Source organism: Gossypium arboreum, chromosome 7, assembly GCF_025698485.1.
Source record: "Gossypium arboreum isolate Shixiya-1 chromosome 7, ASM2569848v2, whole genome shotgun sequence".
NCBI classification, from domain to species: Eukaryota; Viridiplantae; Streptophyta; class Magnoliopsida; order Malvales; family Malvaceae; genus Gossypium; species Gossypium arboreum.
In genome coordinates, this window is record NC_069076.1 from 307,465 (window position 1) to 368,412 (window position 60,948).

The window sequence follows — 60,948 nt, forward strand, 5'->3', positions numbered from 1 at the left end:
ATTGAGAACAAGCAACAAATGAGATTTCTTTAAATTAAAGAATCTTCTAGTTCTTGAATGGATATCCATATGAATTTTTAATTAATTTTCGCATCATATACAATCCAGGATGGTCTAACTGGTCACGCCAAGTAGTAAACACATTTGTATTAGTAAACATCTGGTTTACTTTAACATCTACTTCAATTGTACTAAATTGTAACAGGTTGATAATTTTATTATCATTCATTTTTCTTTGTATCCACATATAAGTGCTATTGTGACATTTACTACTGGAAATGTCTAAATCAATGTGAATATTATAATGTCACTAAGTCAACAAAATAAATATAATTTCTAAAAAAATTATATGCAATATTCGCTTCAGGAAATATGCAAAAATCTTCAAATATCTAAAAAAATTTTGCAACTTCACATAATGAGCTTTAGATAGAATTATCATTTTTATTGCTCATGAGTATATCTTTCACAATCAAGTATTTTGCTTTCAACCCTTTAATAGGGATGATGACAAAAGAATATCATAAAGATTATAAATTAATAACCCAGTCCCCTTTTTTTATTGATATGAAATATAATATTTTCCTCATTCGCAATCTCAATATGAGATCTATTACAAATATCTTTTAAAAGTAATGCATTAACCATCACAAATTTTGTGCTTTTTAGATAGTGATATATTAGCTCTTTTGGATCTTTTAACTAATTTTGTATTATCAAATATTGGAATAATATTTGTTTGTTTCAGTACCAAATAAGATAAATATTTTCTATCTGTAATGATAGAATTCATTACTACATTTTTATATCCTTCCTCAAAGAATATTAACAGAAACAAAATATTTAGGCATATGCCACATATGTGGCCAATAATCTTTCGTATCATTTGAAGAGTTATCTTGAGAACTCTCATTGTTCTCTTATTCATTACTATGTTCCCACTTTTAGTGGTCCATGAGTATATCTTTTATTTTCTTTATGTTTACATTCACTTCGGGGAATGCAACAAATCTAGTAGGACGGACTTATAAACATCCCAATAGATTCTTTATTTCATAATTACCATCGCAAACATGCGTGAGATTTAAAATCAAAATCTATCTATGCATGTTGTCATGATTGGTCTCTAATTATAATAAACAATAAATAAAACATAGTAAAATATACCTAAAGATCTTTAACATCACCGTCATCACTAGAAGGTATGAGATAGTTCGAAAATATTCTTAATTTCATATGGATAACGATATCAAATCTTTCGCTATCCTTAAAAACAAGAAGTAAAATAAGTTAATAAAAAAAATGATAACATATAATGAAAGAAGAATGAAAAAAAATAATCAGTAATGAAACATTAAATAAAAGAAACTTCCTGTAAAAACTTTGCATCTTGTCTTCAAAGAAATTGAAAATCATGGAGGATAAATTTGATCGTCAATAAAAGGAACTATCACTTTGAGCAAGATCGTGCTGATAATGCGTTATAAAATAAAGAGAGATAGGAAGAATAAAGAATAAAGAAAATATGAAAGCAACAGATAATGTACTTTATTAATCAAAGGGGTGATTACAATGCTTCATCAGAGTCTCTATTTATAGGCATAAGAAGTATAAAAGAAGTAGAGATCTAATTTTAATAACTATTAGAATTTAAAGTACATTAAAACTTTATCTTGATCATGATGAACATCCACTTAATAAGATATTCATAACAATGAATATACCTATATTTTTTCTCTTTTACTTTTTATTTTTTCTTAATAAATCTTAAAGATATACATATTAAATATTTTAAACTAAATTTTAACTCAAATATATATTACCTTTAATATGAATTCTTTTTCTTTAATTTCATATTTTAATAATTTTTCCTATTAAAATGGTAATAAATTAATTTTCAATGAAGTTAATTTAATAATTCATCTCAAAATTAATAAACAATTAAAATTTTTAAGACTTTTCAAAATAATATAAGTTTAAAATAAATACATAATACATGATAAATTATAACAAGGTTGAAATTGTCTTTTTACTTAAAATTTTATGTTAAAATATATCTGAAGGCATTTTTTTAATTTTCTTCAAAGAGAAGGGATAAGTGGGCATTTTCCTAGCTATAGGGGTAAATATTTTTACACTAAACTTCAAGAAGGTAGAATCTTTTATCCTAAAATTTAATATGATAGTTTATACAAAAGATTATAATCTTTTATATCTTTCTCATAAATTAAAGTAGTTATAAAAATAATCGATTGAGTCTTAGTTTGATTAGTATTAATATTATTGTTGATGCAATAAGATGTAAATTTGAGTGCACTCAAATGTACTTTATCCTCTTATTGTTGTCAATGCATTGCATGGCTCATAAACTAAGTTTATTACATAGAATAATATTATCATTTAAATTATTGTTGCATAATGAAATTTGAACCGGAAACTCAAAATTTAGCTCATAAGAAATTTGTTGAAAAATATTGATAGGCAAAGGTGTATAATAAATATATATGCATGGGGCATGCAGTTATATATAAATATATATGCAGTAAATTCATTTGATGAGCTGAATTATAATTGAAATCGAAAAATCATTACAAAGCAAAAGAGGAAACGAACTATTTATTATGAAAGAACGAGATTAGGAAAGCAGGCTGTTCCTTGGTCTCCCACCGTGGAGCCCTTTTTTATGTTTTTTGTTAGGGGCCTGTCCATTAATTTATCTCTCCCTAAATAATTTAGAATTTAGATGTTATTTATTTTGTCAAAACCAAAGTAAAGCCTGACGCAAACAAACCTTTTCTTTATTATATGACTGACAGTGTTTTTTGCTTTGACAACATTGACGGTTTTTCTCGGCTTTTGTCTCTCATTTTGCTTCCTGTCCCATCACATGTGATGTCATGCCATCCCCAACGTTTTCCTTTTAACCACCGTTGTCACAGCGTATATTTTGTGTTGCTGTAGAAATAAAGTATATGGCCAAGGCTGTTCATTTCTTTCATTCTTCATGTCCCCTCAATGAAAGCCTCTCTTAATACTAGTGATTTTGTTGATCACGTGCATGAAAAAATGAAGATAGCAAACATGGTATATAAGAATAATCCTTGTATCAAAATGACTGAAAATTTATTTTCCTACTTTAGATACAGGTTTAGATTTTAAGCTTCATGGATTGGAAGGTAATTTACTAGTGTCACAACCCAACACCCTTCCGCTCTTACTGCATATACTCTTGTTGAAGATTTGTCGGTCAAATTAATTTAACTATTTTTAGTTTGTTGCTAATTTTTAGAGATTTATTTGCTTATTTTTAGTCATTAAGTGTTGATTTTTTTTTTTTACATAAGCATTGGTTTTTCAGTTAAATAAAACATATATTTTTCAACAAAAATTATTTCAATCTTATTTTTGTCTTTATTGTGTTTTTTACAGTAAGTTTTTTCGAAAACTCTAACAAGTTGGTATTAAAGCTATCTTATTAAGGAACTTATCATTGAGAGAATTTTTTTTTCTATGGATTTAGAAACTGTTATGATATATGTTAGTAATGAAGAAGCCAAGCAGTGTTAGTTAAGGTTTAGTTAGTCTGTTGTTAACAGTTAGTAGTTATAAAGGTGGTTACCCTATTGTATTAAATATGCAACTTATTCTCTTGATTGAATACATATAAGTCATACTTTCTTCATTCTGAGTATCTTAACATGGTATCAAGAGGACAGGCTTTCTTGGCATAAAATTTTTTTCTTCTTTTCTCTCTTCTTTTGTGTTCATGGCAACAGATGGTGTTCCTACTGTTGACACACCTTGTCAGTCTACTACTGTTGGTGAAGCAGTTCATTCTCCTGGTTCTAGCAAAATTGTTTCATCGAGCGTTCATTATTTTTCCAAGCATGATACTATCAAGCTTAACGAACATAATTTCCTCTTATGGAAACAACAGTTGTTGTTAATCCTTGAAGGTTATGGTCTTGAAGGGTTTGTGTTAGGTACAGTTCTTCCTCCTCCTTCTTTCATACCCGGTGATGATGGTCAACTTGTGAAAAATCCAGCGTTTTTGGTTCATAAGAAGCAAGATAAGTTCTTGGCTTCCTGGCTTCTATCCACAGTCATGGATGATATTTTAGTCCATTTGACAGCAACTAAAACTAGTCTTGATATTTGGACGACTATTGACAGACGATTTGGTGCTAAGTCTAGTATTAAAATCTCGAGCATGCGTCATACTTTATACTCGATCAAGAAATCCAGTCTTTCTATCAAAGATTATCTCTCTAAGGTTAAAAGTCTCAGTGATAGCCTGACTGCTGCTGGAAGTCTTGTCACTGAACAAGAACAGGTGAGTATAATCTTGGCCGGCCTTCCCATTGAGTTTGAATCTATTCACATTCTTGCCTCTGCTACTCCCATGAATCTTGACTTAGTTACTGAGATGCTTCTAGATTGTGAAGCACGCCAAATGGCTATGTTGACTGAGGTACCTTTGCAAGTTAACTTCGTTTCTCAGCAAGGTAATCAGGACACTATGAAATCAGGTTCTGACACTAATCGTGGTTCTCATCAAGGCCACAGGAATTCTATTCGTGGATGGTTCCGTGGTTGTACTCGTGGTTCTGGTCGAGGGTGGTCACGATCTAAACCGCAGTGTCAATTGTATGGTAAAATAGGACATATGGTGCAAACTTGTTATCATAGATTTGATGAGAATTTCTCTGGTCTTGGCTCGACTCCTTCACCATCAGTCAATTATCATCATCTAAATGAGAATTCTTCATCTCACTGCTCGTCATCTCAGTGTTGTGGTAATTTTTCATAGTCTTCTACGGCTTCTCCACCAACTGTTTGAGTTCCACAATCTTCCTTGTCAGCTCAGTACTGATATCCCGATTCTAGTGCAACTAATCATGTCACCCCAACAATGGCCACTCTTACCGATGTCTCTCCATACACAGGTACAAGCCAAGTATCTATGGGTAATGGTGAGTCTATTTCCACTGATAATATAGGCTTTTCTAATATTTTGGCTGGTTCTCAGTTGTTACGTCTAAGGGACGTGTTGCATGTGCCTACAGTTTGTAAAACTTTGATCTCTGTAGGGCAATTTGCAAAGGATAATAATGTTTATTTCGAGTTTCATCTTGTTTTGTGTTTTGTGAAGGACATTCAGACAGGGAAGACTCTTCTGGTGGGCCACATGCATGATGGCTTGTATCAGTTTGATTTTTCTTGAGCTGGTTCGTGTAAGCTTGGTTCTGGTCACAGTTTAGGTTCTCCACTACTATATAATGTTCAAGCTCGTTCCTCCCTTGATCTTTGGCATAATAGACTTGGGCACCCCTGCACCAACATTCTTACTCATGTCTTACGTTCTTGTAATATTTTCTTCAAGAATAGTGGTTTGCCTATTAAGTGTACACCTTGTGAACTAGGCAAATCTCATAAGTTACTTTTTACTGCTTCAAAAACAGTGTACTCAACTCATTTTCAATTAGTAACATCAGATGTTTGGGGTCCAGCTCATGTGTTGTCCAGTGGGTACTCATATTATGTCTCTTTTGTTGATTTATACAGTAGATTTACATGGTTGTATTTTCTAAAGACCAAGTCAGAGGTTCCTCAGTGCTTTTCTCATTTCTATAGGATGGTTCAAGTTCAATTTGGCCAATTAATCAAAATGCCACTGACTATTGGGGGGAGAGTTTCGTTCTCTCTCGGCTGAGCTTGCTCGGCTTAGTATTCAACACCGAGTAACGTGTCTCCACACCTCAGGACAAAATGAGGTTGTTGAGCGATGACATCGTCATATAGTTGAAATGGGGTTGACCCTGTTAGCTAAAGCTTCTATGCCTTTAGAATACTGGTCTAATGCTTTTTCCCATACGGTTCACCTAATCAACAGGCTTTCCACTCCTATTTTGTAACATTTTTTTCCTTACAAGAAACTATACAAGGCTCAGCTTGACTATTCTCAGTTGAAGGTATTTGGCAGTGCCTGTTTTCCTTATCTCAGACCTTTTCAACAGCATAAGCTTCATTTCACTCCAGCAAGTGTGTCTTTCTTAGTTTTGGGTCTCATCAAAAGGGGTATAAGTGTCTTGCTGCTGATGGCCGTGTGTTCATTTCTAGCCATGTCATATTTGATGAGCTGGAGTTTCCTTTTTAAACTGGTTTTTCTTCCCCACAAGGCTTTGGTTCTGTCAAGTTCAGTCATCAACATTCTCATGTGCCTATAGTTACATTGCCTAGTTCTGGTTCTGGTTTATCATGTTCCAGTACAAATGTTCATAGTTCAGTTTCATCTCCTACTTCTCCTGTCTTGAGGTCTTCCAGTTTAATCTCCTCTCCTAAAGACATTCCTGCAGATGTTGATGTGCATTCACCTAGCATGCCATCACATTCTTCTGCTATACCAGATGCTATCAGCATACGACCACCTTCTCCTATAAACTGTCACCCTATGCAAACATGATTGAAGAATGGTATTTTCAAACCAAGAGTGTTCTCTTCTATCTTAGACGAGAAGGAGCCTTCCACTATAGTTGAGACTTTTCAAAGTTCTGCTTGAACTACTGCTGCAAAGGTCGAATATGGTGCTTTATTAGCAAATCACACGTGGGATCTAGTGCCTCTACCTGCTGGTGCTGGGCTGTTGGCTGTAAGTGGATTTTTAAGATCAAGTGACATGCAGATGGCTCGGTCACTAGATACAAAGGTTGGTTAGTTGTCAAAGGTTATCTCCAGGAGGCTGAAGTCGATTTTTATAAAATTTTCAGTCCTGTTGTCAAGCCGACAATGTTTAGAGTGGTTTTGGCTCTTACTGTTTCTCGGAGATGGTCCCTTCGAAAAGTGAATGTCAACAATGCCTTTCTGAATGGAGATTTGCATGAGGAAATACACATGACGTAGCCACCTGGGTTTGAGCAGCACAGTGGTGATAGGCAACAACTTGTTTGCAGATTACGTAAGGCGCTTTATAGCCTTAAACAAACCCTTCGAGCTTGGTTTCACAAGTTGAGGGTGTTTTCATTAGCTACTCGGTTTGTAGCTTCTAAAGCTGATAGCTCACTTTTCATTCGACGGACAGACACTCAGCTCCTCTATGTGCTCGTGTATGTTGATGATATAATAGTCACTGGTACTGACTCGTGTGGAATTGATGATTTTGTCAAAGCTCTCGATGATAATTTTTCTTTGAAAGATTTGGGACAACTGAGCTATTTCCTTGGTATTGAAGTTACTCACACTCCGAATGGTGTCTTCTTAAGTCAAAAGAAGTATATTCTTGACATACTTCAGCGTGCCTCCATGGCAAAGTCAAACTCCTCTCCCACTCCAATGATGACTTCATGCAAACTGTCTACTCATGCAGGAACTCCTATTGAAGACAAGCATCTGTTTAGAAGCATTGTAGGGGCCTTGCAATATGTGGTCATAACAAGACCTCATATTTCTTTTTCAGTTAACAAGGCTTATCAATTTATGCATAGGCATTTGGACACCCATTACAAAGCTGTGAAAAAGATTTTGAGATATCTGCGAGGAACGCTGGACTTTGGTTTACATTTCACCCGAACCTCGAAATTACTTCTTAAAGGATATTCTGATGCAAGTTGGGCATCAGATACTGATGATTGCAAATTGACTTCAGGATTCTGTGTCTTTCTGGGAGGGAATCTGATTTCTTGGAGTAGTAGGAAACAGTCAGTCGTGTCCCGTTCCACAGTAGAAGCAGAATACAGGAGCCTGGCTCAGGTTACTGCTGAAATGGTGTGGGTTAAATTGTTATTGTATGAACTTGGTATTCCAGTTCTTCACAAAGCACTGCTCTGATGTGATAGCTCAGCTGCAGTTGCTATAGCCAACAACCCTGTGATGCATTCCAAGTTTAAACATGTTGAGTTGAATTTGTTTTTTGTCAGAGAAAGGGTTACGAATGGTTCCTTTCAAGTTGGTCATATATCTAGCCAAGATCAAATTGTAGATATACTAGCTAAGCCTCTATCAGTTAGCTTATTTGACAGATTCAAGAAGAAGCTTCTAGTTATTCCCAAAGGAGAAGATAGTGCACCAGAAGGAAGAGGTCGATAGGGGCATGTTATGATATATGTTAGTAATGAAGAAGTCAAGTAGTGTTAGTTAAGGTTTAGTTAGTCTGTTGTTAACAGTTAGTAATTATAAAAGTGGTTACCCTACTGTATTAAATATGCAACTTATTCTCTTGATTGAATACAAAGAAGTCATGCTTTCTTCATTCTGAATATATTAACAGAAACCCCTCTAACTGCACTTGCACCACCTATTTTCAATGGAGAAGGCTATCATGTCTGGGCAACAAGCATGGAGACTCATTTGGAAGTATATGATCTTTAGGAAGCTATTGAGGATGTAATAACCCGATAGTCAAGGGTGTCAAAAAGTGCAGTTAGAAATTCTAATCCCGTAAAACAAATAAAAATATTTACAAGGTTAGTTTAACTAGTGAATAAAATTTTGGATAAGTACATGTCCTAAATCGTATTAAAGTTAAAAGTTAAACTATAGATTAAAATAAACTAAAAGGATTAAAGTAGCAATTATACCTTTGTTCTTTGAAAGTGGACGGACATGGGTTAAAAACAATTAATATTATGTTATTATATATATTATGATTAAAGTTAGCTTTAATGTATGTATATTATAATAATAATAAGAAAAAGAAGAAATAAAATGAAATATAATAAATGAAATAATAAGAAAGTGGAAAAAAATGAATACATGCAAAAGATAAGAAACAAAGAAAAGAAGAGCAAGCTTACGGCAAACTTAGGTACTTTTAACCTTTCAACTTTAATTGGTTAGTCAATTTAGTCTACTTTCTTATAATTTTTACTCATGTCATAAATTTTAGTATTGTTTGAGATTTTAGGTGTTACTGTTGTTGAATAGTGTAAGTATTAAGGGTTAAATAGATAGATTTTTAAGTTAGAAGTGGAAAAGGACTAAATTATGGAATTAATTTTTGATTTTGAGTAATAGGAACCAAATTGTGAAAAATTCAAAATTAAGGGGTAGAATTGGAAAATACGGAGCTAAATTTAGCTTAGAGTGAAATAAGTATAAAAATTTAAGGCTAAATATGGATATTAAAATTAGTCTCAGTTTAGGGACTAAATTGAGGATTAAGCAAAATATAGTGTAACATTTGAAATTAAATGAAAATTGAGTTATGTATTATTAATTTATCTTAATTATTTTATACCGTAGCAAATGTCCTTCCGGAATCCTCGAGTAAGAAGGGGAAATACAAGGTCCACGTCGAGTAGCTCGAAATATACGGTTTGTGTTTCTATAATCCGAACTAAGTTATAAATTGTTGCATATTGAATTGTTGTGTATGGTAAGTATTGATGTGAAAACTTTTGTACTTTGGGCTGAGTTGATTCCATAATTGATTTAAGTGGACAAATTTTGTATATCATCAAATGTGTTGCTTATTTGAATATTGAATTGAATATATGTCTATGTGTGATAATGTACATTTATGAGATCTGGACATTGGATGTATTGAAAAGTGAAATGGAACCTTATTAACTATTTCGGGCTAAGTCAGATATAGATGGCATGCCATAAAATAGAAAGAGTTCAGGGATTTCTTCGACCTCGAGTTGATGAGGCACTCGGTGTAACACCACTCGCCCATATCCAACGCCGGAACAAGGTTCGAGGTACTACCTGAATTAAACAATAATAAACGTATAAAATCGAGCCCTAAATCTGTATTTCAATTTAAAAATTTCTCAAATTTCATCTTTAAGTCCTTAATATGGACCTACGAGGCCCAAAATATGCTTAAGAAGTGATTTGGGACTAAACCGGGAACGTTGGAAAATTTTCCTTGAAAATAGGGGCACATGCCAGTGTGGCCTGGGACATGCCCGTGCAGCTTGCCCGTGGGCGATTCTGACTTTACTACACGGCCTGGGCACACGCCCATATGAGTTGACCGTGTGAAAACCTTATTTTTCACTATTTTTAAGTTATTTTCACATATCAAACACACTTAATTTATGACCAAAACATTGACTTATAAATCTTGATCAAATAACATTCTTTTATCCATTTCTTGTACCAAAACACAATTATACACTAATAGAACCCAACCAATCAATTATTTCAATCCAAAATATGTATATTTCATTTTCAAACACAAAACATCACATTTAACATACTTTACACATTTAATCATTCACACAATTACATTATCAAATCAACTACTATACATGCCATATAAATCAAAAAGTTGTTTAACAAAATCTACCAGAGTAATTCTAGATAGTATGACCCTTGATGTAGATCCGATCCTCCGTATGTATATAAGTTAATCTACAAAACAAATAGCATACACAAGTAAGCATATAAAAGCTTAGTAAGCTCATAGGCATAATTACATAAATCTTACCAAATATTGTACACAATCATATATCTATTAGCTTATCTAATTCATCCTGCAAATCAAAATTTCATTAATAAACTCATTTGGATAATTTCCAGGTTGCTATTCACAAATTTCACTCCCTTGGGCCCATTTCTCATTTACTTCCATTGTCAAATTAAAGAACAATAAATGAATTGAGTGCTTCATTATCACATTGCCATAGTAAACTATGGACTTTCACTGTAACATTCCGAAATAGGGCCTAAATGGAATAGTGGTTGCGAAACCACAAATTCGGGGTAGAAAAAAAAAATTTATTTTATTATTATTTTGAGGTTCATGGTATGATTACATGATTGTGCGAAAATTTCATAATAAAATTCTATGCATAAAGTGCTTAAGTTGAGGTTAGGGACTAAATCGAATAAATTGCAAAACTTGCATTCTAGAAGTTTTTAGTATGAAATTATTTTGGAATATTAATTAGGAGATCTTAAATGGTAATTTGACCAATTTTAAGTTCATGGACAAAATTAGGACATGGAAGGAATTTTTTGATAGTTTAGTAAGGAGGGGCATTTTGGTCATTTGGTTATTAACATTAATAAAAAGGTAAAAAGATGATAAAATTGTATCATCTTCTTCAAGTTAGCAGCAGAACCTTACCTCTCTCCATAGCTGGGGTTTTTTCCAACTTTCAAGCTTCATAGTAAGTGATTTCAAGCCCCGTTTTTAATGATCTTTACGTTTTTGAAGTCCCGGTAGCTCGATAAAGCTTATGCTAGCAATAATTTAAGTTAGGAATCAAATTTGGAAAAATAACCATAGGTAAAATTTGTGTATTTTGATGTTTTATGATGGAATATGAGGTTTTAAATTATGTTAGACAACTTGTGCTACTTGGTTTTAAGTGAAAACGAGTAAAAAGGCTTAATCGATAAAAATACCTAATAGTCATAAGTACATGTTAGTGTGTGAATTTGATGTTTTCATAGAAGGGAAAAATGATCAGCATGTCATAAAACATAAGAAAATAGGATGAAGTTTAATTTACGAGCCTTGGGGAAAAAGTGCAAATATGTGAAAGTTTAGGGGCAAAAATGTAATTTTGCAAAAGTTTGAGTAAAGGGTTGTTTTGATAAATGTTGATATTAAATAAGCTAAATTTGCTATTATAGATCAAGAAGAGCGAAATTCGAGAGTAGATCGGGAAAAGAAAAGTAAAGGACTAAATTGTAAAGTTTAGTCACATTTTGTATCGAGGTAAGTTTACAAGAAATAAATGCAATATTATTTTATTTTACATTATTATTGTCAATTTCAGCATTTATATATTTATGTTATGAAAATATTTAAAGTCGAATTTAAGGTGAAGTGACAGAGGAAAAGTGTTAGAAAGCCCGGTTGAACCCTAGGAATGTTAGGATATTAGGGTTGACAGAGACGTAATGAAATGAGCCATGTAAGTCCATATTAGAAATATGGCTTTGGAGACTGGATTGAGCCATGTAAGTCCATATTATATATGGCATTGGAGAGGAATAATTCATGTAAGTCCATGTCAAAGACATGGCATTGGCGAGATATTGATAGAGCGAACGACCTAGTATCCTTAGTATTTCGAGTGGTTCAACGGGTCAGGATAAGAGTTAAATTACAGTGAATTAACAACAAAGGAAAAGTAGATTATACTTATGAAAAGGAAAGGTCGGGTAAGAAAGAAAGTAAGGAATAAAGAAGAAGATAGAAATTGAGAAGTAAAGAAATTTATGATGTTAGATGATATTATGCATAATTATCCATTATCTTGAATGTTGTGATTTATTTGCTTGTAAGCTTACTAAGCCTAGTGCTTAATCTCTTTATTTTCTTCTTCTTATAGTACTTATCTAGCCACTCGGGATCGAAGGAAACGTCGGAGGCCGATCACACTATCAAAGAAATAACTCGGTATAATTAGGCGTTTTGTTTTGTGTATGGCATGTATAGAAACTTAGCCACTTTTGGTATAATATGAACAATGAATGATGTGTAAATACTTGCTAGTGATTAGCTAATAAAATGGCCGATGATATGCATGTTTATTAATATGTATGATTGAATGGTGATTATCACATGAAAATTATGAAAAATGTGAAAGTAACCTAAAACAGATTCAAGTAACAGCAATGATGTAACTTTGAAAAATCACTAAAAATTGTATAAACATAATTTAAAGATGAATAATATATGAAATTAAAGCTTATTATGTCTATTTTATTATAGAATAAGAAAAATAGGTAAAGGTATTATATTTCATGATATATCTGAGTTTTAGTGAAACAGGGTCAGAGCGATTTCTAGAACCCCTGTTTCAACTTTGGAAATTCACCATAAATTGTACAAAACTAATTAGAAGGTATAATTTATATGGTTATAATCCTTGTTGAGTCTAGTTTTAAGAGAAACAAACGGCTTAGTGATATAAATTTTGTACAGGAAGAAACATGGTTCGTAGTAACAAGAGGTTAGTGCAGTCGAGTTTTGAAACAGGGAAAATTTTAACTAATAAACTGTACTAATTGGCCAAGTAAAAAATCTATGAAAAAAATTAGTAGATAGATATATGAGTCTAGTTTCAGGAAAAATTTACGGATCTTAATTTCGAGTTTCGGAACTCAAGATATGAATTTTAGGCGACTACGACGCAGAATGGCAGCACATTCGAAATGCTTAAATAAACAATTTAAAACTATTTAAGTGATAGATTAAGTTTAGTAATGCCTCGTGCTCGATTCGACAACAGTCTCGGGTAAGGAGTGTTACATTTATTGGTATCGAGCAGGTTTAGTCTGTTTCGGAGCAGTTAGTGTGAGAAAAAGTCTAGCTATACATGCCATACTTGTATTTTGATAGTGTGACGACTCCTGACGATTTTTTTTAAATATTTTGTTTTATAGTAATGGATCCCGGGCGAGCCGGTGATGATGATGTAGAAAGTAATGCGCTGCTTCCTTGGCAGCGCCATCTGAGAATAGGCCAGTAATAGTTGATCAGGGAGGAGTGACTCGAGAAGCTCTCTTACGAGCTTTGAATGATTTGTTTGCTGAGGAATGTATGAAATGTGTAGTATCACTTCTTAGAGACTCAACCTACTCTGTGGAAGACACTTGTATCGGTTGTACCGAAAGAGAGGGTCACTTGGGATTTCTTTCAGAAGAATTTCGTAAAAGTACATCATCGAGGTTTATTGACCGAAGAGAAAGGAATTCTGGAATTGAAACAAGGCAATATGATTGGTGACCGATTATGAGCGTGAATTTGTCGTGCTCAAGAATATGCTCAAGAATGTGTGTCCACGAAGCTATCCTGTAAAAGGTTTGAGGATGGGTTAAATGATGATATCCGATTGTCGGTGGGTGTCCTAGAAATAAAAGAGTTCGTTATTTTAGTTGAGAGAGCTTGTAAGGCGAGGAGTTATTAAAAAGAAAAGGTAAAGTTGAGACAGAGACACAAGATACAAAGAAGAGACAGATGAGCAGATCATTTCGGGCTACATCCAAGAGGCCCAGAGAGTTTTCTACCGATCTAGCTTTTCGGCAGGCAATCTAGTCGAATAGAGGTAGCAGATTTAAGGATCCGAAGGCTCGGACCACCTCGACTACGAGTGTAGGTAATGTCGATGGTAGATCGTGGTGTCCACGGTGTGGTAGACTTCATTATGGTCCTTGTCGGGCAAAGTGAAAATGTTTGCTATAAATGTGGTGCTCCGATCATTTTGTACGAGAATGTCCGTAAGTGGCTAGCCGAGAGGTAACACAGAGTGCTAGATCCTAAATGCTCCTACTAGAGGCGATCACCGAGGCAACCAGGAGTAGGAGCAAGTAATGAGGTACCTCTAGAGATTCGGTGTGAGACCGGATGTTAGAGCCCCGCAAGGACTTATGCTATTCGTGCACGCGAAGAGGCATCCTTCCCGATGTGATTACGGTACATTTTCTCTACATGATATTAATGTCATTGCTCTGATTGATCCGGGTTCAACTCATTCTTATGTTTGTATGAAATTGATGCCTAGTATAAGTATGCCTATAGGATCTACAGAATTTGTGATTAAAGTATCGAATCCATTAGGCAAGCATGTATTAGTAGATAAAGTATGTAGAAATTGTCCTTTAATGATTAGAGGCTACTGTTTTCCGGCCGATCTCATGCTATTACCATTTGATAAGTTTGATGTGATTCTTGGTATGGATTGGTTGACTACACATGATGTGATAGTGAATTGTGGGAAGAAATTCATTGAGTTGAAGTGTGAAAATGGTGAAATTCTTCGGGTTAATTCAGAAGAGTCAGATAGTTCATTTCCCATATTTCTGTTATGTCTGCTCAGAAATACTTGGGAAAAGGGTATGAAGCTTATCTTGCTTTTGTGTTGAACACTAAAGATCCAGAATTGAAAATTGAATCAGTGCCTGTGGTATGTGAGTTTCCCGATGTGTTTCCGAAAGAACTACCAGGTTTGCCTCCTATTAGAAAAGTTGAGTTTGGTATTGAGTTGATTCCAGGTACCACGCCCATTTCTATTGCTTCTTATAGAATGGCTCCATTGGAATTGAAAGAATTGAAAGCTCAGTTGCAGGAATTAATAGATAAAGGCTTTGTAAGACCCAGTAGTTCACCATGGGGTGCACCAGTGCTATTTGTGAAAAAAAAAAGACGGATCAATGAGATTGTGCATAGATTATCGGCAACTTAACAAGGTAACAGTAAAGAACAAGTATCCATTGCCTAGAATTGATCATTTGTTTGATCAATTGAAGGGAGCTACTGTGTTTTCCAAGATAGATTTGAGATCCGGATACTATCAGTTGCGAGTTAAAGAGTCAGATGTCCTAAAAACTGCTTTCCGGACTAGGTATGGTCATTATGAGTTCCTTGTGATGCCATTTGGCTTGACTAATGCTCCTGCCATTTTCATGGACTTAATGAACCGAATTTTTAGACCATACTTAGATAAGTTTGTAGTTGTGTTCATTGATGATATTTTGATTTATTCTCATGATGAGACTGAGCATACAGAAAGAACAGCTTTACAAATTCGAGAGATAATCGGTTGTATGCCAAGTTCAAAGAAAAGTGAGTTCGTTACGAAGTTGGTTTTCTTGGACATATTGTCTCGTGAAGGTATTAAGGTTGATCGAGTAAGATTTCAGCCATTGTTGATTGGAAGCCTCCTAGAAATGTATCGAAGTTAGAAGTTTTCTTGGTCTTCTTTGGATATTATAGACGATTTGTGAAGGATTTTCCATGATAGCTACCCGCTGATTGGACCGTTACGGAAGGATGTTAAGTTTGAATGGATGATAAGTGCCAACAAAGTTTTGACAAGTTAAAAGCATTATTGACTAAGCTCCTATCTTAGTACAAATAGGACCGGGTAAAGAATTTGTGGTTTACAAGTGATGCATTCTTGAATGGGCTCGGTTGTGTACTCATGCAGAAGGAAAGGTAATTGCTTATGCCTCTAGACAATTGAAGCCACATGAGAAAAATTATCCGACACATGATTTAGAGCTAGTGCTATTGTATTTGCATTGAAGATTTGGAGACATTATTTGTATGGTGAAAGGTGCTTGGATATTTACCGATCATAAAAGCTTGAAATACTTGATGACTCAAAAGATTTGAATTTGAGGCAAAGAAGATGGTTGGAATTGCTTAAAGATTATGAGTTAGTGATTGATTATCACCCGTAAGGCAAATGTAGTTCTTGACGCTTTAAGCGAGAAACTTTTATTTACATTGCAAGCTTTGAATACCAATTTAGCCATGTCGATGATGGTTCTATTTTAGCTGAATTTAGAGCTAAACCGGTATTTCTTGAAGAGATTTGTGAAGCTCGAAAGATGATAATGAGTTACAAGCTAAAAGATTTCAATGTGAGTCGGGCATAGAATCGATTTGGATTGGTTCGATGGTTGTTTGATGTTTAGAGACGAAATTTGTGTACCAAAGAATGATGAGCTTATTCGGAAGATTTTACAGAAGCACATAGCAATTCTTTATCTATTCATCCAGCAAGACAAAAATGTATAATGATTTGAAGAAATTGTATTGGTGGGTAGGAATGAAAAGAGATATTTCGAGTTTGTTTCTAGATGCTTGATTTGTCAACGGTAAAGGCCGAACATCGGTACCCTCGGGATTATTGCAACTTTGTGCTAGTTCCGAATGGAAATGGGACGAGTTACTATGGATTTTGTGACAGGGATTACCGTTAACACCGAAAAAGAAAGATGCAGATGGGTTGTGATTGATAAGCTAACTAAGTCGGCTCATTTTATCCCAATCCGTATGGATTATTCACTTGACAAGTTGGCCGAAGTTATACATTTCGAGATAGTTAGACTACATGGAGTGCCATTATCGATCATTTCGCATGAGAGATCCAAGATTTACTTCACGGTTCGGAAGAAGTTACAAGAGGCTTTAGGTACGGTTGAGTTTTAGTACGACTTTTCACCCTCGCAATCGATGGTCGGTCGAGAGAGTTATTCAGGTACTTGAAGATATGCTTAGATGTTGTGTATTAGAATTTCAAGGTAGTTGGGAAAAATACTTACCATTGGTAGAGTTTGCCTACAATAATAGTTATCAGTCAAGTTTGAAGATGGCACCTTATGAAGCTTTGTATGGACATAAATGCCGCACACCTTTATATTGGATAGAGCTTAAAGAAAGCTAGATTTACGGGGTTGATCTAGTTAAAGAAACAGAAGAAAAAGTGAAAGTTATCAGAAATTGTTTAAAAGCAGCTTCAGACAGGCAGAAGTCGTATGCAGATTTAAAAAGAAAAGAGATCGAATATCAAGTTGGTGACAAAGTTTTTTTGAAAGTATCCCCGTGGAAGAAAGTTCTCAGATTTGGCAAGAAAGGCAAACTAAGTCCACGTTTTATTGGACCGTTTGAAGTGATTGAGAGAGTCGGACCATTAGCATATCGATTAGCTTTGCCGATTGAGTTAGAGAAGATTCATAATGTATTTCATGTGTCTATGCTACATCGTTATCGTTCAGATCCGTCACATGTGATTTCTCAAACAGAGGTTGAGATTCAGCCAGACATGACTTACGGTGAAGAACCGGTAAAGATTCTAGCTCGAGAGGTAAAGCAATTAAGGAACAAAAGTATTGTACTTGTGAAAGTATTATGGAATAGACATGGGGTAGACGAGGCTACATGGGAACCCGAAGAGGCTATGCGAAAACAGTACCCATATCTCTTCACAGGTAAGATTTTCGGGACGAAAATCCCTAAAGGGGGGGAGAAATGTAACATTCCGAAATAGGGCCTAAATGGAATAGTGGTTGCGAAACCACAAATTCGGGGTAGAAAAAAAAATTTATTTTATTATTATTTTGAGGTTCATGGTATGATTACATGATTGTGCGAAAATTTCATAATAAAATTCTATGCATAAAGTGCTTAAGTTGAGGTTAGGGACTAAATCGAATAAATTGTAAAACTTGCATTCTAGAAGTTTTTAGTATGAAATTATTTTGGAATATTAATTAGGAGATCTTAAATGGTAATTTGACCAATTTTAAGTTCATGGACAAAATTAAGACATGGAAGGAATTTTTTGATAGTTTAGTAAGGAGGGGCATTTTGGTCATTTGGTTATTAACATTAATAAAAAGGTAAAAAGATGATAAAATTGTATCATCTTCTTCAAGTTAGCAGCAGAACCTTACCTCTCTCCATAGCTGGGGTTTTTTCCAACTTTCAAGCTTCATAGTAAGTGATTCCAAGCACCGTTTTTAATGATCTTTACGTTTTTGAAGTCCCGGTAGCTCGATAAAGCTTATGCTAGCAATAATTTAAGTTAGGAATCAAATTTGGAAAAATACCTATAGGTAAAATTTGTGTATTTTGATGTTTTATGATGGAATATGAGGTTTTAAATTATGTTAGACAACTTGTGCTACTTGGTTTTAGGTGAAAACGAGTAAAAAGGCTTAATCGGTAAAAATACCTAATAGTCATAAGTACATGTTAGTGTGTGAATTTGATGTTTTCATAGAAGGGAAAAATGATCAGCATGTCATAAAACATAAGAAAATAGGATGAAGTTTAATTTACGAGCCTTGGGGAAAAAGTGCAAATATGTGAAAGTTTAGGGGCAAAAATGTAATTTTGCAAAAGTTTGAGTAAAGTGTTGTTTTGATAAACGTTGATATTAAATAAGCTAAATTTGCTATTATAGATCAAGAAGAGCGAAATTCGAGAGTAGATCGGGGAAAAGAAAAAGTAAAGGACTAAATTGTAAAGTTTAGTCACATTTTGTATCGAGGTAAGTTTACAAGAAATAAATGCAATATTATTTTATTTTACATTATTATTGTCAATTTCAGCATTTATATATTTATGTTATGAAAATATTTAAAGTCGAATTTAAGGTGAAGTGACAGAGGAAAAGTGTTAGAAAGCCCGGTTGAACCCTAGGAATGTTAGGATATTAGGGTTGACAGATGTAATGAAATGAGCCATGTAAGTCCATATTAGAAATATGGCTTTGGAGACTGGATTGAGCCATGTAAGTCCATATTATATATGGCATTGGAGACAGAATAATTCATGTAAGTCCATGTCAAAGACATGGCATTGGCGAGATATTGATGAGCGTGAACGACCTAGTATCCTTAGTATTTCGAGTGGTTCAACGGGTCAGGATAAGAGTTAAATTACAGTGAATTAACAACAAAGGAAAAGTAGATTATACTTATGAAAAAGGAAAGGTCAGGTAAGAAAGAAGGTAAGGGAATAAAGAAGAAGATAGAAATTGAGAAGTAAAGAAATTTATGATGTTAGATGATATTATGCATAATTATCCATTATCTTGAATGTTGTGATTTATTTGCTTGTAAGCTTACTAAGCCTAGTGCTTAATCTCTTTATTTTCTTCTTCTTATAGTACTTATCTAGCCACTCGGGGATCGAAGGAAACGTCGGAGGCCGATCACACTATCAAAGAAATAACTCGGATAATTAGGCGTTTTGTTTTGTGTATGGCATGTATAGAAACTTAGCCACTTTTGGTATAATATGAACAATGAATGATGTGTAAATACTTGCTAGTGATTAGCTAATAAAATGGCCGATGATATGCATGTTTATTAATATGTATGATTGAATGGTGATTATCACATGAAAATTATGAAAATGTGAAAGTAACCTAAAACAGATTCAAGTAACAGCAATGATGTAACTTTGAAAATCACTAAAATTGTATAAACATAGTTTGAAGATGAATAATATATGAAATTAAATCTTATTATGTCTATTTTCTTATGGAATAAGAAAAATAGGTAAAGGTATTATATTTCATGATATATCTGAGTTTTAGTGAAACAGGATCAGAGCGATTTCTGGAACCCCTATTTCAACTTTGGAAATTCACCATAAATTGTACAAAACTAATTAGAAGGTATACTTTATATGGTTATAATTCTTGTTGAGTCTAGTTTTAAGAGAAACAAACGGCTTAGTGATATGAATTTTGTACAGGAAGAAACATGGTTCGTAGTAACAAGAGGTTAGTGCAGTCGAGTTTTGAAACAGGGAAAATTTTAACTAATAAACTGTACTAATTGGCCAAGTCAAAAATCTATGAAAAAAATTAGTAGATAGATATATGAGTCTAGTTTCAGGAAAAATTTACGGATCTTAATTTCGAGTTTCGGAACTCAAGATATGAATTTTTAGGCGACTACGACGCAGAATGGCAGCACATTCCGAAATGCTTAAATAAACAATTTAAAACTATTTAAGTGATAGATTAAGTTTAGTAATGCCTTGTGCTCGATTCTGACAACAGTCTCGGGTAAGGAGTGTTACATTCACATTGTCACACATCACACACCGAAGCCATAGCCCTGCCATTGTCTTACACGGATCACATAACATACCGATGTCATATCCGAGATATGGTCTTATACGAAATCACATTATCACATTACACCGATGTCATAGCCCAGCTATGGTCTTATATGGGAACTCAAATCACATTGTACCGATGCCATAGCCCAGTTATGATCTTATACGGAAGCACATATCACATCTTTTCCGTCAATTCATTATGGTCACAGAATGGAAGCACTCAAATCCATTGTTCCAAATAATATGTATTTTTACTTAAATACTATTTCATACTTTTTACAATTTAATAATATTCATCTACAATAATATACTTAAAAACCATTATATTTTCATAACAAAACATTAAATTTGCCTTATGAACTTACCTGGGCTAATTTGCAAAAGTCGTAGAAAGTTAGGGACTATTCTTGAATTTTCTCCTTTCCACGATTCACTTCGTTTTCTTGATCTATAATTATAAAATCATTCCTTCATTAGCATCTATTTTGATTCTATTCTATTTCACAACTTATGCTCTTAAATTTTTGAAATTACACTATTACCCTAAACTTTTCAGTTTTTACAATTTATCAATTAAACTAATTCCTTTCAAATATCATTTTATCTAAACACTAAAAAATACTTCACAGCCTTTGACATTCCAAGCTTCAACACAAAACCCTAATTCCAACAACTTTCACAATTAGGTCCTAAAATAATTCTCTATGCAAATCTCTTTATAAAATCATCATATAATGAAATTAAAACCTTAATTCCATGATAAATCATCATAAACTTTCAGCACTTATTCATGGAAACTTTCAAAATTACCCATGAAATCAAAAACTAATGAATTAAACAAGTTGACCTAGTTGTAAAAGTCTCAAAAACACAAAATTTACAAGAAATAATCAAGAATTGAGCTTACATGTAGTAAAAATATGAGAGACCAGCTTAAAAGAACCCTTCAATGGTGTTTTTTCTGGAGAGGATGAAGAAAAATGAAGAAAACTCTAGATTTTACGTAATATATCATATTTTACAATTTAATTTTTACCCTAGTTCCAATTTTGCCCCTTGTTCACACTTGATTTTTATTTTTCCTGCACACTCATGTCGTCCAGCCCAATAATAGGTGTTTAATTGTCTATTTAGTCCTCCTTTAATTATTACTAGAGCTAGTTAATCACATTTCACAATTTTGCACTAAATTCAATTTAGTCCTTTTTACCCAATTGACTACTGAAACCTTCAAATTTCTTAATGAAACTTTAATATGAACTTACTAACACTCCATAAATATTTATAAAAATATTTATGGCTCGATTTATGAATTTGAGGTCTCGATACCTTGTTTTTTATCTTATTTAATCTACAAATTTCTTTTAATTCATAATTTCACTAATTCGAAATTATTTCTAAAACCAAACTTAACTTTTACTTACTAATATCTAAACTCACATGTTGGATTTAATGATCTAAAATCACTAGTTTGATATCACTGAAATTTGAGCCGTTACACTGGGTGCCAATTTACTTCGGTTTAACCAATGAGACACTAGGTGCTAACTTATATAGCGCTAGGCGCAGTTATTACTTCGGATTTATCCGATGAGGCACTGGGTGCCAAACTAGTGTGTTGGTTGGATCCGTGTATCCGTCCGAGTCCGAGTCATGTTAATAGGAAAAATTAAATGATAAAAATTGAGACATTTGATATTGAATGGCAAAGTATGTCAAAGGTGAAGTGAATTGAAATGATAATTGAAATATGAAATAGCAGATTTTGTTGTGAATATTGATAAATTATAAACAATGCGTTCATGAAGTGAAAAAGGGAATGCAAAATGTCATTATGCGAGTTATTTTATCAAATGCCTTCTTAAAGGCTATTGCCATGTTTTGGAAATTGCAATATTTTGAATATAAACATTGGTGAATAAAGTTAGCATAATGAATTCGATATACTTCATGGAATTTCTTTATTGTAATTACATTTTACATATTTATATAAAAATTTAAATTGTTCGGATTACGGAAATACCACTGAATTATATTCAGCGTATGATTTTGTTTTCCGTGCGCAGGTTAGGTACCTTCAATTTCTTGTTGACTTAGCATCCAACAACAATCACAAGCTCAAATGCGGTGATGTTCTATTTTGTAATGGCATGTACATAGGAGGTCTTTTTGGTTAATGTTGTTGTAAATGTGATGATATTTTGGTTACCAAATAATTGATGTTTATATGCATTATATAGTTGAAGTTGAGATTATGTTTTGGTAAGCCTACTTTAAGGTTTTGGTATGTTTTGGTATGTTTATATCCTAAGTAGCTAGATGTTAGTTCAATATTGGAAAATTTGGTATGAATGTGAATGAAATGGTTGATGTCTTAATTGTGTGTTTCTATGTGATCTCTTTTTAGACCTTGATGTGTTGTAGTCTTGTTGTGCTAGTTGATCACTTGATATAAACCTTATAAAGTGTTTGAATTTAGGTGCCATTTGAGACACATTGGTTAGATATTTGGATGTGTGCATATGTGAATTTATAGTCTTTTGCTTTATGGATGAACTTGGCATGAAATGAACTTGTTAAGGATGAGATTTTACCACTTTTGAAATAAGGTATCGATATTTTGGCATTTGGTATCGATACCTTACCATATGAACAATTTTAAAACAAAGAAAATGCTAAATTGGTACTGATTTTTATTTGAATATTGATACTTTTTCATATAACATTGATACCTAAGTTTTGAGATAGTAAACAGAATCATAAATTGCTATCGATTTTTCGTAAGGTACCGATATAGTATCGATACCAATTATGAAATATTGATGCCAACTTTTAAACTTTGAAATTTTACTCTTTAAACCCTTTTCATGCCAAATTTATTACTAGTATATTCTTATTGTTTTCAAATTACTATGTTTGAAAGATATATAAATTGGTGAATTATGTATAAACTTATTATTTGTGTTTTAATAGTAGTTAAAATTAAATATTAAATAGAAAATTATTTGTATTGATTCGTAATATTCTATAGCTCGATTCTGACGACCGGAACGGATAAAAGGTGTTACAGAGAAGGACTACGAAGTTCCTCCCTTGCCTGCGAATCCAACCATAGTGTAGCTATAAAATCGCAAGGAGAAAAAAACAAGAAAGTCCAAAGACTAGAACTATGTTATTTACTGTAGTCTCACCAAAAATCTTTGTTAGAATTATGATAAAGAAATCAGTATTTGAAGTCTAGAATTTCCTGAAGAAGGAAGAATATGAAAGAGATAAAACATAAGAGAATGCACATTCTCAACTTGATTAGAAAATTTGAACTTTAGAAGATGAAAGACTCCAGACAGCTAAAAAGTATTCTAACAGATTACTCTGCATTGCCAACAAAGTAAGATTACTTGGTTCTAATTTTCCTGATTTTAGATTCATTCAAAAACTTCTTGTAATAGTTCTTGAAATATTTGAAGCAACTATTTCTTCACTAAAAAACGCTAAAAATGTAATAACCCATTTTTCAGTGGTATCAAAAGTAGTAGTTTTAGGACCACCATTCCGACGAAAGAGTTTATAAATATATTTAATTTAAATATGGTATAATAGTGAATCGTGATTTAATAGATTTTATTAATCGGTTAGTTAGTCAAGTTACAAATTGTGCGTACCGAAAGTCAAGTAATTTTGGAAAATAAGGTATTAAGATCTCATTTTTAAAAACCGAGCCTGTGAATATTTTATTAAATATGTAAAGAGATATTATATTAATGAATTGAAATTTGGTCCAAAAATTTGAGTGATTGAATAGTTAATGAAGGAAAAATGATTAAATCATAAAAGATGTAAAAATTAATCGTTATTGAATTTTATTAATTAAATGGCTTAGAAAGGAAAAGCGGGAGGTTTTATGCTGCAAATAGACCATAATAAAGTTAATATATTATATGTTTTAATTTAATTATTAAAGTAATAATATTAATAAAACAAAAGTAAAACATATTTCATCTTCTTCATTCTTTCATTTTTCACAACTGAACCACCATTTTTCTACCTTGGAAGCTTCAGTCAAGCTAAGTCCCTTGCATGTAAGCTATTTTTCCACTTGTTTCTTGTAAATTTCATGTTTTTGAGATTGTGGTAGCTTAATCTACTTAGCTCAAGGACTAATTTGTGATATTGACAAAGTTTTTAAAATTTTTCATTGATGTTCTTGAAGGTTTTTAGGAAAATTAATTTTGATCAAGGAAAATTAATTTTGATTAAGTAAAATTAAATTAATTAAATTAATTAAAATTAATATGATATGTTTGGAAATTAATTTTCAAGTCAGACAATTGGCCCAATGGGTAATTGAACTTGAAAATCGGACCTGAGATCGTAAATTGGGCTTATGAGCCCAAAACCAAGACCAAGATCCAAAAACTGGTCAAACTGGGCCTGGTATGTGAAATCGGGCCGACGGTCCAACTGGTGGCTAAACCAGACAGGCCAAGTTGTGATTGACCTGAATCGAACCGATAGAAACTGAACCAGTTCGAGGTGTTGATGGTGGCATTCTGGTCGTCGAAAAATGGTTGGTGACAGTGAGTCTTTGGTGGTTGAGCAGTGGAAGAATTACACTCCTACTAGGACTCTACCAGAGAATTTAATTTCAAATTAATTATTCCAAAAATAATATTATTTTATTATATTTAGTATTAATTTAAATTTAATACTTATCTTAATAATATTTTATTAATTTGATATTAAAGTGATTGTTTTAATATTTAATTTAATTTAATGTTTATCTTGTAGATAAATATTCTATTAATTTAATAAGATTTAATATTAAACTAATATAATATTTATCTTAATAAATATTATATTAGTTTAATATCAAAATGATTAAGTTTAATTATAGTTGAACTCTCTAACTCTCCTATATAAAGAGAGCCTTAAGTTATTATTTACATACTTGAATCTAAAAAAGTTGTACATAGAAAATTTTCTGAAGAAATTATTTGAAAATTTATTTCAAAAATTTTTAGAGATATTTTCTTATTTATAATTTAGCCCAAAAGTTTAGAGAAATTATGAAATTACCCTACTGGTAATTTTTATTAATTTTTTTATTCAAAGTAAGCTCACACTTGACAAACGTGAGCTTGAAAATAGTGGAGAATACTACTAGATCACAGTGTTCATCCTAGACGAATTGAAAATGTCCAATTTTATTAAGTATTTATTACTTTAGATATCACAATCGAGTTCTTATTTTTGAAAAAAATAAAACTTCGGTTTTTCCCTTTCTGCTGCATTTTCTAAACTTGATTTTTCAACAGTTATTAAATTATTACTTATTCCATTCGCTCTAGAAGGACAAGCAAAAGTTTGGTTGGATGTGCTACCTTCAGACACTATCACCACCTAGACCAAATTTGTAAAATTATTTCCATGTTGAGTTGTACCAATTACTAAAGTAATTAGCACATATGAGGAGTTATTTGAATTCAAGCAAAGTGTTACTGAAACATCGGGACAGGTAAAGGAGAGATTTAAAGTGATTATTTGGAAGATATTCGGGTGAGGCATTAACCTTGCATTACAATTGCAACATTTCTACGATGGGTTGGATGGGCAAAACAAACGACAATTCGACATCATAGTTGGAGGGAGTATTTGGTCAAAAACGGGTCGCGAAATAGTCAACTTGTTAGAAAACGGTAAGTGGCAATGAGCATACATGGGGTATAAGAAACTGCGGAAAGTAGAGTTCAATTCACAAGGAGTAACTGACAATCTAGAAAGGGAAGTGTTGGAAGCAACCAAGAGAAATGAGCACAAGACAGAGGAAGAGGCGATTGATAATTCAGAACAAGAAAATGATGAATTGGTCTTTTAGCTCGACTGGTGGTGTAAAAGTAAGGAACAACCAGAACATGTAAGTCCAACTACAACTAAACTGGTTCCTTTTATTATTAAACCACCTATTTTGGAATTTAAACAGCTACTTGATCATCTGAAATATGAATATCTAGGAGAGCAGAACACATTACCTGTAATTATTGCAACAGGATTATCAACAGAATAGGAAGGAGTCTTGTTGAGCATGCTGAAAATATTGGATCTAGTGCCCTAAGTGTAATATTTTTGTCTAAGTACACTTGAATTTTTTTTGAACAGATTGGTTAATAAAATTATTCATGAATTACATTAATACTTTGTATATTGTCCTCACATGATTTTTGCATGCAAAGTAAAATAAAAGCAAATGTTGCTCATTGATTTATTTTAAAAATATAAGGTTTTATTTTTAAATTTTATAAAATATAAAAGTAGATGGATTTTATTGGCAATTTTCTAGCCAAAATTTTAATTTTTGAATTAAATTAAAATTTTCAAGGACAAAAACTACAATTATGAAAGGCAGACGTTCCAAAAAAATAAAGACAAAACACGAGGAAACCTCCTGAGTAATTTAAAAAGGCAGAAAGCGTAATAAAACTAAAAACACAGAGGGACTCTTTTGCAATTTTCCTATCCTTACCTTTATAAAAGCCAAAATTTTATTCTATTCACATTTCCTCTTAAAACATTTTCAGAGAAACCTTTTTATTTTTATTTTTTTATATTCTCTCTGCTTCTCTGTTTTTATATTGGTTGGCTCCACTGTTGGAGAAACGAACATGTCAGCCAACTCTGCCTCCAGAGAACCAAGCATCTCTGGTCTCCAACGACAAAGAGTCGTGTACGATGTTCCAAAAATTTTTCTTTTTTGTTTGCAAAATCATCTTTATCTTCATTTTTCAAATTATCATTAATCTTTAAAAAATGTATTTGATTAACGAAAACCCTGTCTAATGTTGTTTTCAATGATTGTAACGGCCCGTTTTCAGTGACATTAGAACAATCGTTTCGAGACCACAAATCCGAGTTTGGAAGGAAAATTATTTAATATTATTTCATTATTTGCATTATGGTAGGAATATCGTATGAAAATTTCATAAAGAAATTTTACCAATTACATATTTAATTGATAAAAGGACCAAATTGCATGAAATGCAAAAGTTGAGTTCTAGTAACTATAAGTATCAAATAGCTATGGAATTTAAAATTTGAGGTCCTTATATGGAAAATAGACCATTAATAGGATATAGTAGAAAAGTATGATGAACCATCCATGGAAAATTAAATAAAGAAAATGACTAAATTGGAAAGTAAAAATAATAAATGATGATAAATGATTAAATAAAGAAAATATCATTTTTCCCAAATAATTTTACATGGAAACCCTAGTTAGAAGAGCTTGAAGAGAGCAAGCTTATTTGGCTCAATTAGGTGAGTATTCAAGTCCCGTTTTTAGTAATTTTTATGTTTCCGAGATTGTAATAGCTTACTTTCACTATCTCGGGGACTAATTTGCAAAGTTATGAAAGTAATAGGGTTTTCCCATGGATGAATATAGTTGAATTATGAATTTTTATGGTATAAAATGAAAGGTTGTTGATAGATAAACAACTTTTGTAAAAGGGAATTTTGATGAAATTATGATTTAGGGACTAAATTGAAAAGTTGTAAAATTCATGGGAAAATTCTAAATTTTATGAAATACATGGGCTGATATTGTGACATGTAAAATTTGGCTAGGCTTGGAATAAGGATTAAATTGCATGAATTTCATTTTTCGAGCCTAGGGACGAAATTGTAATTAAATAAAATTATAGGGGCAAAATAATAATTTTTCCTAAAATGTGAATTGGATTGAATTGAATATGAATTGTATTAAATTGAGCTAAATTTACTCATATAGATCCAGATAGACCAAATACGGAATTGGATGAGGAAAAGAAAAAGTATTGGATTAGTAGACTACAATTCACGAACACTTATCAAGGTAAGTTCATGTAATTAAATTGTATATTTATATGGTTTAAATTGAATGTTGTGTTGTATAATTGACATGTATGAAAATCGATCACATATCCGATAATGCTCGAAAAGTATTAAGTCCCAATTGAATAAATGAAATTTGATGGATACTGAGTTCGTGAATTGGTTGTGGTCTTGCATATGTTGCGAACACACCACAACTCGAAATGCTTATTAATGTGAATACTTGTAATTAATGTAAATGCTTATAATGAGGCTTGAAATGAGTGGTTGATTGTGGTAATCTGTTGTAATAGAGAGATTATGGTTGTTAGGCCAATGTCAAGACATTTTAAATTATGCTTGAAAGTTAATAGAGTAAACATCGTGATTGAATAAAATTATAACTATAAGATTTATAGTAATTGGTATTATTTTGTGTTTAAATTATTGAACTTGATAAATGCTTAATAAGAGTTGCTTATTATTTTCATGCGGACTTACGAAGCTATATACCTTACCCTCTTCCTTTCCCATATTTTATAGTGCCGTGAAACTAGCTCGAGTTGGAGATCACCAGAGATCCTATCATGCTATCAAGCTGTTAATTTTGGGTATTGATGAATTCAAGTATTTCGAGTTTATGGCATGTATAAGGACTTGGTCTTTTGGTCATATGTGTTATTATGACTTTAGCCAATGTATTGACTTGTAAGGGTCAAAGGCTTATTTTTATATTTGGCCGTGTAAATTGTCTTATTTGGCTAATATGGTTGTGAGCTTATTTGGCTAATATGGTTGTGAGCCTAAGTACAATTGATACGATCCGCCTCGGGTGAGTCGAGTCGTATTAGTGATTGCCCGATCGTCGACAAGAAGTTATGTTAGGTTTAGTTGAGTTGAAGGAATGGCCGAAGAAGAAAGAGGGGTACGAACGAAATGGTGGGAATGAAATGGTATGAATGAAGGGATATGAACGAATTGGTCGGTTTAGGTTCGATTTGGTAAAGAAGAAATGGGTTTAAAAGAAATATGGATTGGACAAAAAGTGCAAACAAGAACCAATACTGATATGGTATCGACCCGTTGTTTATAGGCCCTTTGAGTTCGGTTTAGGTTTGGTAAAGGAAACCTCGACCCACTATCTAACAAGATAGGAACCTCGATATTGTTCGAATGCCACACTACGAGTAGTGATAAGTTCGGGTTCGATAAAGGAAACGGTTGACGCAGCTAGATCGCTAGGAAAGCCAATCGAATCTTTGAACGAAATGGAGAAAAAGTTGCCTTACAATTTTGCCAGCATAACATTAACAAAGAGTCAAAAGTTTTTAAACAAAGAAATGAACTAGCTATTTATAGCATTTAAAAGGCTAGCCGAATTGCCAACTTAAGCTAGCTAAACAGCCTTTGTTTTCAGCCTAATTAAGTTAGAAAATTCCAGAATATATTAAGAAAAATTCCTTGAAACTTCTCAGCCATGGAAAACGTCAATGGATAGCCTCTTGAAGCTTCTAGTAGCTGAACAATTATGGAGGAGCTGAAATGAGCTGAATGGGCAAGCTTGAATTCGGCCAAAGGGGTGTACTTCATTAATTGGACAGCCTTAGTTAGCTGAAAAGTGTTGAGCTAATTAAAGGCAACTTGGAGCACCTCAATAGACCTTTAAGTGTGAAACCGAATGTGAGCAGCCTCCCTTGTATGAATACACTAAACCGAACAGCCTATAGGTGTGAAAGGAATGTTCAGCAAATGTGAAAACATTCAAATTTCTTTGGAGAGTGGACCGAACACTTTGAAAAGAACAAATAGCAGGTTGAGGTGGCTGTTGCAATAACCGAACCATCATGCCTCTTAGAGAAGAGAAAACAGCAGCTATCTAGCTTTCATGTCATCCCTAAAATGTACCTACACCTAAATTAATTCAGCTTATTAATTCAACTTAGACACATTAATTCCAGTAGCTCAAAGACACATTTAAATCATGTAATAAGCTAGGACAAATTAAAAACATGCTGGAACTAAGACACATTAAATTCAGCTGCACTAAATAACAAGAAATAAATTCGTCCTAATTTAGACATTTTAAATTGCTGTAGCATAACACATTAATTTCATGTTCTGATTTTGGACAAATTAAATACTTTAATATTTGTTGAGCTAAAAGTAACGTGCAATTTATTTAATTAATTAAAAATGCAAAGCTGGAAAAATAAAAAGGAGCTCAATTGAGCTGAAACGAGATATAGGTGCAAGAGCTAGTGATGAGCTAGGGGTAAGCTCATGAGCTAAATCCGAGCTAGGTTTGGACTCGTAAGCTGGACTCGAGCTGGGGAGCTGAACATGAGCTGAATCTGAACTAGTAGCAAGTTGCGAGGTGAACTAGAAGAGTTAATATAAGCTTCCTCGCTGCGGCTGGGCTGAGTTTCACCCTAAATTTGAGCTACAAGAGCTGAAATAGAATCTTTGAAAGCCTTAGCTCGAGCTCGGGTGATAGGGCCTTGTGGTAGCATCAGATGATCTTTACTCGAACTAGCTGAACCGTTGGGCGCGCTCGCATCAACATTCATGTATGTGTCAATGTCTATGGTTATATGATCATGGTATGCTTGGTGAATGTGAAATATTTGGAAATGTGATTTATAGCATGATTGTGAAATGTTTGGTAATGTAGTCTATTGATGAGATGATAAATTTGTGTGTACAATAAGGTAACTAAAAGTATTTAAATGAAAACTAATGAAGGTTAAAATTGACATGAATGATTTATGGCATTATAAATGTTGTGTGTATGATAGATGTTGATATAGTACTGATATGTGATGGTCATAAATGTGAATGGTTCATGGTTCATTTTGTATATGGTCTTGGAAGTTGGCTAATGTTGGTTATGAGTATATTTGTATTAATGTCGTTTGTGATTGTGGAAGCTTGCATAATTTGATGGGGAAAGGTTGATGTTTTAAGCATGTTTGAAAATGGTATGAGAATGACATGTTATTGTCTTGGTTGTGATTATTTGGTTGCTCTTCATGCTTGAGTTTGTGTCATGTGATGTTGAGTAAATATGTGTAAGTGAGGGTGGCAAAATGGCTTGGAAAATAGCCTTGTTTTTTTCCACACAGGTCACACGGGCATGTCTCTAGGCTGTGTGTGACACACGGTCAGCCCTATGGACTTGTGATTCGGCCGTGTGTCCTCTGCATCTAAATTGTTGCAAAACAAAATGTTCAGTATTGAGCACACGGGCATGAGACACGGTCGTGTAAAGGACACGGCCTTGGGACACGGGCGTGTGACTTGGCCGTGTGACTTCAATTTGTTCTTGGATGACAAATAGAGAGTTACAAGGGTTAGGGACACGGGCGTGTGTGACCACACGACCTGCCCGCACGAGCGTGTCCCAAGCCATACTGGCGTATGACTTTTAAAACATGAAAAAATTTTTAAGTGGTGAAATTTTCCAAAGTTCTCGGTTTAGTCCTGAACCGCTCCAAAAGCATGTTTGGGCCTCGTAGGCTCGTGTTAGAGACTTTATGAGTATTTGCAAAAAGTTTTAATTTGGACAAGAATTTATGGCTCAGAAATGTGTGTTTGCTTTTGTTTAAATCCGGTAATACCTCGTACCCTATTCCGGCGTCGGATATGAGTAAGGGGTGTTACAGCTTTTTAATTACTTATTTAGTCAAATTACTATGTTTTTAGTATGAATTTACATGTCTTGAACTTGTTTTAGTATGCTAAATTTATTGGAGTACCTTTGGTTTAGTGTCTAACATGTTAGGAAACATTTAGGATCATGATTGCATGACTTAACATCTCATTTTTCTGTATTTCTAGGCTTATGTCTTGAGACAATGAACAAAATTGTGTGAAACATGCATGCTTGGGTGCATGTCTCAAGACATAGCATACATGTATTAGGACATGATAGGCTAAGTCTCAAGACATGTAAGTCCGTAGCTAAAATTTGGTTCCAAAGGTTTCAAGTCTCGAGACATGGACATTTTATCTTAGGAAAACATACCTTGTCTTGATATTTTGGCCTATGTATTGTGACCTAACTCCTTGTTTTACCAAGTTTGCCCTGAACCATTGTGTTAGGGCCTATTTGAGCTCACTATTTACCAATACTGATCTATAATCTTATGATATATTGTATATTGTGTATAGAACTTAGTTCTATTTGTAAATTGATTTTATGAGTGATTGTTTGAGTTGCTTCGACAACGAATGTGGTGCTCTATATCTAATCGTTGTTCGAATTAGATGTAAGGTGTTACATATACCTTCTGGAGGGGCAAGATATTGATACATATTTTTGAGGCATTGATACCTGATCCAGAAGTATCAATATCTATTCTTGAGGTACTAATGTCTAACCTAGAAGTACTTATACCTACCTTTATGATTTTAATACCTAATTGTCCGGGCTTGAAATTTAACTAGAATTTTTATTTTTAAATGGTTATATTTCATCCTCAATTGCTCCAAACAACTATAAACTCATCCTGTGATATAATATACCTCAAGAACACTACAAGATTTAGAAAGATCCTTAACAAGTGAGGTTAAGGTAATAAAAGTCAACAACAAACTATTATAAATCATCGTGTCGATTTATTTTTAATTTCTTTACCTTTCTTTTCAGATTTCTAAAATTCTAATTCAACCCCATCTTGGTTATTTTAGCACAATGAGGACCCATGAACCATTGATGGTCAGATGAGAGATCTATAGAAGAATTGGGCTCCATCCAAATTAAAGGTTGTAGGGTACCTCATCATCCCCCTTCCTAACCAATAGAGAACCCATCCATGACTAAGGAAACATGAGTCAACTACCCTAAGAAGCTCACTGAAAAAGAAAATAAACGACAAACAATGGTGAGAGAAAGCATCATAGACGCGAAGGAGAAAAAGATGGCAACTGAAGTGGGGGAGGGTTAAGTGGTGTCAACTAGGTGACCAAACAATCAATCACGCAACAAAACTCTCTCTTTATGGAAACAAAAAAGAAGGATGAGAGAAAAGATGAAATTCATGCTATTAATTTAATTCTCTCATTATTAGTCAAACTAAAAATACTATAATATAAAAATGGGCAATTATTTTGTTCACTCTATTTGAGATAATTTTTTTTCTATAAGCGTCCTTATAATATATTTAAATTTTTAAGAATATATATATAACATTGTGGCTTAAACTAGAAAATTTTTTTGGTAGATCGAAATTAAATTATAATTTTTACAATAGAAAAAATGCAATTCTACCATTTTAAGAAACTATATCTTTATAACTTTTAAAGGATTAAATCAAATTTTTATATTTTTAGGGTAGGCCAAAGTACAATTTTACCTTTATTAATTTAAAATTTTAAAAATTTTAAAGAGGCCCTATGAAAAATTTTTCATTTTAGGGGGGGCCAAGGCCCTTGTTAGTGTCACGGGTTGCAGTTCAAAGCCCGTGACCATTGCACCAAATGTATTTGATAGAGTTTTATTGCGTAGATGGGGATCATTTGGCCCATAAGAACTTGCCCGATTCGGTAGCCTGTTGGATAAGCCTATCAGATTGAAGTCTGGTTGGCTCGATAATGAAGATATGGCAACTTAGGCTATTTTGGTAACTAATCTTAGAAGATTGATAGAATCATATCTTGTAAAGATTAGATTAGATTTGATATGTCATATCTTGTAAATCTCATGATTTAAGGGATAGGATGAATCTTGTCCGTCGACGTATTGTAATCTTAACCGTCGGTTTTGAGGGAGCTCAACTATAAATAGAGAGCCTCTCCTTCATTTGTACTCACTCCATTCATTATTTCATTATTCTTTGTGAATAAGAGATATTGAGAGCATTTACTCAAACACTTTATGTGTGTTCTTTATGTTGTTCCTTTGTTGCTTCTTTTAGCATAAATCGCTTCCACTATACAAATTGGTACCTTGGAAGAGTTCTTAAGGAATCCTCACTTGAGTTAAGGCTGACTTAGGCAAGTTTGGACGAAAGGATCGCCTAGGGCCGCATGGATCGCAAGACGAAAGATCTAGCCCCATAACACCAACACCCTAGTTTCGCCACTGATAACATTTATATCTTATTGAGGAAAAAAATACATCAACAAGATTTAACCCGTGTTAATATGAAACTGTAACCACTAGTTAATAAAAAATATATAATTAATCTCTTATGTGAGAGCTATTTTTAACTCAAAACTCAAAACTTAATGCTTATTTATTGTTCATATTATTATATTGTCTATATTTCACTTTAATTCATAATGATTTCCTTCTAAAAATGTTGCCTCTAGGATTTGAATCTAAAATCTCTTTTGGGTGTGTAACATGCCTTATCACCGCAACCCAACATTTTCTGGATATCCACCATACATTATTATTACCATACATAATTAAAAGGGATAAATCAACATTTAATCATTGAACTTGATAATTTTTTCTATTTTGATCCTTAATCTTTTTTTTGGTTCATATTAGTGTCAAGATTTCCTGTTTAGTTCTTAAATTTGGATTTCGTTAAAGTATTGTGACATGACATTATTAGATTGTGTCATATCATCATTTGAAAATTTTAAAAAAATCAAATATTAGAAATTATAATTAAATTATTTTATTTTTAAAAAAATTCAAGTGATGGCGTGACACAATCTCATAAATCAGTAAAAGCTACTGAATTTTAAGACTAATAGGGACAAAACAAATTCACAGAGCAAAGTGAAAAAATTATAAAATTGAAGGACTAAATATTAGTTATGCCGGATTAAAATCAAAGAAAAGAAAAATAACAATATTTTGCCATTGATAAAAAGGAACATTTTTAGAAAAACTACGGTGGTGTCGCTGGCAAATCTTGTAAATCATGTTACTATAAATCTTGATTGATTATAAAAATAAAATAAAATAAATCCAAACCAACCTCCACTATACACTTGAAACTCCAAAAATTATCATCGAGGAGAATAAAGGAGAAGATGAGATATGGCATTTCGAGAAGGAAGCGATCTTCTGTGCGGTGGTTTCTGATTCTCTGCGCAGCCTTTACTTTCATCAGCTGGCTTCTCCTCAATCTAAGATCCGTCGATGCACCGCATTTGACGACGGCCGCCGATGAAGCAATGCTGGGTTTGCCTGCCCAACTAGCGCTCAGGGAGCTTAGGGACGCCTTTTTTTCTTCTTCTGCCCAGCCGCCCACGAAATCTCCCGCCAAGAACTGTGCGACGGTGGAGGAAATGGGTAAGGTTTTTGAAGGCAAGATTTTGAAGGAGACTCGTAGGGTTCAAATCATTATTCAACGTCACTTTTCTATAAATGGTAATTACTTTTCCTTTTCTTTATGATCTTTACCTGGATTCCCACTGTTAATTTAAAAAAGAAACATGTTCCCTTTTCCTTTTCTTTATGATCTTTACCTGGATTCCCACTGTTAATTTAAAAAAGAAACACGTTCCCTTTCCATTTATTTTTCTTTCTGGAGAATTAATATTTCCTTTGGAATTTCAAATTAGGAGAGAATAATTTAAGGTTGAAATTAACATTAATCAAATAACATCTATTGATTTTTAATATTGTTCACCCGCCCTATAGGAACTGTTCAAGAAGAACTCTAGGTTCCATTTTCTTGAAATTTTGATGTGGAAATTCTTTTTTTAATTATATATAAGATCAATTCCTTTTGAAAGGAGGCGAAGACCAGTTATATACAACATACATAAATACATAGGAGGAAAATTACATGTAAAATTTCCAATTTCAGGCGCTCCAAGAATTCGTGAGCTTCCTCCAGAGCAGTTCTGTAAACACGGGTTTGTGATAGGGAAAGCGTCCGAAGCTGGTTTTGGGAATGAAATGTATAAGATATTAACTGCTGCAGCATTGAGTATAATGTTGAATCGGTCGCTGATCATTGGGCAAACCAGGCATATTGGTCCTTTCTTAATCCTTTCTGTTTTGTGTTTAAATGTTCTTATTTGTATACCTATTGTTTTAGGGGATATGATTTTGTAATGCTCCTACTATATTAATTGTCTGGAAACTAACTCCAATTTGTTTGCATCTCATATGCCATTGTGGCTTTCTTCATGCTTTTCTTGCGTTGACTTACATTTTTACCTTTCTTTCTTTAGGGGTAAATATCCTTTTGGGGATTACATATCGTATTCCAATCTCACCTTTACCTTGAGAGAAGTGAAGCATCTATGGAGACAACATGGCTGTGTAGAAAATTATGGAAGGCATCTGGTAATGAGGATTGATGATTTTGAGAAGCCGGCAAAAACAAATGCTCTGTGTGGCAATTGGAGGACATGGCCCCAACCTATTATATGGTAGGGTGTGAACTGTATTGATATGAATTGCCCTTGAATTTTTTTGGTGTTGTCTATAATTAACTGCTATAATAATACTTTAGGTATCAAGGTACCACAGATGCAGTAGGAGCTCAATTCTTCTTGAAGAACATACATCCTGATATGAGGGATGCTGCAATTGAGTTATTTGGAAGACCAGAATCACTTCAATGGCGACCTAATGTATTTGGTGAACTGATGAGCATTTTGATTTCTCCTTCAAGAGATGTTGAGGAAGCAGTCAATTGGGTTCTTGGTGGTGGTAGGGAACCTGATATTACATTGCACATGCGGATGCTTATGAATAGGTATGCTGGTGATATTAAATTGCTTGTTCTTTAAAATCACACTTGACAATCTCGAAGATTATAATTAAGCATCTGGAGGGTATTTAATGGTAATGGTTTTTGTCAGGTCTATAAGATCCGCACAGGCTGCATTATACTACCTCAAACGAGCAACAAGCAACTTACAGCTGGGGTCAAGACCCAGGGTGGTTGTGGTATCTGATACCCCATCTTTTGTTAAAAGCATTGTACCAAATATAAGTGGATTTGCTGAGGTAATAAACTTGGAATCCCCACCCCCAGCCCCTAAATGAAACAAGATCTAAATTAATAGAAACCTTCTTAAAATGGATAACAACAGATACTGATCTAGTTGCACTTTTTCTTCAGGTTCTTTTTTTTGATTATGAACTTTTCGGAGGCAATATATCATATAATACTGATGCATCGAAAAATTTGGACTTTAGAGTGAAAGATTGGGGTCCGGCACCCAGATGGGTTGCTTTCGTGGACTTTTTTCTTGCATCTCGCGCAAAACATGTGGTTATTTCTGGGGCACACAAACGTGTTGGGACTACATACTCTCAGTTATTAGCTGCACTAGCTGCAGCAAACAGTATAGGTAAGGACATGTTGCTCCCTGCATTAATGGCTCATGCTTCTAACAGCTTATTTAGGTGGATCGTACTCATCGATGAAACGGTATCTTATAACTTCTTGATTGTAATGTTCAGGGGAAAATTCGACATCTTCAAGTTTTTCTTTCCTAAGCAGCTTCCAGAGTAATTTATTGGCAGAAGGATTGAATCTTCAAGTGGGATGGGGGCATGTATGGAACCGATTCGCAGGGCCGTTGAGTTGTCGGGGGCAGTCGAATCAGTGTGCTTTCATGCCACTTCTACCTCCGGCATGGTGGGAGGGGGTTTGGCAATCGCCCATACCACGTGATATTAGCAGGTTGGAACAATACGGTGTCCAACTCTCGGAGAATGGAAGAATAGATGAAAATCAACTTCGTTCATATTGTAGTGCTAGGAAAAATACTGTGAAAACTGTTACATACGTATAAAGATGTAATTGCAATTCTTTGCGTCGTTGTATACATTATTTTTGAGTTAATTCATCTCATATTCTAGGCAGACACCTGGAAATCTTTGCTAATTTCACACATACCCTAAGAATTTTGCTAATTTCATATATTTAGTGTTAATATGGATGCGACATAAATTAAAATGTATTTTATTAATCGTTTAATATTATCTTTTTTCTGAAAAAGATTTCCCATTCTGTTATTTGGAGAAAAAGTATAGACTGTTGTTTCAGATGATTACTTATGGCTAAACATTTGAAAAGTTTTATTGATAAAAATACAAATAATTTAGGAAACTCATCTTAACACCCAAGGAAGAAACCAGAAATGTGTTGGTCCAACCACCCATTCCTGAAAAAACACATAATGTGCCCAAAAACCTCATCACTCCCCGCTCTGACTCACTCCTATCATGTCCTTTCTCTTCTCAACTAAGAACCTCTTTTTTCCCCTTAAACCTACAATTTTTACCTTCCTGTTCTGAAAGTAAACCACAGAAAAATGTATGTGGTGCTACCACCCCATGGATCGGATCCGGCGGTGGGTCGGGTGATTTATGGGTTTACCAAACTTGGAAAGGCAACAATATAAGACTCTCCTTTTTTTACTATTTAATCCTTTTTTCTAGAGGTTTTGAGTCTTATTACTTCTTTGGACTTCAAAATTGTTCATTTCCATCTTTCCTTTCTATTTATACACTAATTCAATTATAGTTACTAACTAAAAAGACACAACTTTTTTATTTTGCAAAACATCATATTTACTATTTTTTTATTTTGCAACTAACAGGCAAACGTGTAAATGTTAAGGAGGATGAATTAGGAGAATTGACTCCAAAAACTAGTACAGCAGATGAGATGGGTGACCATGCTGGTATACATCGCAGACGGTCTAACTGAGGTAGAAAAAGTGGCAGCTGGGAAATGTCGTTGGAAGTTGTTTATTTGGCAGCTAGAGTGGGGGACTCAAGTCGAGCAGTTGGGAGTAGCAGCAGGAGCTTGGCAACTTAGAAGCCTTAGCAATAACCAATGATGAAATATCAAGTGGCAAATATGGAAATCATTGCTAAGGTTGCTTAACATGCTCCCTTAGTGTTGTGCTTTATGCGGAGAAATGTTTTGAGCCTTGTACTCTGAGGAAGAACAGAGCTGGTGTGGTGTGGTATAAGAGTGAGGTTTGATTTTATATTTGTGGAATTACTTGTTCCTAATTGTGTGGTGTGGTATAAGAGTGAGGTTTGATTTTATATTTGTGGAATTACTTGTTCCTAATTGTGTATTTGACCTTGTGGATTCATTTTAGTGTCTTATAGTGTTCATTTCTCCTTTTTCTCTCTCTTTGTGAGATTATGTACATTGACGGGGTGTTGCTGATTGGCAAGGTTGGCAATGGCAGATGGGCTATCAGTGGGTCAACAATCCCACAAAGGCAGCTGTCTCAATGCCATCCTGATGACACCTTCATCTTTTACATGAACCAAAATGATCTATACATAGCATACATTTGAGATGTATTTTTTTATTTTTATTTTATCTATCTCATTTCTTTTCCTTTTCGAGTCTTTTATTTTTTAAAATTAAAAAAATTGAGAAATCAAAAAGAAAAACCAAATTTAAGATTTAATAGAAAATGTAATATGTATAAAATGAAATAATAATAAAAAACATAACATATGGTAGAGCTTAACATCATGTAATGTCAAAAGACATGAAAATAAAAAGTTAAAAACTATGACATGGTTTTAATAATATTTAAATGAGTGATAATTACAATATCAGTCCATAATAATCAAGATCCTAAAATTCAAATGCAAAATCTTTAATTGTAGAAATAATATAAACAGTTACCATAATTAAGACTTTTATTTAATTTTTGGATGTGAAAATGGTCTTATAATCTGAAAATAAAAAAATATATATTTTATTATTTAAATATAACTAATCACTATACTTTAAAAAAAATGATGGCTATTTGATATCCTTATTCGGTTTAAATCAATTAACAAAACTAACTTTAGTCAAAAGTTTTATTATTTTTGTTCTAAATACAAATAAGACATACTTTATTCCAAATAATGTCTATTTTAGCCCTAATGACTCCCTATAGATGGGCCACAATATCAGTTTGATTGCCCCAATTAGCAGTGAAATTGGTAGTTGTATCACTGCTACATTACGCTATCAACCTAAGTTTTAATATGTAATGCGAATAAGGATCTTGATTATGAGAACAACAAATTGAAATTGGTATTTCAATTAATTCATTTCCACGTTAACCCTATTTTTTTTTAATACGAGAACAACAAATTAAATTTTTTCTTTTGATTTTTAGTTGAATTTGAATATTTTTAAGAGAAAAAAAAGAGTTGATTTGTCATTTTCTTATTAGAAAGAGATAAAAATGACGTGGAATCATAATTTCATATATACTTAAGTTTGGTTAATTCAAATTTATTAAATTATTATTATTATTATTTTGAATTAGATTATTTTAGGTTTCAAATCATTTTGAATTATTTGTACAAAGTATTTGTGGCCGATGAATCAAATTATAAAGTTGAAATAGTTGGTGTGGGTCTCCTTTTTGGAGGATCTTAATTAGCTAGCTAGCTACACCTTCCCATAGGCAGTGCTTGGACAGATGGTATGCATCCCAAGACAACACATTGGTTGCTGAATCAGATTGTGTTCTCCTCTTATCAACAGTAGAATGACAACCACACATAAAACCTATTTCAGTCTTTCTACCACATAAAAAGAATTTAATGCTATATACTGCCCTTTTGCCCACTGCTTCAACTAGGTAAGTTATTGACATCCACAACCAGTTTTAGACTAATTGAAATTGGAGAAATGAAGTTGATATGAAGCATGCAAAAGCTCTGGATTGGATTCCAACAATAAAGAAAGTAGCAACTGAATTAGAAGAGGGATCCAACACTACATGATAGTTGAAACCTACCAAACCATATTCATATCTGAATGTGAAACAAAACTAAAGACAAATGGGTAGGTTTCGCTTCGCTGGCTTGCTAGTATTGCAATGCAATAAATTTGAAAATTATCACTTTGGGCCCTTTGTATTTTATAAAATTATAAATTAGTAAATGATCAAAATTACACTTTGCACCCAAAATGATAAATTTTTAATCTAATCTTTTAAAAATTATAAACATATAAATTAATATAATGATAAAATTATATTTTAACTCTCAATAAAATTCATAACTCAATTCTACTCCCAGAAAAGAAAAATTATTTTTGACTTTACCCTAACTGGTTGACACGTGAACCAATTAGGATTAATTGAACTAGGCAAAAATTTTGGTTGAATCGGTCAGACCAATTTTCTCTTTTATTTTTATAAATTTTAAATAATTTATTAATAAACCGGATAAATAAATCGACCAATTAAACTAAAAATCAACAATCTAATTAATTCGAGCACTAATCCAATTTTTAAAACTTCATTAAATATTATATCACTAAACCGTAGCGTATAACAAAATATTTAAAATTCTCTCTTTAATTCAAGTTGAATTCAACTTCTTTCATAAATCTAATCTCTTCGAAATGATATTATTTAGAATGAAGTTTTAAACAAAAGTCCATATAAAAAATGGTAACATGATTGACCAAATCTATAATTTATCATTTCACTCCATAAACATTGCTCAACAATCTTAATCCTAACGTAATAAAATATTATTGAATATTAATTATTCAAAACAAAAGCAGGTGACGTAATCTTAGCTACTTCATTCCAAGAAATTACTTAAACCAAATAATTCCACGTCCCTGACACGTCTTCAGATCCAACATTTACGATATTATGTAATATATCTACCTACTGACAAACAATACAAATCAAAACTGCAAAACACATGCTTGCCTAATGCACAAACCATATAATTAATTAATATGGAAAAAATAATAAATTTTATTCAGAATTAAATTATATATATTTATGAATTTTATTATTTTAATAGTTTATATATTTATAATTTTAAAAATTAAATTAAATTTTATTACTTTTAAAAATCAAAACAATTTGATCGTTACTAATTCAAAATTTAATAATTTTATAAATTATTAAGTGCTCAACCTTACCATATATACTTAAGTAAAATAGTAAATTAAATTAACCCTTAATATTTTTGTTTGTATTTTAATGAAACCTAAACCTTTTAACCTTATAACTAAATAAGTCCCTAACCATTAATTTATAGTTACTTAGGGTCTAATGAAACTAATTAGCAGGCCTTTTCAGTCTACCCTGGAAACACGTCATGCCAAATTGGCAAAGCTCCCCATCATCCACCCATGCATTCCCTTTATCCTATCCATATATCCAACTATATATAGTTTTTATGATATTATATTCCTAGTTAAGCTTAGCTATCGTGTACCTTTTATCAACATTATTTATCCAATTATGGCCTTCCACGTCTCTCGTAGCTGTTATATGACTTAAACGTTGAGGAGTTAACTCTTTTAAGGTATGATCTAAAATTAACCAATGATTGTCCTAATTAGACAGCGTTGAGGAGTAGAAGTCCAAAAATTTCCACCGACAATTGTCATGCACCCGGGAGTAGCAGATAAATAACTGTGTTACAACGCAATGAGCTGTGATATAACGGAGAATTCGTCGAAGGCACACAAAGTTGGAGGGAATATGTTATATACAAGACTGAATATTCCCTATACAGATATCTTGTCCCCTCCTTAAATACCACACTTGTTCTTTGGCAACAATTCAAACAATCCCTCCCTCCCTCCCTCCCTCCTTGTTCCTTTAATTTCTTGTAGTAGCCTTTTAGTTTTTATTATAACAACAACAATGGCTCTTAAAACAATCCTTCATTTGTCCGACCTGCCAAACCTCGACCATGTCCCAGAAATCTACTCCACCTGTTTTTCCAAAGGTAATTTTTGTTTCTTGTTCTTTCCCAGAAATCTTGGATTGTTCATTGTTCTCTATGTTGATTGAATGATATGATTGAGACCTTTTCTTTTGCTTGTGTGTTATAGGGTTGGATTTGAACAGAGCATCATCGTTTAGCATACCAAAGTTTATGGTGATAGGGCATAGAGGACATGGCATGAACATTTTACAGAGCTCTGATTCTAGAATGAAAGCCATTAAAGAGAACTCAATTCTCTCCTTCAACTCTGCTGCTAAATTTCCCCTTGACTTCATTGAATTTGATGTTCAGGTAACCATTCATTCATTCCTCTTCTTTCTGGGTTTCTTCTTCTTTGGATCTTACACATGAATGAACCCACGTTGTTGTGTCGGTAGGCACCGTACAAGGCCCGCTTCTTTTTTCTTATAAATTTTTGCTTTTTCAAGTAAAAGATTACTGATGGTGCGTGTGTGTGTGTGTGTGTTTCCTTCAAATGAAATAAAAAAGATTTTATCACAGGAAAAAAATAAATAAAGCAAGCCATTGTGGTTTTTTGTAGGTAACAAAGGATGACTGCCCTGTCATTTTTCATGACGACTTTATCCTGACTGAAGAGAATGTATGTTCACTTTTCTCATCTTTGGTTTCTATACTTTATGCACCATATGTTTCTTCAAAGGTTCAATTTTTATTTACTGTGTGGTATTGCAGGGTACTATATTCGAGAAAAAAGTCACAGAATTGTGTTTAGCTGAATTTCTTTGTTATGGACCCCAGAAAGAGACAGGGAAAGAAGGGAAATGTTTATATAGGAAAACAAAGGATGGGAAATTCGTTAAATGGAAGGTTGAAACTGATGATTCACTTTGTACATTACAAGATGCTTTCCAGAAAGTGGAACCTTCTTTAGGTTTCAATATTGAGTTGAAATTTGATGACTTTGCTGTTTATCAGCAAGACCATCTCCTCCATATTCTCCAAGTTATCTTACAGGTGGTGTTTGAGTTTGCCAGAGATAGGCCTATAATCTTCTCCACCTTTCAGCCTGATGCAGCTCAACTTGTTAGGAAGTTGCAGAACAATTATCCTGTAAGGACCGTAGCCGCTTGATTGAGTTGGTTTTTAGGATGTTGTTTTACTAATGTTTTTTATGTTGGAAAAAAAATCAACAGGTTTACTTCTTGACAGAAGGTGGGGCATCAATTTACTATGATGTTAGAAGGAACTCATTGGGGGAAGCCATGAAGGTGTGCTTGGAAGGTGGTTTACAAGGGATTGTTTCAGAGATAAAAGGGGTATTTAAAGATCCAGGAGCAGTGCCTAAGATCAAAGACTCCAACCTCTCTCTCCTCACATATGGCAAACTCAAGTAAGTTACTAAATTTCCAATACAATGCTGATGCATGGAAGGTTCTTAATTATATCTAACAATGAAAATTGTTATTGTTACTGCAGCAATGTGCCTGAGGCAGTGCACATGCAATACTTAATGGGAATTGATGGGGTGATAGTTGATTTTGTTGAAGAGATCTCACAGACAGTGGATGACATGATAAAGCCTGCCAAAGAGATGACTACAGAAGGGAAAGGGGAGAGTGAGGCAAATTCAAAGCTTCAATTCTCACAGAAAGAGCTCTCCTTTCTATTAAAGCTAATCCCGGAGTTGATACAATTCTAAGTCTTGCCCTTAACAACATAATTTTGCCCATTCTTTTTCCCTCTTCAAGGGCTGTAAACCAGTGATACAAATGTTTGTAGATAAAATTGGTGTTTTCTGAAAATCATTCCTAATATCATTTTCACTTTCTAGTCTTTTTAGCTGCAAGCATGTTTTACTCCCTTTGATTCTCGAATTTTTTTTTATTCATATTAATCCTTGATTTTGATAACTTTTTGTCAATTTTAATTCATGTGATAATATGTCACAATAAAAACCAAATTCAAGTAAAATTATGAAGTTTAAGAACCCTTAGATTAATAAAGTTTCTATCCTCCCTACTTTCTTCTAATGGTATGAAGGAAAGAAAAGAGTGAAGAGAAAGATTTGTTAATCAAACATAACCCCTTTCTTAAGCTTAATTAGAATTCTCTTTTAATTAAAATTATAATTTTATCAACCAACTTTTAAAAGTTATAAAATAATTACTAACTTTATTAAGTTATTAAAATGTTGATCACTGTTCCTTAACTTTCATTATTAGGTTATTTTAAACTGTGATTTGATTTGATTCTTTTAATATTTTATATATATTGAAATATAAAATCACCTTTATAGTATTATTTTACATTTAAAAATAATAATTTTTAAATCTTTTTTTAATTAAGGCTTTTGATAAGAAAAACTAAAATCAGCTAAAAAATTCAATGAACAAGTGTGGAAAATGGTAAAATTCTTTTTCAATTCTTTTATTTTATTTTACTCTATTCTTTTTAACATTATCCTTTAAATATTTTATCTTTAATTTTTAAAATTACATTTATAAAACAATTTAATTATTCTGTACTTAATTTTAAGGAAACAGATGTATAACTTGAATTTAGTACTTAATTTTTAATACTTAATTTTTCAATTTATCAAAACATCCCTTAAGTTGATATTTGGTTCGTTCATGCTCAGTTGAGATTTTTATAATAATATAGATAAATTAATCGTAAAGGATATTTTTTTAAAGTTGAAGAGGAAAAAATTTTGATAACACAAAATAGTGAAAGTTGAAAGTAAGTTAATTTTTACCCATCAAATATTAGTCTAAATATTTGTTAAGTTGTAGTTAGACTAAGCCACTAGTAATAGGAAACAAAGATGGACACCAGAGGTTTGTTCATGTAGTTTAGAAACCATTTATATTTATGGGACCTTTCTCAGAGAATTAATTTGCTCTGCTCAATAAGTTTAAGCTATAATATAAATTCGACCCATTCACTAAATTGTAATTTTACTCCTATACCCACTCAACAAATAGTAACTTTATTCTTATACTCAATTTAGATAGCTTTTTTCTAAAAATATTTCACGAAAGCTTAAATCTGACTAAATTCAGATTACTTAAAATATTTGCACTCAATAAAACAGTTTTTATAAGACAAGAGTGTACTCCCATTTGTCTCTTTAACCTAAATAGTTAGTGCATACAGCATATATATATATATATATATATATATATATATATATATATATATATATAAGAGCTAATATGAACAAGTTACAATCAATTACAATTACTTAAATTTCACTAAAATAACCACAAAAACAAATCTTCAATAGTTTACATAATAGCGGAAATCTTCTTGGTATCTTCTTTTTTAAGGAAACTTAGATTATATTAAAAGTCTTCAATCCAATTTTTATTTGTCTTGATTTTAGCTCAGTTGATTTCAATAACGAGTTCAATTCACCAACATAAACTCCAAATAAATTTCATAAACAATAAGTCAATTTAAATATGATAAGTTTTAACTTTGTTAGCTTTTTTTTCAAGTTGTACATGACATTAAAACAAGCACTAACAAAGGTGACGAAAACAAACTATCTATAATAGTGTTGAGGGAACTAATTTTTTTGGAAGAAGTTTTTGAAGTATTGTCTCTCGTATTCTGCTGTGAGCCAATGTACCATGACGGTTGCTTAATGAATATAATTCATAGATTTGGGAGCGCCTCTATCAGTGCACCTACAAAAACCACGGATGTATGTCAATATATAACATGCGAATAATTATTAAACTATTTGACCGTGGGGAGATTTAAACTATCAACTTGAAACTTATAACATACTTACTTGCAATAATAATACCCTTAAGGTATGCAGCTCAAAAATCATTAAATTATTTTTATGTTATTTTTCATTCTTTAGCATAGAAAAATCTTTGTATATAAACCTTGTTGATTAATATATTTCTCTTTAACATTTCAACTTTTATAACATTAATTTAATTAAAAGATATATATAAAAGAAAAAGGGGAAAAAGGCTATTCATATAATTTAAAAGATAGACAAGTTTTATAGTTAGAATGATGAATGAGAGAGAGAAAGTTTCCTAAAACAGTAGCATTCAAATGATTGGAGAATGTATAGGAATAGGAGTAGACAAATAACAGCACAATTTGCCCAAATATGGCGGACGACTTGTGCTTGTGTTATCATTTCATGGACATGAGCACAAACTATGCATACGTGTAGTGTAGAGCTGAATATGGATTTGGGCTTAATCCCATCTTAACCAAAGGAGTGATTGGTCACCTGCCCTTTTCAACTCTCAAAATTTGCCTTTGCCTTGCCTTCTTTTCCATCCAGTTTCGGGACAACTGTATAATAATGCTAAATGTATGTTCAGAGTTGGGTGCAAAAGGATGCCATAAACATCTACTTTCAACACTTTCTTCATACAACTTGAAGGTTCCATATAGATGCACAAAATATCATTAAAACAAAAGTCCACAGTATTTTGCTACTGTTAAAAATTGCTCCCGATTCGAGCTATTATATCATATCTACACATTGATTTCCTTCATGATATATGTGCTTGATAGAAACTTGATCAAACTTGAGCATGAGAAACCATTCAATTCCTCGTGCAAACAAATACACAAGTAATTTTTATAAGGCATAATATTTTTTAACGTTGTTTAAGTGAGTTATCATGTAGATTACATTTTAGTATTTAATTAATTTTTAAAAATTTTAAAATTCAAAAATTTATTTTAAAAATTAAAAATCATTAAAATTATTTAAAAAGTATAAAATTTTAAAAATTTAATTAAGTGTTAATTTTTCATTCACGTGGTAATCCACGTGTATATCATGTCAACAAAGTTAACAAACATTAACTTTTTCATCTATTTTGAGAGTGCTTTGATAAAAAAAAATACAAATTTAAGGATTAAAAAGATAAAAAATTAAATGAAGGACTAAAATGATTTTTTTGTAAAATTAGAGGGCAAAAAAATCATTATGCCTTCCTAAAAGTAAGCTGAGATATTGGGTCCCTTCATTTGCAAGCAAAAGGTGAGTTCTAGAGCTTTTTAAGGAAAAAGGGAACTCCAAGATAGAGGTTCCTTTTGGATCTCAAGTTTGTTGACACAGACAGACCGTTAGAGAACCAGTAGATACATTTTTCTGGAGAAAGGGAAAAAGTTGATTAATTTGTAAATTAGTACGAATCTATTAAATAAAAATTAAAAATTAGTACAGAGGTACAAGTGTTTGTTTAAGTCTTTGAAGAGTTTTTTTTTATGAATTTGAGATCGATAAATTAGTTGAATTTTCGATTGTAATTATTTAGCATTGTTGGTTAGTATTATTTATACACACAAAAAAAAAAAGTTGGATTGTCATCGTTGTTTCTAATCTCATCGGAACTATGTTTAAGTTGTAGTTGTTTAAAATTTTTAATAAAAGGAAAATACAATAAATAATAAACTACAATCGAGGTAGATTGAAGGGGAAGGCTTTGATTCTATTGATGGAAAAACAAAGGTTTTGTTTGGAGATGATTATTTTGTACGGTGGTTTGATTAAGTCTGTAATTAAAGATGCAAACAGGTCATTATGTTGACTCTACAGATTCTGCTTAATAAATAATCCAGTATAGGTTAGAGACAAGAAACTGAGGTTAGCTACAAGCATAACTTGCTTCTACTATATACCTAATTTCAATTATTGGTATATGTTAATATATAGAAATGAAAGAATGTGGGCAAAGACATGGTTCAGAAATATAAGGTGAAACAGCTGTGTAGGACCAAACTAAGAAACCAAAATGTTTCAACTTTCAATTTTTAATTACAGAATTAATTTAAATGTATTAATGATAATGCAAACAAAATACAGACATACTTAATAATGCCACCCATTATCTCTTCTGCCTGTTTTCTACTACTTTTTTTCAAATATTTTACAAAATCACAATAATTTCACAATAGGCTTTATACTCTTAAAAGATATTATACTGAATAAGTTTAGATTCAAATCCTTGAAATGACATTGTTAGGAGAAATAACAACATACATAAAAAAATTTTATAGACGATAAAACAAACATGTAATTATAAAAAGAAAATTTAAGAAAAAAGAAAATTTAAGAAAAAGGAAAAAGACAAAGGTTTGTATTAAATAAAGAAAAAAACCATGGGATTTCTTAGAATGGGTAAGTATCCATCATCATTGTTGACTTAGGGTTTTGAAGAAATTGGGATAGACTTTTCTTCTAAATATTGTATTGAGGAGGCTATTGTTGCTTCTTCATGAGGATGACTATTTTTGAAACGGGTGGTCATTTTTTATTGGAACTCTTCTTTAAGATGCACATTTCCAAGAAACAAGTATGGGTGAATAACTGAGTGATTATATTTCATTATTCAGGGTCAAAATATTATTAAAGTTTTTGTCTTACCATTCATATTTATCACATGTTTTGAATACTTGAGTTATACAAAGAAAATAACACTCTAAACACTATATGTAAAAAAACCATTTTCTTAGATTTGATATTCTACAGTGCAAATGTTTTTTTTTTTTTTTATAATTTAAATGATAGTTAATTATATTAAGTTTCAACTTTCAAGTTGGTTTCCAATCATTTATTACCTACTTTGCATAAAGAAAAAGTAGTTTAGCCCTAAAGAAGTATATGGCCGGATCTGGCCGGGCTTAAGTATGATATCAACATATAAATTAGTTCAAGTTCAGTCCAGTTCAAAATATGAGCTTAAAATTTTGTCTAAATTCATTCATATTTGCAAAAAAACTAACCTAAACTCATTTTAATCTCACTCATATTTTTATTTTTTATTTTAAAAAGTATTTATATTATATTATTTTAAGATTTACATTAGAGTAATATTATATATTTAGTATAGATTTATTTTTAATATATTATAAATTACATAACACATAAAAATAACATAATATAAAAATTATAAATTTAAAAATAGGATGGCTGTGCTAGGCTTAAGCATTGAATGTTTAAGCCTAAGCCCAACCCATATTTTAAATAGAACTAATTCTTGTATCTAATCTCATTTTTTAAGTCTAATTATTTTATCTAAACCTTCTCAAATATTAAATCGAACTCCAGACAAATAGCCAGGTTATTTCCCCTAAAAGTTGGAGCAGTAAACAAAGGTAAATTAGTAGTAAGGTAGTAATCTTGATGTAATATTTCACTTTTTCCTTTCTCTCATAATAACACCAAATATTTGAACTTTTTATAAGTAAAAGATTTTATTGAGAATAAATCTAGACATAATTTATAAATTGTAAAAAAAAAAAAAAATCAAGTTTCACCCATTTTGTCTAAGTCTTGTTGACAAGACCATATACTTGTCTTAAAACTTTTCACCCTTTACTCTCATGATAGTGAGAAATAGTGGGAATAGAAGCTGTAAAAAGATGGAAAAGTCAAAAGATAAATGATAATTAATATTCCATAACCAACAAAATTATGAACCAAATCTAGTAGTTGGGGGAATAAAAACTAAAACTTTTAAGCTTTGCAAATGTTGATGTGGGCAAAAACTTTGATTTTAAGCCAAAAACATAGAATTACAGAACACAGTAAGAGGTAACAACCATGTCCATGTGCATGATTAAGTTGGAGGGTAACCAAAACAAAAAATCTAACAACAAAATCTTTATCTCATTATCCACTTGAAGGATTAGAATTTAGGAAACATAAAAGGATCCCACTTTTTCACTTTGGGTGAACTGTAAGGTTTTCCCTTTCATCATACACTTATAAAAATCTGTTTTCCAATTAACCTTATTTTCATTGACACTTCTAATTGATGATATCCACACTTATCTTTCCTTTTTTAAATTAGATCAAGGTTGAGGGAATTAAGGAAGAAATTTTCAAAAGTTAATTGGGTGAACTAATAATCATAATGTTGTAAAGTTGATAGTATTTGAAATGGACGATGGAGATGCAATGAATGGATGTAGTAAGTATTACAGAAAAGATATGTGCCCTTGGATGTGTTTGGAGGGGAAGGGCTCCACATAAAAAGAAAACTAGCACCAAAGTGGGCTCATTGCAGAAAATGCAGAGAGGGAGAGAGGGTGCTTTGACCAAAAACGGTAGAAGTTTTCTTACACGTTTCTGTAAGAAAAGACCCGTCAACATAAAGCAATGTTTTTTTTTTTTTTTTAATTACAGTCAAGGAAAGAGTTCCAAGCTCCGAGTCAGAATAAGAGCAGTTGTTTTCCTCTCTCTATATATAAAAGGAACCTATCTGTCTTTCTTCTCCCTACAAGTCTTCCTTTTGTTCTTTTGCCTTTTCTTTGCTTTGGGTTTATTTGGACATTTCAATCCCACATGGGTTACTTTGCTTGATTTCAATAAGCTAAGCTAGCTTCGAGTTTGGGGACTTTAAGAGATTTCATATAAGTTAAAACATATATACAAACTTGAGCTAGCTGGTTGAGGAGGGTCTTTTTTTTTTCTTTGTCGAGAGTTTTTAAGTTTTAAGCATGGAAGGTCAAAGGTTTGTTGTAAATGGAGGGATCAAAATGCCCATTGGTTACAGGTTCCGTCCTACAGATGAAGAGCTTGTGGTTCATTACTTGAAGAGAAAGGCTTTGAACCTTCCTTTACCTGCTTCTGTCATTCCTGAGTTTGATGTTTTTCAGACTGATCCTTGGAGTCTACCAGGTTAGGCAATGAAGTTCAATGCAAAGCCTTGTTAAAGTTTAATGAAACCTATGTCTATATCATGATGTTAATATTTGTGGGTTTCACTTTCAGGTGATGTGAAAGAAAAAAGGTATTTCTTTAGCAACAGATATGGTAATGAGAGTAACAACAAGAAACGTAAGAGAGTAGTAGCTGGTTCTGGTTACTGGAAGCCAATTGGTAAAGAGAAAACAATTTTAGCTTCTGGTACTAATCAAGTGGTTGGGATGAGACAAGCTTTGATTTTCTGTGAAAGGAAGCCTTGGACTGATACTAAACCCCGATGGCTCTTGCATCAGTTTCGTCTTGTTGGCTCTGCAGATGAAACACAGGTATGAACATAATATAACTTTGTAGCATAGCTCATTGGCAGCACTCGTCATATTAATTACGGATTCTCCATCTATGCAGATGACCAAGAGGGAATGGCATGGGGATTGGGTAGTTTTCAAAGTGATTCAGAGGAAGAGAAACGCAAAAAAACATGGAGTCATATGTAGCAATAGTCAGACTACTAGAGCAGCAGCCTACATGCCTAGTTGTATTGATTTTACAGGGGAAGACAGCTCTGTGTTTGGTCCTCCTCAACCTACTTCACCAAGTTCAAGTGAAATCACTGAGGTGTCTCCCAATGGATTGTTAGATCAGGAGGAAAGCAGTGTTGCTGTCATTACTACTTTTTTACATTATTGTATGAGAAAACAGTAAAAAAAAAAAAGGTTTCACACTTTTTCACTAGACTTTTGTATGAGATGTTTTCTTTAACTGTGTTGTGCAAGAAATGAGCAAAAAGGGAACAGAGAGGGCAAAAAAAATTAACAGTTGGATTTGAAGGACTATAAGAAATTGTGTTGTTGAAGCAAATCCCAAACCCTTTTACCATATATGAAAGTTGAATTATTGTGAGAGGGGAAAGTGGTGGCACAAATTATTGCTGAGTATCTAAGCTTTTGTTTTATAAAAAAGGCAAATGATTTTTAAGGGATGACCAAAAGTAGATAAACAAACTTGAAAGAAAAATAGAGGCATCAAAGGAAACAAGTAAAAAAGAAAAAGCGGGTTATGGCATTACTATTATCTAAATTGTAAATCATAAGATGGTGGCACATGGGGATTCATTTTCCTTGTATATTATACATATGAAGGCTTCCATTTATGGAATCTATGAGAGGTGATTGAGATTATTATTTAAAGGGGTTTCAGTTCCAAACCACATTCAAAAGTAAAGAGATTCTTTCTCAATGTCTCTCCATTCAAAATGATTCTTGTATGTATATAATTAATGTGGTGTTGTGATAAAAAGAATGGTTTTGGTTGTGTTGGGAAAGGGAACAAAAGACAGACAATAAGTATATATTCCTAATATATATGTATGGCATGATGATCAGAATAGGATTCTTGTTGTCACCCAAAGAAGAAGAAAAAGGAAGCTGGATTTTTGCCTAATCTCAACTCTTCCGCTTCTGGTTTAGCCACCTGCATAGCATAGCACTTAGCAGTGAAGATTACGGGTTTTGTTAACGTTTTATTTTTATAATCGCAACTATCCATAAAAAGTAAAAAGTCATGTAAGTGAGTGCAGCAATCACAAAACAGGTTAAGAATCATCCTGCAATTTCTTGATTCCTAAAAGAGCATCATTTATATTTTTCTTTGGTTTGGGAGTAGGTCCCAAATTCACATGTGTTATGTACTAACAACATGTGAATGTACAAAAGACAACCTCCCACCAACAAATGCAAGTAGCTAGATTCAACTCAATTTCAACTTGTAGATGTATGTCGGTTGTATATTATTTAGTGAAATGGGGGAGAGGTTGGGGTGTTACGGAACTGCCGACCAATGTTTCTTGTGGGAGTGGGTTTTATTAATCATGGTGTGGGTGTTATCCCGTAAAAGACGCCATTACAGTTGGTTTGCGGCGTAGATTGCTGACTTTACGGCTTCCGTTTCTTCACTCTAGGCCTGGATTGGTAGGCCCTAAACCAATCATATTAACCCATCTATTAAAACCCACCAATTTTGTTCCAATCTTTAAACAAGGAAAGTTCAACTTTAATTACCACAATTTCGTTATGCATTTATGCCATATATTTATATACATTAGAAACATGCAGATATAGAAGAGGGTGTAGCTATAGGTGCTAGCTATAAAAAAATTTCATTTATACTTTTTAAAATTTAAAATTTTAAAATAATAAAAATAAAATTATACTTTGATCCCCTAAAATGATATAATTTAATTTAATTTTTAAAATTATAAATATATGAACTACTAAAATGATAAAATTATATTTTTACTATTATAAAAATTATAATTTAATTTTTACCCCTCTAAAAATTTCTAACTTCTCCTATTGTGACTAAATGGCCTTATAAAAGAAATTGCCTATTGTCCATGCAGTACAGTGGTTGATACTTGGGTTAATCAACCGTTGTTTTAAAACTTGATGTTTAGTGAAAGAATAAAATATACGAGAAATCTTGCTCTTTTTATAAGAAAAAATAACAAATATAAAAAAATCTTTAAAAAAATATCATATCTAATAAATTTTCAATATTCAAGAATAAGAATTAATTACACAAACAATTTATAAAAAGAAAAACATGTTTTATTAAGATTTATCACCGTTGTTGGGATCGACCCTTATAAACAACAAGATAGTTAAAGTGGAGAAGCACGAACATAAATATTTTACGTGAAAAACCCTCAAAAAAGGGAAAAACCACGAGCAATGGAGGCTTTGACTTTTCACTAAATGAGTAAATAAATAAGAGTATAATATGGAAAAACTAAACTTAAATGTATTAGACGTACATCACCCAAACCTTGAAAACAAAAATCTAACTCAGGAACAAAATTCTCTCTAAAGTTACCACGAAATTCTCATTAAAACTCTCACCAAAATTTATATGCAACTACATCTTGTCATGTCACACCCAATTCCTATCCGGAATTAAGAAGGATCAAGAGCTAATTGAAAGAATTTGTAGATTTGGTAGGCTCTATTGAAGAATATGGAAAATTTAGTGGTTGAATGGTAAATAGTTGGATTTCAATTCTAGTTAGCTAAGTTGGAATCGGCTAGTTCCTTAGTTATTGGGGGCTTTGATAACCATGTGTAAGAGGATATATATGCACGAGAAGGATCATTCTACAGGCAGAATTCTTCTCCATTCTGTTTTATTTTCTTCTCTTATGCATTGTCCTCTTTGGTTGCTCCGAAAAAGAGAAAGTTGAGGAAAACTCTGTATGGGATAATGACCATGAGGTTTAAGTCTGGAATGTAGTGAATACGGTGAACTGGTAAGCTTTTTAATCTTACTGTATTAGTGAATTTGAGAAAAAGAGAAGTTAAACGTGTATGAAATCTTTGGAAACTTCTGCATGAGACTGGATTCAGTTTTTGTACTCTACTTTTGAGTGTTGAATAGATGTTGTGCTGCTTGAATGTTTTTGCTTGTATGTCTGCTCTAAGTTCAGTTTGAATTCTATGGTTGTATATGATTTTGGTGAACGAGAAAGTTATGTTTGCATAAAGCTGCGTAAATATATGAATGCTTGCAAGTTTGTTCTTTAAATGTATAACATAGTTGTCTATCTATAAACTATTATGTGGCATACTCCCTGCTATGATAGTGAATGTGATGATATGTGTGTTATGTTTGTCTTTAAAGTGTAGGGTACAGAGGGAAGTAATTGGTCAGGTAGTTGAAGATAGGAAAACCTTGGCGTAATGGAGGAATGGGTGAATTGAAAGAAGACTTAAGGAGGATTGGTTGGAGATGGTTATCTACAGGCTCTTCGAAGTGACACCTCAAAAGAGGTTTACTGACTCTTCGAAGTTGAAAATCCATGGCGAGCCATGGTACAATCTAGTGGAGGAAAAATACGCCTCATGGTAGAATGGAATTTGTCAAGGTAGTAAACAGGGAAGCCCGTTGGGTCATATAAGTGGAAATCACTGTATGATTCACGTGGCGAAAAGTCTTACATAACGGTTTTAGTGTGTATGGGAACACAGATAAGCGTGATGATAAGATGTCTCACCAAGATACGAGGTAAGAGGAAAAGGTGGAAACCCCTTGTATGCATGTAAATGTAGATGAATAAGGTTTTCTCTCAAAGTATATGCAAATATGTATTCGCCATTAAGAGTCTGCCAGAGGAGATGCACACACCAACATGAGTTATAAGAAAGCAGGATGGCTTTCAAATCTTATTTCCAAAGTGTTTATTGGCAAATAGGTCGTTAGAAAGGTGGAAACTTCACCAAGAACTATCTTAGGTGGAATGTCTGTTAGGGAATATCAAGGGAAGAGGATGTCTACTGGGACTATCTAACGTTAAGAAGTCCACTAAAGACTAACTTATAAAAGGGAAGTTTGCCTAATCTGATCTAGCGAAGTGGTAGTCCATTGGGAACTAACAATGGTTGGGAAGTCCAGCATGACTAGCTAGTTAAGGAAATATTTATTCAGGCTATCTTGATGAGGAAAGGACTAGTAGGACCATCTTACAAGTATACATACACGAGATAGAAGTCACTATTATTTTCCAGAGAAGGTTGCTCATCCAGCCCAGCGGATCCATTGTTTATGCGGAAGTGCGATGCGGCTGAAAAACGTAAGCCCCTATTTTTTAGTAATATTAGTAAGGTATAGGTTGGGGAAAACTCCAAAACGAAAGTTCCAAAAAAAGCTTACCTTATATTAAATATAAGTTTTAGAAAGGGGCACCCCTACTATACCCCTAAACTATAAGCTAGCGCGCAACGGCTTTTCAGCCGTTGTTGCTTGCTGCTTGCAGGCTCGACAATCTTTCTTTCGCCTCTCCCCCCTGTCTCCATTCTGATTGATTCGCTTCTTCATCTTATATTCGAAGGCCTCATACGAGAAGGTAAGAGAACGGGTTTTCATTTGAAAGAGTATATTCACGAGTTATAAGAAAGTAAATGTTGGGATAATACAGTAAGTCGATAATGAGTTCAAAACGGAATGAAGGGAACAAGGTAGGAATCTGCTATGGTGGTGAGGTATTTGTAAGTCCGCCAAAGGGTGTCGACAATTCGTATATCTGCTGGTGTGGTTGTTTCTCGATGCACCAATTCAGCTAGGTAACATAAAAATTTGAGATGAAGTCTGACAACGCCACGTCCCCAAAAAAGGGCTTTAGAAAGAGTATTAACATATGGACGTCGTTTGTGCTAGTGAACTATAAAGGTTTACAAGAAATTCAGGGAGTTTACTTATGCGCATCAAATCTTTATACTCGTGATAACATTGAGTTATTCATAAATAATTAATGTAAGACATCTTACTAAGTTCATTTGAACTCATGAGTGGTTTCCTTTGATGCAAGATCAAAGGCTGACAAGGTTATTATGGAACGGGACCAAGCCAAACACTGCCAAGTTCACAAGAAGGGCGTAATAGTTGCTTCATGTCTATAGAGGGGCACTCTTAGAGATTACGCATCCAGGATTGATTAAGCATATTTTATAATGAAGTCTTATGTTTCAAGTCCATGTAAATAATTGTTCATGCGTAGTAAGGCAAAATGATTGTAAGAGTATTAGTGATTATAGAAAGTTGATTTGAAGTTAGATTCCGAAACATGTTGATATATAAGAAATTAGAATAATGTTATCTGGTAAATACGAATTAAATTTGGCATTGATTAAGTTTGTAAATAAATTTAATTAAAAATATTGTTAAGTAACTCAAGTTAATTGTGACATTTGGTAACCGAACTCAGCGATCGGGTCAGGTATAAGGTGTTACATGTTGCCATCAAGAAAAGCCTTTATTGATTGGCATGTCTGAATCAGGGTTGCAAAGGCCCTATATAGGCTAAAATTAGAGGTCTAATCATACTAAAATAACCCTGAAGTAATTAGAGTCCAACTGGGAGAAAAAGTCTTACTTGGAGTCTAAAACACGGCTACATTAGGGGAGATATCGTCGTGATGTCACGACTCTCTTCGTCACATCGCCCCTGGTCTTGCCTCAAGAGATTGTCACTTAGTCCCGACGACCCTTGTTGTGACGTCGTCCCTTGCTCGTTACGTTGTCGCAATGTCACATATCTCCTCGTTGTGATGTCGCATGTTTGTCTCCGATAAGTGCCTACAAAACATCTAATAAATATGAGGCACACCCAACAACCGTCAACATAATGTTTAAAAGAAAAAAACCTTAGAACTTAATTAAATAAAAATTTTATTTAAAAAAAAAACACCTTTGCCAAATTCAAAACTACCAAAACAATGGTGGGGACACTTTCGAGATTGATCAATATCACAAAGGTATGAAATAAAATATGAAAAAATATAGCAAGAAAAGGAAAATCCTGAAATGAAAGATTAAAATGTTTTTTTTATAGAAAAAAAAGAGAGAACTGCTGAAATGAAAGTATTTAGGTTTAAATGGTATAATAAAAATGGTTTAATAAGAAGTAAGGGCCTCCTATTTTTACGTTTTCTAAATGGGCTCCCACAATTTTAAATAACCAATTCAGTCCTTTATATTTTTGTACAATTATTATTTACATATTTTAAAAATGATATAATTACAATTGCGACTTCCCATCTTTTTAACAAATTATTTATGTACTTCTGCTTTTTAAAATTGCTATTCGAGTCCTCTAACTTTTTACATTGTTATAACTAACTAAATACATTAAAGTTAATTAACAATTACTCAATTAATATAATTTTAAATTATTTAAATTAATATTTATTTTGAAATAATAAATATTTTAATAAAAATAAATTATTTTCTATCTTAAAAATATTAGCATTAACTTAGACAAGAAATTAAATAAAATAAAATTAACATATTGCAAAGGCTCCGTTTGTTTGTCAATAAAATGTTTTCCGGAAAATGATTTACTTTTCTGAAAATGATTTACTTTTCTGGTGTTTGGATGAATCTGTGTAAAATATTTTCTGCTGTTTGGCAAATTTCCTAAAAATATTTTCTGAAAAATTATTTTTACATATATTAATTAATAAATTTATATTTTAAATTGTTTTTACATATATTACAATGATCTATTTATAAATAAATAAATCAAATTAAATATATAATAATACTTAATTATTAAGCTAGAATATTAATCGTCATAAATTGAAATCAACCAAAGTTTGGAGAGTAACACAATGATTGGAGAGTAAAATGTTAAATTGTTTAAAACATATCAAAAAACAAAACTGGTTCAACCATTACCACCCGCTACAATGAAAAATGGGTCAAAAATGGAACAATATATTACACAAATTACATACATATATATATATAGCTCAAATTAACTACGACAAGAGAAGCTATTGTATCAATGGACTTCATTTTTTTTTCTTATTGTCCTTTTCTTGTATCAATATAAACCCCTTGAAGAAGAACTAGAAATGGAGGCCTCATGAATTGCAGTCAAAATTTGGTATATATAAATGGGGAACACGATGCAGGCAACAGAAAAGGGAGCTAATCAAGTGCTGCTTTATTTTTATGAGCAGATATTGGCTTTGGCAATAATAGGCTGCTGAAAGAGTAAAATGATTGACGATATTTCAGAAGAGTTTTATGGCAAGAAAATAACAAGTTATTGTGTTTTAGCTGCTATTAGTTCCTAATTCCCTTGTTAGCAAAAATTTCACAAGTCTTATACACGATTCACTACTTACGTAACTATATGTCACTTTTATCTAGTTGCCAATGACCGACTAAAAGCAAGACGTTCACAATATAGAATGCAGAAATGGGCTAGGGCAACACACACACACAAAGAAAGTTTATTCCAGTTCACTGCTACAGCTATTTTTAAGTATAAGAGCAATCATTTTCTACTTCCATAAAAGTGGATATTCCAAAAGCTGCAAAGAAAACCCGTAAATAAGGTTTAATAAAAAAAGAAAACCAAAGATTCAAGGGTGATGATGATGATATAAAGATTATCGTTGAATATGTTTTCAAGAGACCATTGAAACACAATATCAATGAAACCCATATCTTTTCTAAGATATTAAGCAACACCAACACGTTTATTTCATCATGCTTTGAACAACAATAAACAACCATAAGGCAGTATATTAAATCAGCAGATCCCTCGATAGCCAGAAATTTCATCAAAATTCCATCACAAATACCAGCATAAAGATCCAACAAAACAACCAAGGAAGAAAATGTAAAGAACTCGCTACCATTTATTTAATTAAGTAAATAACATATGCAATTGTTGTATTTTTAGCAAGTTTAAAACATCTTTAAATAGGGAAATTAAATGCTGAAAGTCCAGCATTTGGACAGAGACCAAAGTTTGGCATTTAACCTCCCATAATTCCCCATTATTTCAACCAGTAGCAGTCCATCTCCTCGACAAATTTAAGTATATTCAGTTCAGCAATTTCATACTTAAAATTGAGCATTCTTAACAACTGTTATCAATAATTAACTTAACATTTTTTTTATTCTAAACAGCACATACATTTTAATAAAGCATAAAAAAAGCTTAATAATGCAAAACCCAGAAACAAACAGAGTATTAGAGTTCATTTGACAAACTAGCTAAAAAAAAGGGTCAAATTTTAGCACACAAATAATTTTTCTATGAACTAGATCAGATCTGTGATGCAAAATTAAGCAAAAATTCCAAAAAAAATCATATTAATGAAAACTTAAACAGATCAAAAGTAGAGAAGAAAAAGAAATGAATAAAAGAATACTTTGAAAGAAGGTAGCTTTAAGCGTTATTGACAGCCAATCTTACAGAACAGATGAAGAAGGGAGAATAAAAGAGTACTTAAACAGGTCCTCCTGGATGAGCCAACCTGCAATCATAATTACAACTTAAAAAAGTAGAAAAAAGGAGGAAGAAGAAGATTCTTAAATAGAAAAACTTTTACAAAATGGATGAAGAAGGAATTTGGATGAAGAACGAAAGAAGGAGAAAGTCTTACCGTTTTTTAGAAAATCTTACAGAAAGGATGAAGAACGGATGGTGAGAGTGGAGGAAGATTTTTCAGAAAATGTCTTACCGATTAAAAATCTGTAACACATTTTCCCTAAAAAAACTCACATAATTTACCTTGTTTTGGAAAATCTTTTACCCATATAATTTATTTTCAAGCAACCAAACACCGTAAAATTAGAAAAATATTTTCTGGAAAATCAAATCCTTGCAAACAAAGGCACCCTTAGTTCATTCAAGTACATGTAAGTAAATATAAACATATTATTTTTAATTTAAAAATCATAAAATGTAATATACAAAATTACTAAAACAAAAATTTAAAGAATATTCAATAATAATAAATATCATTATATGGTAATACTATTTAAAAAATTATATATATATTCTATTATTGTAATAATTCATATTACATGTTACATAAATATTTATATCAAATTTCATAATTAAATGTCTAAATCAAATCCTCTTTAAAATCAATATTT

The 60,948-nt window shown here is 32.5% G+C and overlaps 3 protein-coding genes and 2 long non-coding RNA genes across 5 annotated transcripts; 4 read left to right on the top strand and 1 right to left on the bottom strand.

Annotated features, from left to right (window-relative positions):
- The first annotated feature begins 34,959 nt into the window (after nucleotides 1-34,959).
- On the top strand, nucleotides 34,960-37,986 carry LOC108471884 (uncharacterized). Its single transcript, XM_017773432.2, has 7 exons — nucleotides 34,960-35,504; nucleotides 35,947-36,109; nucleotides 36,317-36,517; nucleotides 36,601-36,846; nucleotides 36,953-37,100; nucleotides 37,216-37,447; nucleotides 37,560-37,986. Exons 1-7 carry the CDS (start codon nucleotides 35,165-35,167, stop codon nucleotides 37,892-37,894), a joined length of 1,665 nt encoding a protein of 554 aa, XP_017628921.1. The 5' UTR covers nucleotides 34,960-35,164; the 3' UTR covers nucleotides 37,895-37,986.
- Nucleotides 37,987-38,228: 242 nt separating this feature from the next.
- LOC128295152 (uncharacterized) lies at nucleotides 38,229-39,424 on the top strand. Its single transcript, XR_008285474.1, has 2 exons — nucleotides 38,229-38,545; nucleotides 38,705-39,424. It is a non-coding gene; the product is annotated as an uncharacterized LOC128295152 (long non-coding RNA).
- A 2,967-nt stretch (nucleotides 39,425-42,391) lies between these two features.
- LOC108470887 (glycerophosphodiester phosphodiesterase GDPD2-like) lies at nucleotides 42,392-44,642 on the top strand. The gene is made up of 6 exons (XM_017772396.2): nucleotides 42,392-42,842; nucleotides 42,949-43,133; nucleotides 43,384-43,443; nucleotides 43,536-43,913; nucleotides 43,997-44,193; nucleotides 44,280-44,642. Exons 1-6 carry the CDS (start codon nucleotides 42,758-42,760, stop codon nucleotides 44,500-44,502), a joined length of 1,128 nt encoding a protein of 375 aa, XP_017627885.1. The 5' UTR covers nucleotides 42,392-42,757; the 3' UTR covers nucleotides 44,503-44,642.
- A 6,211-nt stretch (nucleotides 44,643-50,853) lies between these two features.
- LOC108478818 (NAC domain-containing protein 83-like) lies at nucleotides 50,854-52,410 on the top strand. Its single transcript, XM_017781306.2, has 3 exons — nucleotides 50,854-51,474; nucleotides 51,568-51,827; nucleotides 51,907-52,410. The coding sequence occupies exons 1-3, from the start codon at nucleotides 51,294-51,296 to the stop codon at nucleotides 52,201-52,203; spliced, it is 738 nt and encodes a 245-aa protein (XP_017636795.1). The 5' UTR covers nucleotides 50,854-51,293; the 3' UTR covers nucleotides 52,204-52,410.
- Nucleotides 52,411-57,175: 4,765 nt separating this feature from the next.
- On the bottom strand, nucleotides 57,176-60,714 carry LOC108478921 (uncharacterized). Its single transcript, XR_008285943.1, has 3 exons — nucleotides 60,453-60,714; nucleotides 60,219-60,323; nucleotides 57,176-57,624 (listed from the first exon to the last, which is right to left on the bottom strand). It is a non-coding gene; the product is annotated as an uncharacterized LOC108478921 (long non-coding RNA).
- Between the last annotated feature and the right edge of the window lie 234 nt (nucleotides 60,715-60,948).

Coding starts and splice junctions, on each gene's coding strand:
- LOC108478818 (XM_017781306.2), top strand. CDS start 51,294: ATGGAAGGTCAAAGGTTTGTTGTAAATGGAGGGATCAAAATGCCCATT. Junction 51,475..51,567: donor TGATCCTTGGAGTCTACCAG/GTTAGGCAATGA, acceptor TTTCACTTTCAG/GTGATGTGAAAGAAAAAAGG. Junction 51,828..51,906: donor GCTCTGCAGATGAAACACAG/GTATGAACATAA, acceptor CCATCTATGCAG/ATGACCAAGAGGGAATGGCA.
- LOC108471884 (XM_017773432.2), top strand. CDS start 35,165: ATGAGATATGGCATTTCGAGAAGGAAGCGATCTTCTGTGCGGTGGTTT. Junction 37,101..37,215: donor ATATAAGTGGATTTGCTGAG/GTAATAAACTTG, acceptor CTTTTTCTTCAG/GTTCTTTTTTTTGATTATGA. Junction 37,448..37,559: donor AGCTGCAGCAAACAGTATAG/GTAAGGACATGT, acceptor TGTAATGTTCAG/GGGAAAATTCGACATCTTCA.
- LOC108470887 (XM_017772396.2), top strand. CDS start 42,758: ATGGCTCTTAAAACAATCCTTCATTTGTCCGACCTGCCAAACCTCGAC. Junction 43,134..43,383: donor TCATTGAATTTGATGTTCAG/GTAACCATTCAT, acceptor GGTTTTTTGTAG/GTAACAAAGGATGACTGCCC. Junction 43,914..43,996: donor AGTTGCAGAACAATTATCCT/GTAAGGACCGTA, acceptor AAAAATCAACAG/GTTTACTTCTTGACAGAAGG.